This window comes from Protomyctophum parallelum (genome assembly GCF_964188405.1).
Source record: "Protomyctophum parallelum genome assembly, chromosome: 21".
Classification (NCBI taxonomy): Eukaryota; Metazoa; Chordata; class Actinopteri; order Myctophiformes; family Myctophidae; genus Protomyctophum; species Protomyctophum parallelum.
The window spans coordinates 11564971-11637059 of NC_139713.1; the positions used below are offsets into that span (position 1 = coordinate 11564971).

The window sequence follows — 72089 nt, forward strand, 5'->3', positions numbered from 1 at the left end:
TTCCCTTCTTTTTCTTTCTTTTCTTTTTTGTAAATTATTGAATGAAACTAATAAGAGCAATTTCTGCTGGCTTATTGCATTTGTACTTGAAAAGTTATGGGTTGGTAAAGCTAATGAGTTTGACTAGACATGACTTCTAAACAAGAATGGACTGAAAATGTGCCCTCATCTTTATCTCTCTGATTAACTCTTTCTTTGGATTATTGTGGACTTGGTTTAGTGACCTTCTGGCGATGACTGTTGCTCTTTTGGACGTGCGAGGGGAGGAAATGTTGCACAGTGAATCCTGTTAAACCTGTTTGTTGCACTCATTTTCAAATTGATATCCGTTTCCACAATTTCTGTCGTATGACGAGCTATATGTTGTTGTCCTGAGTGTTGGTTTTAAAAGATACAGAGATACACTGGTCCATTATGTTCAGATTGTCATACAGTCACAAGACCATTGATTTGAGTGTCTTTAACATATACTATGACCAATTCCCAAGTTTATCTAAAGTCCAACTTGCAGGTTGTTTATTTTGCTCTATAAACAATGTGGTTTAACCACTTAAGCCTATTTTATTCTTCGGCTATTCAAAAATAGCAACCACACGTTGTGAACGTGTAAAAAATGTTAAACATTTGGAATAATTCTGTACGTTTTTAATGAAAATGTTTGAGAAGTATGCTGCTCTACAGTTGTTATGCTTTCTGCTGCTTCCCTTGTATTGTCCACTGTACGCCAGTTCAAACTGATAACGCTGTAGTCCATTCTAAAATGCTCCATTTACAGCATATATTATTATGTCATACAAGGGATTCACCTTTTTGTGCTCACACACTCTGAATTGAGATGCCATTGCCAACATTATTGACCATATTATATTTATGGTCGTATAGCAGGTAGTTAACCTGCAAGTTGGATTTAAAGCCAAAAATAATGTGGTTGAAATACAAATTGACTTCTCTGAAAACAGTGACATACCGTACTGTGCAATAAGGTTTGTAGTAGTGCTTTGTTGCTGAAAATACTGGTAGTAGCATAATTTGTTGCTGTCCAGGAAGGAAACCATGCACCTAACTAAATGTTTGATGTTTTTGCATAAATCAATGCTATTCAACACCCAGGCTTGAATCAATAGAAAGTAGTAGAAATTAAAATCATTCGGACAAAACCTCTTTACTCCATTGGACCCTCACAATGTCTGCTAAAACAGCTAGCTCCCCCACCTCTCCCCCTCTCATGCCAGTATATAAAGTCACAGCACCAACTTTGCTGAGGCAGTATTGCTTTGTTTTCAAATATATATTAAAATAAAAAGGTTTTCTTCATTTCCTGCAAAATGTTTATTTTTCATTTACTGAAAAATATAACATTTTAGAGTTAGGTGGTTTCTTCCCGACAGCAGAGATATGCTATGCGTTGCTAGAACTATAAAATGCCCATTTTTACTGTTGCTTTACTGCTGTGCTATCTGAAATGTTGGGCCGGTTATTCTGTCTTTTTTCTTCCTTTCTTTCTTTATTTTCCCTGGGGGTAGCTTTAAGAAGGCCCTGCAAAGAAGCACAGGGTTGTAATTGCACTAGGTAACGATAAAAAAAAAAAGTTTACAGTATTTCTTGTAGAAATGTGATCTGCCATGGAAAACAGGGCTGTGGGGAGGAGAATATGACTGAGATAATGAGTGAATGTAAACTACCTGTATATCTGTAGCACTGCTTTGGCTAAGTAAGGGTCCAGGGTCTGATTGAATAGGGCAAAAAAATAAAAAAGAATACTGAATCACTTTGCTAAATTGCACACTTTCACAGTTGTATCTTCACATCAAAGTGGGCCAGAATATAGTAGTCATTTGATATTGAGGTTTGGTGTTTCCTTTTAACCTGGAGCTGTAATTTCAAATGACTATTGGTTCTCTAATGTGATGGAGCATGAGGAAGTATTTCTCAAATAAATCTAAAGAATAACAAATATCCTACAGTATGCAGGCCTCTGTGATATGTCTGATATGATATGCCAGCTAATTATTTTTCAACTATACAGACATGTAAGACATGCTGTAATAGCAGGTCTGTGGACCATAAACAAAGAACAAAATGCTTAGGAGAAGATATGCGTAATATATACATATTTCAACATATTTTAAAATGGCCATGCTTCAGTTCTAAAAGTAGCTCTTATAATCGGTAAGGATTTAGTTTTTTATTATGATTGTGATTAAACACAATACGTTTTATAGTGCATTTAATCACTCATCTACTGCGAATCCACCAAAAATCACACCGTTATAGAAATACCCTGCGGTTGCCATGATCATTTGTTTTCCTATACACATGTGATATAAGGGGAATTTGAAATCAACACAAAGTTATCATTAAATAAATAACATGCAGTGATGAAAAGTGTGTGGACCAGTGCCTTATAGACTATGTGGCTATGAATATTGTTGGGTAAGATTATCTGTTGTTGAAACATAGTCAAGACAAGTGAGCTATAGCTGTAAAATGGCTACCCTTGATGGGACTGTTTTCCATATAAAATTATGATGTTTAAGAAAATATCCGCCAACAACTTTTGGAGGTGGGTTGTAATACCGACTTATTTGCTCATGTTTCAAACAGTTCATATACTTTTTTTTGTCATCACCATATTTATCACAAAGGAAGCACCAACATATCCCTAATCTTCTGTCTGATAAAAAAAATTGTTGTCATTCCAATTTCAATATAATCATATATAGCTCATCAACAATAATCCATGATTTCCCTGATTGACACCCATATGAATTTGACATCAGTTAGCTTGTTGGTTAAAGGATGCACGTACTGAATGCTGTGGCCTCCCTGGTACAAATATGTCATCGCTGTCGGGCAGAAACCTTGTAAATACATATTTTTATGTTTTATGTTTTTCTTATTATTTTTGTAAATTAACGCCCTACTTCACCATACAAAAATGTTACGTAGAAGTAGTGAAAACAGGCCTGATCTACAGGCTCACAATGTGAGTTAGCTTGTAGATCGCTATTTTAAAATGTTTCAAAAAAAATAAAAGGTACAGTTTTGGACATTATACTGTAGGCCTACAAGGTTTCCACGCGACCGCGGCCATGTGTTACCTTTTGTAATGTGTATTAAACTGGTATACTGAACCTACGTCAACAAAAAGTCACAATTATCAACCATGGAATGCAACTTTTAGTGGCTTTCAATAGTGAAAATTCCTTGGACACAAAACGTAATAATTTCCCCTTACAGCTGCACTATGTAACTTTTCCTCTACGCCGCATTTGAACCCTGTTTCCTGCGCAAGTGCATAATGTTTACCATTGAACTAGTAGAACTTGCTCGGGGGATAAGTTGAATCTAGACCAACAGGTCAACATTCGTGTCAGATGATCAGATCCTTCATGTGACGTGTTTAGACCTTTTACACTAATGTGTTATAGTTATATCGTATTAACATATTTTAGTATACAGATTGGGCGGAAGAAAATGTTACATAGTGCCGCTTTAAAGCTGTTTTAGCATTTACTACTTATCATATCATATCTTATCATATGCATTACTTAATAAGGCTATTAAGTAATGCATACAATTCTGTCCCAGCCAAAAAAAGTGACTACCAATATGTTTCTCTGCCTCTAGGACTCTTTTAAGATTGTACTGTACAGGGTGAAAGTGAAATGGAATGATGTTGCACTAAAGCCTGAATCATGCTGGGTCAAACTAAGTATGAATCACCCTTAACACAGTGATTCTCAGAGAATGTTATGGCTAACCCTTAAGAGGATGAGCTCTGTTTGTGGTGGCTGAGAAAGATAATGCTGTAATGTACATGTGTTATATGATATACTAATTCATAATGTTCATAACTTTATTTGATCGAACCTAGGCCTACAGCAAACATATTTGCGATAGCTAAGTTGCATTAATGTTGCTTTTAACATAAATCAGTTTAATTGTTAGCAATATTTAAAACAAAGAATGACTGGATGTCAAATGAAAATGAAGACAATATGGGTACGATTATATCTGGTAAAGATCCCATTTTGACAGATTTTATTTAAACTTTTTTTTTTTTTTTTTACATCTCTAACACTTCAGAAGTGCTTAACCCCTGTTGCTCTAAAATCAGTATAATGAACTTTTGTTTTAATCCATGTAACAAATGTAGCATGACTTTACAGTTCCAAACAGGTCAAGTATTCTTTTTAAGGAGTGGTTACCAGAAATTATTTTACAGTTACCTGCATCAAAGATATATGAAATATATGATGCATGTAGTATGTACAGTATACAGTGTCTGCAGACAAAGCAGTGAGGAGTCTTGCAGTGGAATGGTTTTCTATTTTATTTTTGTTTGTCACACACCATGGTCCTTTATTGATTGTTCAGCATTGTTCTACACCCAGTAATCTGGTGACTGTGAGAGGAATACAAAGACTGACTACTTTTAGTCACGCGTGCACGAGAACCTGCAGCAAACTCAGAAAAATGATTGCAATGGAGGTTTCTTGTGTGTATGTGCGTGCGTAATGTGTCTTTGAACGTTAATGCCAGCACTTTAGAATTACCAATTTAAATTGCTATATGGTTGCCGCTATGGGCAACCACACTAATTAAATGCCAAGAGTGAGTGTCGTTTAGACAAAGGAACAAGTCACCTTCAAACCCATGTGCTCAGAGCGCTGACAATCAGAATGGGGGAAGAGACCCACAGTGTGCACTATGGAAAATCTGTCATGAATCGCTGTGCTCCTGCTATTTTCCTTGTCATTTCCAGCTTGTTGGTAGTATTTGCTATAGCTTTCTACTACATGTTGCTTGTGTCAATTCTGTTTTTCTTGATTACAAGTGTATCTCTTTGTTAAAAAGACAGACTTATAGTATAACTTGGTGCTTCATTCATGGAAATGGGTCATGTTTGTGTTGTTAATAATAATGCATGGACTTTACTTATTGGTCCTAATTCACTGGCTAGTGGTCTCCGTTGACAAACTCATATGAGGAAAGCACATCTGTGATCTGACTATGCTACAGATGTACATTTTGACTATGGTAATTAATGCTCACTATCAACAGGGCTTGGACCACTCAGACAAACTGGGATGGGAGGATGTCAGCAGTGAAAACATTTGGAGAGTGACTGCTAACCCTTATGTGGAAAAAAAGGTTAATGGTATTTACAGTATGCGCCTTGTGACTCAAGCAACAATAATATAAACAAGTGAACCGCAAGTTGCCACTTTTGACGTTTCATAAGAATCTTAAAATAACCTTCATTCCCATCTTGTTCTTTCCCAACACCAGTTTCAGCTGTGTAGTACAAGTGACATGCAGATAACTTTCAAAAATGCAATACAGAAAAGTCTGCTTTCTAATAAAAGTCCTTACTTCACCAAATGTTCTTGTGTTTGTATTTTATGCAGGCATAATGCTGAAACAAGCAATCTTTTTCATAGAAACATTGAAACAAATCCTATTGAAATTAATGCTAATGCATGCATTGATTAGCCCAAAGGGTCTCTGCACCATTTTTTACCGGTTCTTCCTTCAAAGAATGTCAGGGTTTTGCAGTTTTGTACTCATACTGTAGGTGACACACTACTGTCACAACCCTGCTCAAAGGAAGAACTAAATGTGGAGACCACACACAAATCTTCAATGTAAAAATAAACATATTTAACACATCCAATTAGTAGTGGGTGGGTGTGTGAACATGTTCAGTAAGAAAACAAATGTAAATCAACCAAGTCCAAACCAACCAACCAATGAACTCCATCGCGTTTCTTCCGTCCAGCTTCCATGTTCTAGTAAATAAACAAAGGAGCTTGGCTAAACCAATCCGCCACTATTGTGACCAGTGTGGACAACACTTCCTACATTGTCCAACCTTAAAATACACCAGGAAATTCACACTGGTGTGACACCCAAATCAAGTGACCTGACTTGCATGTTGTAGAGAACCCATGGATATGATCTGTATGGAAAACACAGAGGAAACAGAGAAACATGGCCATTTCTCAATTCAAAGAACGGTCTTGCATCCGTGTGAAGACCGTAGGTTGATGAGTTTATATGTAGCAGTATAGTAGTACAGAGCCCGTGCCTGATTACCAAAGAACCTAATATCTCCCCTATCCAAGAATAATTCCCCTTTAGGCTAGTGGTTACGATGTTGGCTTTCCACCCAGGAAACCTGGGTTCGATTCCCGGGCATTACATTAGTGCCATGACAGGTTTCTCGGTGGGGGAGGTTAAACGGGTGGGGGGGTGAGTGCAGCACTAGTGGCTCAGAGCCTCTGCCTTGGATGTCAGTGGTACGATTATACAATGGTGCTAAAAGTATAAGACAAAAAGCCCTGTGTATTCAATTCATAGAGAATTGCATGTAATACAGTATGTATGTGTTCATGTGTGCGTACTGTGTGTATGTATACAATAACCACTATATTGAGATAATAGTGTGGTTCAATGTGTAAAAAAAACAGCTCCCGTAGGATTTTTGTTTTTATCCCACGATTTAGTAACCCATTTTTCACCCCTGTGTCAATTATCTAATGTGATCCTGGGCTCTACACAGTACACACCCTCCGCCAACCTAGTCCCCCATATATGGGGGACAAGGGGAGAGCAACGGACTTGAACTCATGCTTCCTTCATGCCTGAGTGTCCAAGTTGCTCCTTTACACCTGACATGGGGGAGTTTCCCTGGTTGGACGTAGCGCGTGGAAGGAACACGTTATTCCAACCAGTTCCTTTCCCCTCCATCAGGCGCTCCGGCTGGCCAGGGGGAGGAAGTTTAGAGACCAGGATTACTGCATGTTTTTTGTGAGGGTACCTACCCTAGGGGACATGGGGAGAACATGCAAACTCTACACAGAAAGGCCCTTTCGCCAACCCCGCCTCGGGTATGGGCACTGATGACACGGAGGAGGAAACACGCCGCCAGCACCCACAGGGTCCCGAGCGGGAATCGAACCCAGGACCTTCTAGCTGTGAGGCGACAGCACTACCAACTGTGCCACCGTGCCCCCTCCCGTAGGATTTTTGTGCTAAAATTGATTCTTTTTTTTGCAGATCTTAGAACCGCCACCTCTGGGGGTCATCTATTTTGGGACCTCCAAGAACAGTAAGTCAGCCTATTAATGTCCGATTTTCATAATATTAGAGTTTGTATGTTTTAAAACATTCAGGGTTGATTTCTTACACTTTCATTTGATTTCTTACACACTTTAAAGTGGCCATAAGAATATTTTCTGACTTTTGGTAGGGTTGTTTCCTCAACTGGGACCCACCGACTCAGTATTCATTACATTCCTTGCTCTGCTCCTGCTCCAGAACAACGTTAGATCATAATAATTGACGCATAAAAGTTTTTGTAGCTGCATCCTTCCACAGGGGGTCCGGGACCTCTGAGGGACCCCCTACGGATCCTCAGAGTTACTACAGGGGCTCCACTCATTGTGGAATAGGAACTTTTTAGTTTGTTTTTTTAATATCAGATATTAATAATTAATATCCCCGTTCTCTGTGTGCTGTTAATGGAACCCTGTACATTCCCACAGACAAAGCCAGTCTGATGCACAGTAGTGTTTTCACTACTCACCAATACAAAGGCGGCTTGTGTCATTACTCATTAGAAAGCCTATACTTTCCTTAGTGGACGCACGTATAAAACGCACTTTTTGGCGCCAGGAATTAGTCTGTTCAGTGCCTGCTGTTGTTGAACACTAGTCCTGATGCTCGAGTGGCAGTCTCTGTTGCAGTTTTATTTCTGTTGATGTACTGTGTGCCTGCCTCTGCTGATGCTGCCTTTTGTCGTCTGCACTCTTTCCTTTCCTCCCAGATGTCCTCTCTCCTTTTTTCTCTCCTGGATGCATGTGAAACATGGATGCATTGTCAAACAAGTCTATGAAGCTATCATGAAATGTTTCATCCATCCATCCATCCATCTTCAACTGCTTATGTAGTTGGGTGACTTGGGTCAACGTGGGGGCAACAGCTCCACCAGAGAGCTCCAGACTTCCCTCTCCAGAGAAACATTAGTAACTTCATTCTGGGGGATCCCGAGTCGTTCCTGGCCAATTTTGGAAATATAATTCCTCCATCTCATCTTTGGTCTTCCATGGGGCGTGCATCGATCAAGGACCTCCATAGGGAGGCCTATACGGTATATACCCCTTAAGTAGAATAAGTAGGCCTACAGTAGGAGTGAGTGTTCATAGTGTGATTGTGTGTTGGAAGTGTAATACAAAATTGCTCTGTGAACAAAATATGAATAGTTTGTGAACTTTGTGTGTGCTTGTTTGACGTATATATATGAAAGCAATCCAACATAAAACTCAAAAGGGCCTGTGAGGCTGTGAGAAAAAGGGTGAACAACAGTCAAACTTTAGGGTTCTTCGAATCGGGACATGCAAAGGTAACATAAAACATTAAAAAAAATCTTCAGTCTTAGCCGCATGGCAGAATGGCAAATGTTTTTCGTCAGACGGAAAGATTTTAACTTCATGTTTGTCTTCTTTTGAAGCCATGCATTGTTGAATGCTGTATTTGACAAACGAGTTGTTTGTCTGGTAAGCAAAGAGTGACCTCTAATGGACTAGAGTGGAACAACATGTAGTAGGCTATAGTGAGTGACCTTAGCTTAGAGTATATCAGTGACAGGCTATTTTAATCTCTATCTGATTAAATAATATCTGTATAGATAGATGGACAGATAGATATTGTTTCAAAACTTTTCCAAACGAAAATAGCTTATCCATAAGCTCACATTTATTTGTTTTTGTTTACTATACACGCTAGTGACGCTACATTCCAATCTTGCTCACCTCAGCTCAGTCATGGCTCACAGCATAACATGCCATACCAAATGGATAAACAATATTGTATTTTAATAGTTGAATTAATCACAAGTAACACAACTATACAATAATATTGTTTATACTCCTGTTGGTATGGCATGTGGAGTGGACAGTGGACACATGGGCCCTCATTTATCAATATTATTAGTCCCTGATTCGTAAAGGGTCTATTTACACTCTCACTCAGAGTTATGTGTGGCCATTAATTAACCACTGTGTGTGTTGTTCGCACAGCAACGCATTAATTCCATAATTCACCGGCTGGTCGAGACGTATCATAAATAATCCATCCATTGCTCTGGCGTTGACTTTTTGTCCTTCAGTAAGTTCAGTTCAGTGCGTCGCAGTACCGTGTCATAAGCGCGCGCGCCGTGGCGTAGTTTGTTTTTCCACAGTAGATTATACTGTGTTTGTTTCTTTCAGTTCCTATATGTTCATTTCGCTGGTGGTCAAACAAAAACAACGTTTAAACAACAAGGTGGGAGACACAAAAAGTTTAAAAGATGAGCGACTCTCCGGACTCTCCCCCCGAGAGGGAAATGAAGGCAAGTTTCATTATTCATGTAATACAATTATCTGCCCCGGCATGTTAGCATGTGTGCGATAGCCGTAGCTCGAAGTTCACAGTTAGCTAACATTTTATTACAGTATAATTGCTATCTAATATGAGTATCCATGTTTCACATGACTCATTGACGCTCGATTATGACAGTCATGTTTCAGGGCTATTATTATATAGCCTTCTCAGTCGTTTGTGGTAATTATTAGCTGTCAAAGAAGTAGTCGAATTTGGTCAGGCAAAATGTTAATTTTGCAATACCACTGGGCAATACTGTTGAATGCCAATAATAGCCATGGTTCACATGACCCTCAATGACTTGCATTCAGCAAAATATGCTGCTACAGTTGTACAGTATATATGTTATATGTATCTTCCAAGCAATTTAAGCAGATCATGACAATTAATGACCTTACATCTTAAAGGACCTATAACATAAAATTCAACTTTTTCAATTTATTTTGTGTTTTTGGGGCTCTCATATGTGTTTTCTATCCCCTCAAATAAACAATTTTGAACAATCAGGCTTTCATATCATTCAATTTAGGCATTTAGCAGACGCTGTTAATCCAGGGCGATTTACAATAAGCAAAAACAAAAGCATGGCAAACATCACATACATAAAAAAGTAGTTATCATGAAACATGCGTAAGCTAATAGTGTAACAGTGGAATATCTATATAATGAAACTATACATATATACTAAAGTGCTATGACCACATAAAATGCAAGTCTGTATAAGTCTGTAAAGAATGCTATCTAAGTCTACATAAAGTTCTATCTAAGGCTAAGGGGCTAGGGTAAGACAAGTGTAAGTGCTACGGGCCATGGGTGCTTTAATGGAAATTGCTCTCAGGAACAGCTCAACTGATTTGGTCCTCATCATGATGTCATCAATGTCACCCTACTTTGTATAATTCCTCCTCTTCTTCAGTCTTCAGTTCCAAATTTGCATTTCCACTTTGTTTACAATGTCTGCCATTGTTTATTTTCCAAGCTGGCATGGAATGGAAAACTAGCCTGGTTTTATCTAGCATCAGTATTATATTGACTCAAATACTAAATAATCTGCATATCAGCACCCCCACCACCTGACCACATTGTGTTACTGCAGCTAAATCTGCTTTCAAATTCCAGAAAGAAATGACAAGGACTGGTTATATCAGAGTGGTGATTGAGGCTCAAACCATTGGAAATAAGTTTGAGGGACATAGACAATATGATATTAAAAACGGTTTTAAAAGGCATGTTATTTCTGCTTTAAAGTATGCTGAGATTATGTATTGGCGTTCACCGTTCATTGAGCCCAGAGTTATCTAATTGAGTTAAGATATCGAGGGGGCAGAAACAGAGCGCTCGAGTGCTCTTCATGCAGCCTGAACTGGGACAAGCTGGAGTTTGAAATACATTGTTTTCAATGAGGACGGCGTAAATAAGAGCAATTTTAGGCATGTGTGCAACATGCCAACTGTGTACAGTAACAATTAAAGTCTCTGTAATGTTTATGTTGTACGATTACTACAAAACAATCTAAAATAAAGGGATTTTAGTTCATTAATGCTGGGCTGTTGCCTGGGTACAATGCATTTCTGCCTACTTCCGGTCTAGGACTTGTCCTTATTTGTTGTCCCCATTCTCAATAGAAGTCTATGTAGGAGAGCCGCCATTGGACTGGCCCCATGAAGTGAACGGAGTTTGCGTATAACTCTGTCTTACTCTATGGCTCTGATGCAGCCTATGACATCCTGCGTCTAGGCTATGTCTGACTAATTTGTCTTTAAAACTTTCTATAACAAGTGTTTGGAAGCGCTCGTTTGGAAGTCATTGAACACCCTGCATACCACCTGTTTTTGCCACCGAATTTGCAGCAGCGTTAACAAAAACAAATGCATCCAAACTCCAACCCTTAGAAAAGATTATCACTGCACAGAAGGTCTTAGCAGAAAGTATTGCTCATAACATGTCTACGGTGGATTTTTAGGAAACAAACGCTTTGCTTGCCCTACAGTTGCAACCTTGGTCAGTTTAATATTGTTCAATACAAGCAGATCGGAAATTTCTATTTGGATCAATGGGCTGTCAATGGAGGGTATTGCAACTCTAGATTCATCCCATTATACAAACATTTTGTGTTGCAAATTGCAGCTAGAAGCCTGTCCCTGACTGGTTGCACCATGATGATGACAGTTCTTTATTACACTGGTTCTCAACATGTGGGTCGGGACGTCCCCTCATGAATTCGTAGAGACTGAAAACAAAAGTGCCAAAAGTAATAAAAAAAACCCTTTCTATAAAAACTGGTCAAACATCGGCCAAATTGTCAAATATTAAACTGTTTGGTAGCCATAAACGTCATCCCGTCTAATTGCCAATTAAGTACCGGATGCCACGGACCACAAGACGTCTTCCCTTGGGAATATTTTCATCCATATTTTGAAAATGTCTCTAATCTGGTGTACAGGTGATGACATGCACATTACATGCATAATAGAATTACAAATTCTTTCTTTCTTTCTTTATAATAGGAGAATTGGCACTCAAAGCCTAAACTGGTGACCACTAGGTGGCGCTGAAAGAGTTTTAACATTAAATTTTTTTTAAATAGCCGAGGCATTTGTGAGATTGTAGATGATCTGTTTTTTTTATTGTAATTTGTATGTGGAACCGAGTCAAACCAAATGTCCAATTCCAAGTGCTTGTCAGGGTGGCACAATGTTCTTGTTCAATAATGTTTCCGATTTGGTCGGAGTCTAGATTATTATGAAAGGTACTGTAACTCTGGACCACTGGCTAATGCTGTCATTTATTTTCTTTTTCTTTTTAGGATTTCCAGTTTCGGCAGATGAAGAAATTCAGAGTTTTTGACAAGCCTAAAGACTTGCCGAAATATAGATCCAGCTTGCTTGCCCTTTCAAACAAATTTGGACTAACATTTGTTGGTCTAAACAAAATGCTGAAGGTCTACTGGACTTTAGACATTCTTACTGTGGACATACTTGAGGGCAACCCCAACTTCATAAGTATGCCCCCCAAAAGCCATTCTTGGCCTTTAACTACTTAGTTAAATGTACTTAACGACTTACACCCTATATTATACTTAACGCTATTTGATAGACGATCTACAAGCTCAAAATGCTTCACGTTGTGGCGCGCTGTTGGCTTGTAAATATGATATTTTCCAACAAAAAAATAAATACTGTATGTTGTTAAAATGTCAAAGATTTGAAAATGTTTGCCTAGGACATGCCTAAAATAAGGACGCCAAAGTAGGCATGTCACAATTACTACATGATCTCCTAATCGTAATTATTTCAGATAATCACAATTCTTTTCCATAATCGTGAACATTTTTCATATACGTACTTGCATCACGCTGTGAGCTTGCAGATCGGCTATTAATATTTTGTTTTTTTTAGTATAAAGTAAATATGTCAGTGATTTCTTTGTAAATCTTTCATCATATCTGCCCAGTGCAACTTCAAAGCGTCAAGTTAAACGGAAATTTTAATGTTAATCGCAATTATTGTGACAATTAATTGTCATGTAAAATTTTGACAGCTACACACCAAAGTAAAAAATGGTGACCCCTTCTCTGTTTTATTTTATTTTATTTCTGTTGCTCTCTCTAGTGGAAGGTCAGAAAGGGATAGTTGAACTAGACGTGGAGATGTACATTCATCATGTGGCGCTCAGCAGTGACGAGTTCACCCTCTCAGTGTGTGGAATGACTGAGGAGGGGCTGTTGATGACCTTCTATGACACCCGCGCCTTCATGAACAAGGTGACTTGTTTTGGTCACTTTAAGCCGGATTTATACTTGGCTATACGAACAAACCCTGATTGGCCTCAGTGAGGCTGATTTTACAATCCGTGTGTCTCAAACATTTTCAACGTTTTGGCCACGGACCCCTATCTAAAAATGTTTTGTGCCAGGGACTCCCTCAGAAGAGATTTGTTAAAAAAATAAATAAAAAAATAGCAGATGTAACCTGTACTGTATATATCCTATTTTTCAGAACCACTGTTCTAAATCCTAAGAGTTTTCTGGCTAAATTAATGTTGCTATATAGCTAAAAATCTAAAATGACACATATGCTTTCCTGATTTGTATGGGTTAAGGCATTTGATCAGTTATTTTTTTCTTCCCTGTCAATTTAGGCCAACGAATATAAGTTACCTTTTGCACGTATGCGTCCGGAAGTAGACGCCCATGTCTGCGTACAGGACCTGAAGTGGAACCCCGTCCAGGCGTCCGTGATAGCTCTCTGTCTGTCAGATGGCAGTATGTGGATTTTAGACGTTACAGACAGTGTCTCGCAGGCTGCCTTTCTACCTGGCTCAAATGGAATCACAAGTGGTGAGTCAGCCATGAGACTGACAGAATCTTTATTGTCGCATCACAGTTTTACAAGAACATTTAGAAGCTCGTTCCACACACAAACGGCACACTCATATGGTCGCTCTTAGCTTATTTACAAACTGACTGATGCCGATTTTTGGGTTTGGCCCCGATTTTGTTTAAAAATTAAAAGTCCTGATAAAATGTTAAAATTTGAAAACGTTTAAATTATTAGAAAAAACGAAATATAAAATGATTATTACAATTTATGATTATCACAACGCATCATCGACTATTTTGAAAATGTTTAAAAGGTTTGTCGATTGCCATAAATGCATACCGATAATAATAATGGCCAATATATCAGTCAAACCGATATATCGGTCGATCTCTGCACGTTTATAAGCATTGAATGACTCAAGCACTTCTGTGACAAGTCTTTGTACGCAAACCTTTTGAGATAATGAACGCAGGGCTGCATATACAGTATATAATGGGCAGATCTTGTGAATTCATTTTCTTTTTACAGTTTGCTGGAGTCCCAAAGGAAAACAAGTGGCTGCTGGGAAAATGAATGCCACAGTCATCCAGTACTCGCCTGTAAGTTAATGAACAATGGAAACTATACCAGTAATTTCTTGACTATGTACAGTATGTGCGTTTATTGAATAAATTAAAATGTTTTTTTTATCTGATGAATAGACACTGGAAGAAAAGAAAGTAATTCCCTGTCCAAACTTCTACAACTCTGACAACCCTGTCAAAGGTAAGATGATCGCTGGTGTATCTAGAACATAAATTATGACTATTACAGCAATGAACTTTTGCAACCTCAAGCATTTCTCACTTAGGGATGCTTGGATGTGTGGTTTCAGGGTGACTTACACAATACACATAAGCTTATACCATAAGCTCGCGTTTTGATAGGATAGGTTTGGTGTACTGCAGTATAATACAGTATATAAAAGTACTACAGTATATAATAATTATAGGTTCGGTACTGTATTACTCAGCCTTTAGGTTTTATTTGTACTTGCATAAGGTCTGTATGCACATAGTCTCACGTAGCCAGACAACTATTCCACAATCTCCGAATACTATATAGAGTCTGGAACTACACCTCACGAAAGCCAAGAAAATAAGCTGTCATCCGTCATTTCTGCTCATCGAAATACATTTTTTAAATAATTTCTTTAAATTCTTCTTTTTTACATTTCTGATAAGCAGCAAGCTATATTGATTATCTGGATTTATTTTCAGAGCTTCCGTGCTCCAGACTGTATGAAGTATAGTAGCTACTGAATTCATTTGGTCAATTTGCCCAGAGTACTTCCTAAACTTTACCTAGGAAGTACCACGTTCTCCTATTTTTCACCTAAGGCCTATAAGACCATACCCATACCCAGATCCACTGGCAAATCTCTGATAAAGAACTCTTATGTACTGTAACTAACAATTTGTTTGATGAAACATTTTTAAATCTTTTATTTAATCTATTGCCTTGGCCAATTCTCCCTTGTAAAAGAGATCTGGCATTTCAATGGGACTTCCTTCTTAACCCATTTTGGCCTGACATCGAAATTTAAAAATGTCTTTTTAAAATGTCATGTTTCTATATCAGTGGTTCTCAATATTTCATGTCAAGGACCCCTAGAATTATATGTATTTGGCCTCCGAACCCCAGAAGCAAAGATTTGAGTTAAAAACGTTAAAGGTATATTCAGTGATTTCACTCAAAAAACCTTAGGTTTCGTTTTTGGCTGTGGGACCCAGCCTTTCGTCCAATCAGGATAGAGAGTCAAAAACGAAACCTAAGGTTTTTTGACCCCCAGGGGTTAACTGGGGACAGGGAGGAACTCCTTATATGGCCAGCACACTCTATAGTAGGGAGGATTATCACAACAAAACAAAAAAATAAGTGATATTTGAATTAAGTGAAATCACTGAATATACCTTTAAAAAAATAGCAGACCTACAAGCTCATAGCGCGCCACCGAGTGGCGCGCTATGAGCTTGTAGATCTGCTATTTTTCAATAGCTAAATTATAGCTAAATTATAACTATAAGAGAATATTTGAAATAAATTCAGTGTAAAACACAACATAGGCAATAATACCACTGCAGGGTTTCTATCTTTCTGTCAGATCTGCATGCACTACACTGTACACAGCTAGCAATGTGCCGGTTTCCCATTTCCCCATTCTGCCTTTCCAACAAACTCAACGCTGAAACGTATATATCTCCAATATCCCACAGACAGCAATGTGCATTTTACTGGGCAAGTTTTTCCAAATCAAATGCTCCCATCAAGTAACTGGACATAACGTTGCCAAGCTTAAAAAAAAAAAAAAAAAACAGACTATTGAGTGCACTCACTTGTGCTGATTTTGCAATTGGTTTTCCCTGATGGTGTCAGTAAAATATTTAATTAGATCCCCTTTCCTATATTGTTGCCACCATACATTTTATATTTAGCTAACATTAGAGCTTCAGTTACACACTCTCAGTCTGCATTATAGAATGATGGATCAATTCAGCTTAGTAATTGCATAGATGGAGAAGTTAAGTTGAGCAGGAAAGTTCCGCATCAAGTAATTTGAAGATGGACACAACAAAACATTTGGAATATGGAAACATTTGATTTCCAGTTGAGTTTACCGTTCCTGCCCCCAGCATTGGTACGGTTTTGTTTGTTCATAAAAAGGTGAGTCAGTCAGTTGTGTCCAGGCTCAGACTGAACCGTATTGTATAGTCTGGCTTCAAGGCCATCTTGTCAGAGGGTTTGAAGACGGCTGCCTAAAATAGCATGTTTTCAGATCATCCTCTACCTTATTATGACACGCTGTTAATTCTCTTTCTCTGTGTGATTTTGTCTTGGAATGGCAGTTTTGGACGTGTTGTGGCTGAGAACATACGTGTTTGCGGTGGCTTATGCTGCTGCTGATGGTTCTCCCGAGACGCCGCCTGAGCTGGTGGTGATCAGCCTTCCTGTAAGTACATCCTTCAGCACTATTTGGTCTTTTCGGACGGCTACTGCCAGTAAATACCCCCAACATCGGATGAAACGAGGCAAAGGAGATAATGCATGCACATCCAATCTCTTCATCCAGGTGCTGGACAAAATAATGCTTAAAATAAAAACTGGTGTTTTAATGATTCGATCGAGTAAGAAGGAAATGTTGAGAACTGCAATAAACAATGAAGTGGAGCTGAGATGCCATTGTGCAGATCTTATAATTCTTTTGTGTGAATGAAACACAGGTTACACAAAAACCTCATTATTTGGTGGGGTGTGTATGGCACTCGAACAAGGGTAACTTTCTTCAACCAACACAAAACAACCCTCCCTTAAAAACTCAATGTTGGCAGGTATGCAATCCAGAATAATTGGTAAATTGGTAATTAATCATCAGTGATTTCTTTGCAGCAAAAGAAGGACGAGAGGACGACTGAGCGGTACCTGAACTTCAATGACTTGGTGTATGGCACCTGCATCGAGAGACAGCACCACTACTTTCTCAACCAGATAGAGGACTGGTGAGGGAGAACCACAACAAATCAACTTAACCCATTCTGACCTGAGATCAGATTCTAAAAATGTCTTCTACATCCTGACAGTTTTCTGAAAAAGCTATGTTTCTATGTCAGTGGTTCTTCGATTTTTCAAAAATAGCAGACCTACAAGCTCTTAGCGCGCCAAGAGCTTGTAGATCTGCTATTTTTCAATAGCTATATTCTAACGTAATGCTAACACCAAAATGGGTTAACGGCATGCACAGACAGCGGATGCTCGAGTGGAGCGCTGCTTCCTTTCTGACACATTACTATCAGAAGTTACATTTTGTCACTGTCGGGGGCACACCTTGTATCTCTTTAGTTTGTTTTTAATAAATCAATGCTATTGGCCACACTTTACGTCTCTTAGCCGCCTCAGCTCTAGCTTACTTCTGCATGCCCCAAATGGGGATGCCAGGTTGAAAGTGGCCAACAACCACTGAACATCATTAAAGCTTGTGTCAAAAATAATTGTCATAACTCTATTGGAACTGGGTTTGCATCCAACAGTGACAAATTCCATCTATTGTCAGAATCTATTTGGAGCTGGAAACGTGTTTTGGACCTTATTTCTTCCACTTCTTCTCCATCCAGGGAGGTGGTTTTTGCTGCGTCAGCGGCTTCCATGGAGGTCAGCATCATTGCTAGGCAGGAGGACAAGGTAATGTAAATACATCCTTAAGGCCTTGGTGTAAATCTCACATAATGTACAACTGTAGGACTAACTGTTCATAACGGTGTCTTTTCTTTTTAAAGACCAACTGGGAGCTATGGATTCTGGAGGATGCCGCCAGGGCAGAGCTGCCGGTGTCCGAGAACAGTGAAGACACCCTTCCCCTGGGGGTAGCGATAGACTACACCAGTGACATGCACATCATGATCAGTACGTACCATCTGACACTATATAATGCAGTAGCTCTCAAACTATTTTTGTGTAAATTGGTTAAACTGATTGTGATGCTATGTTAACTTTTGCTGGGGACCCCCTGGACCCCACTTTGAGAACCAATGCCTCTATAATGTGCATGTTTGATAACGATATGCAGTAAATACAGTAATAATTACTATTGCACGCACACACACACACACGCACACACGAGATATTTCCATCAACTAATCATGCTGTGAGAATCTTTGTTTTTGTCACATTCCTTCGTGGTGAATGAAGAATCCAAAAACAAAGAAAGCACGTGATGAAAATGGAGATCCAAGATTAGCAACAGGAAAACTATCAGAAATCTTTTTTTTTTAATAAACTCTAACACTCAGTTTAATCCAAGTGTCATGACATGTATTATCTAGTTGTATGTAAAGTACTTCAGAGTTCAGACACCGTATTTTAGCTCAAATACGTCCCCTTGCAAACCGTCTCATGCACGAATGAGGAGCACGCCTGGGCGTGTCTGTGTGTGTGTGTGTGTGTGTGTGTGGGGGGGGGGGGGGTAAAACACGTGCTGAGTTCACACACTCGCCCATGTACTCTGCTCACGTGGGTTATTATGATATGTAGCAGTTCTGACTTGTTCACATCATGGAAAGCGTGTGTTCTGGCATTCTACACACACACACACACACACACACACACACACACACACACACACACTGCTGCCGTTACCCATGTTGTATTCTGGTGGTAATGGTATCCTATCTCTCCTTCAGGTGAGGATAGGTCGTTGCCCCCAGCCCCCGTCATGCTGGTGCTGTCTACGGATGGAGTGCTCTGTCCTTTCACCTTGGTCAACTTCAAGCCTGCGGCCAAGCAAATGGTGGCTTCTCCTGTCCCCATGCCCTTAGACGGAGAGAGGATTTCCCGAGAAGGTTTGAAGATCTGCTATACTTTGAATTCTTAGTCATGTCGGTGTCGCTCACCGAAAATTGCCGATCTACCAGCCCACAATGCGTCACACTGCAACGCGGTGTGAGCTTGTAGATCGGACATTTGGTAGTATAAATCAAGCAATCAGTTTAAATGATGGTGTATGTATACATACATATCAGATTGTTTCTATTTTGAAAATGTCTGTTACTTCAAATGTCAATGCTACCAAATGTATGTCACATACTAATATAAATATTTAACACTTTAAGTGCATTGTCATATTTTGTGATAGTCACACTTCCTGATGATAGAACAGATGTATATTATTAAGTAAATGTAAACTAAAACAATGCTTTAATCCACAGTGTTGTCAGGCTAGTCTCACTGCATATTCACTCCTGTAACATTTGCAAATATTGCAATAGTGTTTTGAATGTGGGACATTATGCACCTCCCAGACAGAACAAACGTGATTTTCATGTCTTTGCAGTCCCTAAGCCTCCGGCACCAGCTAAACAACCCAGTCTGTTGGCTGCCCTGGGAAGTTCATCCACCACCCCGTCTTCGTTCAGTTTCGTCTCCGCAGACGTCCCACCTTTGGCTACATCCACGCCGTGGTTCTCCAACCCGTCTAGCCAAGGCACCGAAAACCCCCCCACCTTCTCCCTGCAGTCTTCCACGGCTTTCTCTGCGGCGAGCTCTGCCTTCTGCTTCACCCCCCCGCCCCCTTCCAAGCCTCCCGCTGAAGCGTCCGCGGAGGCACCGCCGGCTCCGCTGGCGCGCCGCACCCCCCCAGTCACTGCACGGAGTGGCACTCCTGAATGTACCGCCGCTGCTCCTGCTGCTGCTGTAAAGCTGAACTTTCTGGACAAGTAAGTCTGGTCTTTCTTGGCTATAAAAAAAGCAGCTGCACGACACGTGACTACGTTCAAGGAGTTTTAATTTATTGTCATTCCATACGAGTACAGATCCTGATTCTGAAAGATAAAATGCATCTAAACATTTTCATAGGGATTCTAATAGTATAATAATAAACAATAGGTAAAAAATAATACTCTTGTTTACCACCTAAATGGATCACGTATGTGCTTTTATTATTGTTTAACCCATTAAGACCTGGGGCCAATTCTACAAATGTCTTCTAAACCGTTTTCTGAGAAACCTATGTTGCTATATCAGGGCTGCTAAAACTTATTTATATTTACTCAATGGGATTTTAGAGGGAAGACCAAGGGGTCAACAAAATCAGTAGAGTTCTTCCTGCAGTTTTAGACTGTGATATCTCAAGTTTACATTTGAGAGTGGCACTGGGAGAAAGGTGGAATTGGAACTGTTTCCCTCTGCGGCAAGGACTCAAATCATACTTTTACCACTTGTGTCACTTGCACACGTCAGTGACTTGATTATATGATACTTTTTCAACTCAGTGTAAATAAAAGATGGTGTCAATGTATCCCACAATGAATGGACATTGCTTGTGAATTCTCACATTGTTGTGGATACTTAACTGACAAAAACGTTGATCTTTCATAATTTCTTTCTTTCACCCCCCCCCCCCCCCCTTTTCTAAAAGGTTTTCAGCAGGGGACTTCCCAGCACCAACCCCTGAAGCATTTTCTATAAAACCGCCCATGCCTAAGCTGGCCTTCTCTGAGCCCAGCAGTATGATGGCCCCTGCTCCCTCCATTACCAAACCCCCTGCAATGACGGGTAAGACGGTCCTACCTTGATCTTGATCTTTTGTGAAATTGCATATTTCCTTCCTGACTGTACATGAAAAGACAATATTGTAGCTTATGCAGGACACAAACTTGAAAGTTTGTTGTACGTACATAGTAATAGTTATATACAGTATCTTATGCATTATATAAATAAACTGGAAGAATGCCCACATTTCTTTGTAAATCATTGTTGTAGAAGAGGAGGCTGAAAAACTGCCAAAAGACACGCACATCCAAATAACTTAGTAGGCTGGGTGCTGGATCAAACAAAGTCACAGATCAAGGATAAAAAAAGTCTGCATACTAATTTCGCCCTTCCTCAGACGTTCACCGCATTAAATAATCAATATTGTTGTAGCCCTACATGCAATAACGGTATGTGACTAATGCTCTTTGTAACTTGTCGGCTGTCTGCCCATAACATTGTGCTATTTCGCCAGGGTTGACATAACATTTGCATACAACAACATTGTACTGTATGTCATTGTCTTTTCAGTCCAAGGAACATGAATGAAAATGTAATTCCATTGGATTTGTTTGACATGTCTCTTGTGGGTTCCATATCAGAACCAGTGCGTCCACTCCCATCCAGCACACATGCCATAGCGGTCCAGAAACCCTCCCCAGCACCTCAGCCGACCGCTCCTCAGGTACTGTGCATTTCATTTCACCTCAGCCGACCGCTCCTCAGGTACTGTGCATTTCATTTCACCTCAGCCGACCGCTCCTCAGGTACTGTGCATTTCATTCACCTCAGCCGACCGCTCCTCAGGTACTGTGCATTTCATTCACCTCAGCCGACCGCTCCTCAGGTACTGTGCATTTCATTTGGGGAATGCTCAGGTTCCCTTGGTAGCACCTGAACTAAGGTGCTATTTACACGAGGATGGTGTTCATAAAAAACGGCAAAATAAAGTACCGTTTAGCGCTGTCATTTAGACGAGAACGGTGTTCTCAGGAGGTGAAAACGCATCGAAGTGAAACCGCCTCCCAGAGTGGAAATCATTCAGAACACCGTTTCCTATGGTCTCCATATAAACAGGCAAAACGGTGAATCCGCAAAACTTATGACATCATGGCTCATGTTGGCTCACAGCGCATATGTTTATTACATTGATGCAGAGCCATATCATTATGATATAATGGAGTTCCTGAACAAGCCTCCCTCCTCGCCTACAAAGTGCTGCTCATCAGCGATGTTGAATGTAAAACCATGATGTAAATAAAAAGCCTTGTGATAGACGGCAGCCGCGGCAGCAGCGTTTATGTAGCCTAATGTATTATAAAATATATACCATCCCGTGGCGCGCCAGGAGCCGTGTTGCGCAGGCTTGCGTGAAGGTTTCTTCTTCTTGTACGTGGGTGACCTGTCTATTTGGCAGCCCGTTATCGCCACCTAGCGACAGTATAGCATAATAGCACATCATATCATAACGTGTGCGTTCTCGTGTAAAGGGTAAGAAAAAATGAGAACGCAACGGGACTTTGACGTGTTATATGGAGATGGTCGCCGTCTAAAAGAGGCCTAAGAGTCAATTCAATTTTCAAGTTTTCAAGTTTCCCTTTTCAGCCTCCGTTGAGTATTATGAATAGCTAAGGATTGCAGGTTAGCTGGCATTACCTCAGGAATCGGGTACAACTATCTCGTCGTCTTGTAATTAATAATCGGTCAGATTATCCATATCTAGGGATGCACTGATATGGAAATTCTTGGCTGATACCGATATTTAGTCTTGCTTGTTTTTATTCCCCCCTTTGTGCTAGAGAAACGACTACATATTCAATTCAAGAAATAAATGTTCAGATTCTACAGCTTGGTAGACCAACATGCAAAATGTATGCTTATCTACAACAGATATACATCGGCTACTGCCATCGGTTAATGTCATTTTTTATTTACAGATATTGACTGATAACAGCAATATCGGCCGATACCGATTATGTGGCCGATACATCGGTGCATCACTATCCATATCCTATTCATGCGTCTGTCAGCGCCATCTCTCGCCATCAGGCTCACACACAGCTGTACTTCACAGCTTGTTTGTGCCACTGTTTACGGAACACGTTAAACCATGTGGACAGTTATCGTTATATAGTTATCATGCTCAGTTTGAATGGTGCTTAAATCAAACGTTACACACTTTCTTATACACCGAAATTGTATGGGTTATATAAAAGAGGTTTTTGATAAATGTGATATTTTAAAAGAATCACTGTGTTGCAAAATGGTACTGGTACTATTGGCCATTCCTGGTGAAGAGCATGTTTTCCTGTGTTTTTATGAACCTATGCAGGCAGCCCTTAGTGTGAAGGCCCTGGAGAAACAGCTGCAACAGAAAAAAGACTCTGATCCCATTTTGGTGGCCACACTGGAGGAGGTGAGTGATTACATTCAGCTGATTTATGTCAGATTATTTGTAGACTGTATGAATGTACCGGTATGTTCTTCCGGCATATGCATGCATTTACTGGGTGTAGATGTTGCTGTACGTATTTTCTGCAAATAATAGCGGTTACATTAAATAATTTCCTAATCTAAAAGGTTATGTAGATGCAAATAACAAAAACGGCAACCATACTATGAATGTACAGAGTTACCCTCTGTACATTCATAGTAAACCATCACTAGTTTGGGTCATAGAAATGTTGTTCCAGTTCTGGTGGAACCATGTAAGTGACATGCAGAACCAGTGGTGAAACTTTTGACCACATTTATATAAATCATGTGACCAGGCAGACGTTGTTGTCGTTCAAAACCACACCCATGGGTCGCCATGCAACTCCTTTGCAACCAAACTTTTGCGAGTAGATGCATGCAGTTGCAAGCAACCATTGAAATGAACCAATTGAAACACCGACGTGCAACAGGACATATCGCACTGCTAGGACGAGCGCTAAAACCGTTCTGTTGCGTCTCGACCCATTGATGTCGTTTGGGCTTTAGATTGCACACTTCCAGAGGGAGCTGGATGACTTAAAGACGCGCAGCACCAAGGCTGACTTTAAGGTGGGCACCACCGAGGAGATGAGGGAGCTGAGGAAGGAATCGGAGGACCTTCATGTCTTCACACTGGAGATTAAGGAGACCACAGAGGTAACGCATTGGGGGAAAAATGTATTGAGCTACTGTGCCAACCAGACAAGAAGTTTGCTTTAATATATTTTACTCAAGTTGCTAGATCCATAATGTCACCTTTTATGCTACTGTATACAGTTTCTGCATCCTATACATGTGTCAGTACTTTCTTTTTATATATACATGCTTTAACCCATTCTGAACGGGAACCCATTTTGGTGTTAGCATCATGTCCTGCTTTAGCTATTGAAAAATAGCAGATCTACAAGCTCATAGCGCGCCACCGAGTGGCGCGCTACGAGCTTGTAGGTCTGCTATTTTTGAAAAATCAAAGAACGACTGACACAGAAACATAGCTTTTTCAGAAAACTGTCAGGATGTAGAAGACATTTTTAGAATCTGAGCTCAGGTCAGAATGGGTTAAACTCATGATGCCTCATGGCAGACATACTGCATAGTTTATTTATTCTGCTCATACCTGCACTTCAAAATTTGTTTTAGATTCTTTGTATGGAAACATACTTGGCAAACCAGACCGATTTGTGATTCTGAATCATCCATGTCTTTCTCACCTCAGTCTCTCCATGGGGACATTGGAACACTTAAGACCACCTTGCTGGAGGGCTTTGCAGGGGCAGAGGATGCCAAGTCCCAAAATGAGCTTGGCAGAGATAGAAGCTACCTGCAGCTCCTGTACAAGAAACCTCTGGATCCTCGCAGCGAAGAGCAGCTCAAGGTTTGATACACAGAACAAGAAAAAAAAAGACCTGTGTTCGAACCGAGCATACAAATGAAAGGCGGAGAGACACATTGTTAATATGGTAGAGAAAGTTTGAAGGGAAATGCATGAATTGTACGGCAATTTATAATCCGGCTTAAGGTCTTTACACAGTGGGGGCCTGACAAATCAATGATATATCAATAGTTTTGATGCAGCATATTTGCCAGCGAGTTTGATGCCTCATTCACAGTCTGTTGATGCCTTTCTTTGCGGTGCAGAAGCTCAGAAAAATAATTTGCTTGTTCTGAATAAATACTTGAGTTCTGCTTGAATGTACTAATGACTTAAAATACATTTATATATTTCCGGGTGATTTAATCACACAGACCAGTGTTTCTGTCTAACCTTCATGTTGTCTGTGTTAAATTAGGAAATCCGCAGGCTGTACCAGTATGCGATCACATCGGTGGAGGATGTCAATGATGTCCTGGATGTGGAATGGGAGAAACACCTGGAGAAAAAGAAAAAGCAAAAGTAAGGGTTGTTATACTATTAGAATACTTGATAGATTTAATAACTTGACATACTGACAGATGCATTTTCCATTATTTAACATATTTTGTTGATTTTATTTCCATAAATGTGACGCCATTCTGATACATTTCGGATTGTCTAAAGCCAGCCTTTCTCTTTACCCGATGTTCGAATGCTCCAGAAATGGTCTGTCATTCCACCTGGTATGAATGCTCCAGAAATGGTCTGTCATTCCACCTGGTATGAATGCTCCAGAAATGGTCTGTCATTCCACATGGTATGAATGCTCCAGAAATGGTCTGTCATTCCACCTGGTATGAATGCTCCAGAAATGGTCTGTCATTCCACCTGGTATGAATGCTCCAGAAATGGTCTGTCATTCCACCTGGTATGAATGCTCCAGAAATGGTCTGTCATTCCACCTGGTATGAATGCTCCAGAAATGGTCTGTCATTCCACCTGGTATGAATGCTCCAGAAATGGTCTGTCATTCCACCTGGTATGAATGCTCCAGAAATGGTCTGTCATTCCACATGGTAAAAATTGAGAAGACAAAACAACAGTCATCTTTCACCGGAAGCTGTTTGGGAATTTGAATTGAATTCAGAATGCGTTGAACCAAAAATACCTAAAGCATCAGTAGCAGTTATTTACACGACTGCACAGACGGAATGGAAGTGGGACAATGGCCTACTCGTGTCAGAGCTTCTGAATTTTCAGTATACCAGTACCACTGTAGTCGATGCTATAGAAAACCATGTAATGTTGAACTTGAAATAACTTTTCAATCCCTCACCCCCAAGACACATGGTGGTCCCGGGGCGCGAGGCTCTGTTCACCACCCTGGCCAACAACAACTACATCATCAACCAGCAGCAGAGCAGGCTGGACCAGCTGATCAAGGAGCTCACCTCTCTGCGCCTCTACAACAAGACCTCCGCTTGGACCACCGACGTTCCTGCAGCACCGAGACCCTCTGCAGCGGAGCCCCCTGCAGGGTGCGTGGTGATATGACAACACAACACGTGGGACGAAGGGGGCAACAGTTTGAACTTTGAATATATATTCTTTCAGAGCAAACATTTTTAACCCATTCTGACCTGTGATCAGATTCTAAAAATGTCTTCTACATCCTGACAGTTTTCTGAAAAAGCTGTGTTTCTATGTCAGTCGTTGTTCGGTTTTTCAAAAATAGCAGATCTACAAGCTCATAGCGCGCCACCGAGTGGCGCGCTATGAGCTTGTAGATCTGCTATTTTCCAATAGCTAAAGCATAGCATAATGCTAACACCAAAAGGGGTTCCTGGAACAACATATTTTCAGATGGGGGTCCGCAGTCAAATACAGATGATTCTGGGGGTCCTTGACATGAAAAAGGTTGAGCACCACTGACATAGAAACATAGGTTTTTCAGAAAACCTATGCCATTTTTATAGAATCGGCCTCAGGTGTGGGAGAGGGGAGTTGCACCACTCAGTTCACACGGGTGTGATTTTTCTTCTTTTCAAAAGAATCGCTAGTGTAATTAGATTAAAATTTGCCAGCCTTATCCTTTGAAGTAGTCATTAAAACTTAAAAAGCATTTGACCATATATAGTATGTATGTGTTACAAAATTGCAGTCTGTTAACAATTAGCCATATCAAAATAAAATCAACTTTTGTCTTCCAGATTGGACAATGAGCTAGAGAGTCTGAGGGACGCCCTACTGAAAGCCAAACTCGAAGTGTCCCCTCCGAAAACCAAGACCAAATCCCCAGGTAGTGCACTATTATTCCTAATTATAATCTGATTCTGTAAATGACTGAATATCACTATTCATTTAATTTTTCCTGTTCATTTCTACAAATAGTGTGCACTTATTGTCTCTCTTGCAGTTAAGATAACTCCTGCTAAACAGGCCCAGCTGCGTAACCTTCTCTCCAAGGGAAAGATGCCACCGGTTCACTCCACTGCGCCAGGTACAGACTAGAGATCAAATTCTAATTAGTCACGCTAAGAATTATTATTTTAATGTTTAGAACGACCTCTGTCGTTTTCTTCTGTTGGAAAAAGAAAGCTAATGATGAACAGGACTTTGTTACAGGACTTATTTGCAAACTGACAACTTTAGAGTTATACACTTTATGATATTAAAGACTACTGGGATAGCGATTTCTTTATGTTATGATTTAAAATAAATATTTTGGGTTTATTCTGAAACTAGCGGGTCAAATGAAACTGTGCAGGTTAGTTAGTTAATGGGGAAATTCATGGAATTCATTCAAAGTTGAAATGCAGGACATTGTGGGGACAAAACGTACTAAATTTGACACCCGCCACATTTAATTTATTATGATTTTTGGTGTTTTTCATGATGCAGCACTATTGTCCACTCCTTTGCTCTGGTTGCCATTGTGTGTGTTGCTTTGTAGTTTTGTACAATTGCACTATTGTTGCTGACTCAAGTTCCTGTGCTTCTATGAGAAAGGGCTTGATTCTCAAAATGTCACTTTTTGGTGGTATTACAATAACGTTTGTGGGAGGCTTATCCCGTATGTGTACTGTATACTATTTGGTTTCTCGCGTTCTTCTGTGAAGCATCTGGTATTTTAAAAAAGTTGGTACATTTTCTTCTATTTATTGTCTGGGATCTTGTCTGGAGGCCTACTGTAATATGACAAAAACATGGCATTGATTTGTGCCCGCAGTAATGTAGAGTAGACGACAAGCTACAGTTATGTGAGGGATAATATCTGGCTAGGTGGTCATTGTCGGGATATATTTCACCTTCAGGGTGTTTCGCCTCGGTGGTTAATCACCCTGAAGGTGAATTATATCCCGACAATGACCACCTAGCCAATAATATCCTGCTTATTACATGGCTACCTAACATAAATTAATAAATTGACCCAAAACTCAACAAAAAAAAGTATTTCTTAAGTGTCACGCTGGCTGCGTCTGCCCAGCTGCAGGGCTGGAGCACTGTCGGGAAAACAAAGTCAGTTGATGAAATAGAATACATTTTCGTGTACTGCTTCGTCGATGTCTCGCTCAAATGTTTTCAAAAACATTTTTGAGAGCAATGTTTAGCTGCAAATGACACTGTGTGTGCGTTTACATTGCTGTCATGTTGGAAACGGCAGTAAATCAGTGAGACGCAGCTGGTGCTCCGATGGTTTGATTAGGCATCCATAAGTAGGTGTTAACCATCTCCTTCATGTTCTTTCCTTTCAGCCAACCTATATCGCTCGGCCTTCCTCTCCCCTAAATACTACGAAGACTTGGACGATGTGAGTTCCACCTCATCCCTGTCACAGTCCCTGGACCCTCACCTGGAGCTGGAGGAAGAGGAGGAGTTGGAACCTGAACCCCTCCCTCTGCCCGTGGCGCCCCCAGCGGCCGCCGCCCACCGCCACCCCACGGTTGTGAGGACCCCTTCCATCCAGCCAGGCTTCGGGTCCATACAGTCGACGCCTTTTACTAAGGTTCACCCAGGACTGGGGCGAGGTTTGGTGATGAGCCCCATCCCCAGCCCAGGTAAACTACTGTATTCATACTGTACTACTACTGTTTTCACATGTGTGTATTGTGTAACATGACTTGTGTTTTACATCAAACAATATACCAGTGTGACTTGTACACGCGTACATACAGTAGGCTTACACTATGGCTCTTTCTGTTAACGAAACAGTGGAAAGAGCTGATCTGTAAGCTCACAACCCACCACAACGTATTGTATTGGGAGCTTGTGCAAATTGGCTATTTTTTGTGTGTGCGACGCTGTACAATTCAGGAATAGTATAGTATACAATGGATTAACCCATTTTGTGCGGGAACCCCTTTAGGTGTTAGCATTATGTTATAGCAGATCTACAAGCTCATAGCGCGCCACTGCTCGCTACGAGCTTGTAGGTCTGCTATTTTTGAAAAATCGAAGAATGACTGACATAGAAACATAGCTTTTTCAGAAAACTGTCAGGATGTAGAAGACATTTTTAGAATCTGATCTCAGGTCAGAATGGGTTCAGTGGTTATCTAATTGACTTACTGATTTGATATTCCAGTTCTGTCCAATAAGATTAACCTTGGAGATGCCGACAGCACAGCACTAGCAACAAAGACAGTGAAGCACGGGGCCCCGCCCAATGAGAAGGCCACACCCCTCAATGTCTCTGCTCAACAGGCTGCAGCCACAGCGGCTCTGCGTAGGCAAATGGCCAATCAGAAGACAGGTAGGAGGAACATGAAAGGGTCAAAAGCATAGATATAAAATCCTAGATGCCTCATTCGCCACTACAGTTCATTGGAGAGCTTGGCAAGCTTCCCTTTGTGTCACAGAAGTCAAGATACAGACGGCCCAGAGCCGAAGGAGGAGTCTACCTTTCTATGTCTATGGTGAAAACACTTGTTGAGACGCAGCTCATTACCTGGATTGCCATCACAAGTCTACCTCTTTCCAGGAGATCTCAAAATGTTGTGAAATTGGGAAAGCTGTTTAAACACATCGTGATTTACAGTAAAAGTGAAGTATACACTACAGTATAAAATTCCATTATTTAACAGGTTTTGTCCATTATTTAACGGGATAATCACCACTGTTTTTAATTCATGTCAGCTGATCATATAAAGTGCATCGATCATAGGATTGTGCAGTAACATTACAAGATCAATCCCTCGCCTCTCAAATGAAATGAAATCAAACTTTATTTATAGAGCACATTTACAAAGACCAGAAGGTCAACCAAAGTGCTGTACACGATCATAAAACAAGCATACAATCAACACAAACAGTATAGTAAAACAACATTGAAGCAACACAAGTATTTAGACAGGTTAATTATGTCAAACAACATTGAATGCCAGGGAGAAAAGTGTTTTAAGCAAAGATTTAAATGAAAATGAATGAAATTAAAATAAATTAACCACAACATTGAGTTGAAACTGGTAACCAATAAGCTATCATAGTTAACAAACTAAAGTGTTTTGAGCTCCGTCTCAGTAGATGGCATGATGTGACCGTGACACATTTTTGTTTCATTTTTCTTCATTATATGTCTGCAAGAATGGTCTCCTTCCTCCTTTGTGACTTTACCCAACCTTTGGGTTCAGTCACAACTTAAATATGTAAATTCAATGCATATATTATCTTACCAGAGATTCATTTTGAGCTGAGAGTGTGAAAATCTAAAGCTTAGAAGCCTTTTAAAATGTACATATAAGCTGTAGTTCCAAAACTGTTAGGTCAGTCTAAGCAAGTGATGCCTCCATTTGTTGCCATCGTCCTCTACTTTAATATTAAATGGACGTTTTTCAGTGATACACCATTTTCTGCATTGGTTACATATTTGTTAGAACATAATATCTTGTCATGTACACTATAAGTCACAAGAGGGAGACAAACACCTCCAGGTTGTGCCATGTTAATATTGTCTTCCAGCTTATTCTGATAAGAATTTAAACGACTATACAGTATGATAGCATTGTATAATTGTTTTCTTTTTCTTGGTCATGTACGTGTTGGAGCAGGTATGGGTGCCTCCCTGACCGAGTCCACTCTGAAGACTGTTCCTCAAGTAGTCAATGTCCAGGAGCTCAAGGACAAAGGACCTCACATCCCAGTGAACACTGTCATCAGGTAACGGTCATCATACTTACTACTTAGCACATCCCAGTGTCCACTGTCATCAGGTAACGGTCATCATACTTAGCACATCCCAGTGTCCACTGGGGCGGCGGTGGCTCAGGGGTAGAGTGCCTGGATGGTAACCGTAAGGTTGCCAGTTCGAACCCGGGCTCCCCCAGAGTTACTGTCGAAGTGTCCTTGAGCAAGACACTGACCCCCTAATTGCTCCCGATGTGCTAGTTGGTGCCTTGCATGGTTTCCGCTGCCATCGGTGTGTGAATGGGTGAATGTAATGCACAATCTCTGTAAAGCGCCTTGGATAAAGGCGATATATAAATGCACCATTTACCATTTACCACTGTCATCAGGTAACAGTCATCATACTTAGCACATCCCAGTGTCCACTGTCATCAGGTAAACATCATCATACTTAGCACATCCCAGTGTCCACTGTCATCAGGTAACGGTCATCATACTTAGCACATCCCAGTGTCCACTGTCATCAGGTAACGGTCATCATATTTAGCACATCCCAGTGAACACTGTCATCAGGTAACGGTCATCATACTTAGCACATCCCAGTGAACACTGTCATCAGGTAATGGTCATCATACTTAGCACATCCCAGTGAACACTGTCATCAGGTAATGGTCATCATACTTAGCACATCCCAGTGAACACTGTCATCAGGTAACGGTCATCATACTTAGCACATCCCAGTGAACACTGTCATCAGGTAACGGTCATCATACTAGGCACATCCAAGTGTCCACTGTCATCAGGTAACGGTCATCAGATTCTGTTTGTTAAATACCTGACACGTCGAGATGTGGCCCGTTGTGACTTTATAGATGTACTGTACTACTTTCACTATTTGTCACATGAAGTATATATCGATTTGAGCAATTACACTTTTAGCTCCGTTGTCTTCATTTAGCTCCATTATCCCAACGTCCTGCATACATTGCTCTGTTGTGTGTCAAACTATATATTTCTCATTGCCACTGCCACATACTGGCACATAAGTGCCACGTTTTCCAACTTTACCCTTGATTAAGTGCCAACATCGGTACGATGTTGACAGCCAGGTGTGCAGTGGAGCAGGTTGATTATTTTTTTGACACTGAATGTCTGCAGTTTTTACACAACACAATACTGTAGGTTCTATTAAATGGAGCACCTCAAAGATTAACACCACCCCATTCACTAGCCTTATTAACTTTTCCACAAGTTAATCCCTTTGGTGTTGTTTAACAACTGGCCTTTTAATTTCAGGCCTCAGTAGGTGTGTGATTACTCTCTTAAGACAGACGTGTTTGCTCCCACAACTTTCAAGTTACTTTTAGTTAACAAAGACAAAATACCTGTGTTACATTTTGGCATTTGGGTTTGCAATAATTAACACTGGCTTGAGAAATCAAGCCAATACAGATGCTGTGTCTCAGTGTGAATGTTTGTGGTCTGTTGCTCTCTGCTGGGGGGATCAGCTGGGGTGAATACTATTCACATGGATCATTGTTATTGAGCCAATGTTCTAGTTGGCACAAATACAACATTCAGGCTCAGCACCAAGGACAGTGTACACTCCCAGTGAGAAGCACGTTGGCCATCAATGTTCTTTTTTTACTCATGACAGTAATGTGTTAAACCGACTGGTTTTTGGCAGGTAAATACTTGGTATCACAGTATGATAGAACACTGTTTGTACCCAACTTGAGTCAACTGAACTGTGTTTTTTAATGACAGAAGTGGCTGAACTTCAGAAAGAATAACAGCAGGTTAAAGGTGCTTTACAGAGAAGATTGTGTGCACATCTCAATGCCTATATTCAGGCCAGGTGCTGGATGTCAGGCATCAAGGCAAACATCAAGGAAGAGGAAGAACATCCGCACAACAGTTTGTAGAGCTCTGAGACTTACTTTATTTTAATGCAACAAATTGCAACGTTTCAAACGACTAGGTGTTCATCAGGAAAATATTTGCCTTTCAATATTTGCCTGATGAAGACCTAGTCGGTCGAAACTGGTGTGCTCTGTGCCCTGATGTTCTTCCTTGACGCTTCCGACATTTAGCCACTTTCAGCCTGGTGTTCCCATATTGGGCAGGGCATGTCATTGTTGTTGACAATAGCAGTCCCTGTGATAGTGATCAGGTCCCATGCAATATTAATAAACCGTTCTAAATAATGTATCACATGGTAGGCTGACCTCACCCCTAACGTCACAGTGTGCAGGTCACAGCGTCACAGCAAAGGTGTGAATTCACTACATGGAGATAAACATCACCCTATTTCCAGCTCATTGTTACACTTTTTTTTCTTTTTTTTTTTTTTTTTTTTTTTTTTTGCGGCTTACGCCTTTATTGATTTTTTAAGGGATAGAAAGTAGGCTGACAGGAAACGGGAGAGAGATGGGGGGATGACATGCGGTAAAGGCCGTGTCGGGTCCGGGAGTCGAACCCGCGGCACACCGCGACTGGATCACCAGTCCGGTGCCCAGACCGTTACGCTACGGCCTGGGCCATTGTTACACTTTATTGACACGTTATTGTCCACTGATTTTAGCCAACCAGCATGGCCTTAAAACTATGGTAAACACTATTATTTGTTATGTCATATCAGTCAGGATTGGCTAAGAAGTTGTCGCAGGGGTTTGTTGTCGACTCTATTCTAGCATCCGTGGATCTATAGTAGTGTTTTCCATAACTCTTAGACTTTATCGGTTTTCATAGTGTCTGTCTGGACAAGGAGAAAGGGGACATGTTTCAATGATTGCATGTGTTTGTGTTAAGCTCCAAAGTGTTTCTCAGAGATGTAAGGTTTACCAATTAATCCACCTGCATAAGAAAATAAGTGGTCTGCCTCCCTCAGTGTTCTCAAATGGCTTATATTGTAATCCTAGTTGTTTCTGCTATGTGGAGGCATTGTTTTAATGCAGCACACCACTTTATATAACATTTATATCATAGTGTCAGCATTACATGTTGTATTTTAAAGGACGATACGGATAGGGTCACTATCGCATGCCATTGTCTATTCACAATGTCAGCTGTTATCACCGGTAGTTCTTATTTCCGTCTATTATTAGTCTGTATCTAATCTTGCAAACGACTGGACCGATCAGTGTCATACTTTTTGTACTCATTGTTTTTAGGTAGGGCCTTTATTTAAAAAAAAACACTAAACAAATCACGAACACATCCACATTTTAATTATATATTGATATATTGAAGGGCTCTTCACTTGGACCCATGGGTTTAGTGCAGAAACAAATCCTCTCTTTTGTTCATGCTGTGATTACTTAATTTCAACCAAATCATTTCACTATCTTTGAATGTCACTATTATATTGTCATTAGTGGGGATACTTTTTCCATCAAGAATTTGTATTCAGCTGTGCAAAAGACTAATCTGCTCACAATTGTGTTGCCCGGGGCCCCATTTCAAGGTGCTAAGCCCAAGGAATGAAATCTAATTCAATATTTATTTTTTAAATCGGTTCCTAAAGACGACTAATCCCTCCTCCCTGTCTCTCAGTTCCTCGGTCCCAGCTCCAGCAGCAGCGGCGATACAGCAGGTCTTTGCAACAGTGGCCACCAACCAGGCTAAACGAGTGAGTATTATCCAATCCATCCACTTATACAGCAATCATCCATTTATGTCATTGACTCGGGCACAGGTGGATCTGCATGGCTGTTCTTCCACGAACATCCTTCTGTCTCTTAACATTCATCTATTCATTCATACCCCTCCATCTAAGGCTACGTGGGGGCAAAGTTAAAAAGCCCAGCAATGCACTGCTACAGTACATTTCCTGATTGTGCTCCAGTGAGTAAGTGACAGAACATGACATCTCTGGGGGCGTCCTAGGTCTTGGCTCTCCTCCGTTGTAAAGGCAGGGTAGGAATGCCATCGGATAACTTTTAGTTCTGTCAAATGTACCTGTTGTATGTGGGGAGGGGGGAGGGCTGTGGACGGGTGTATTTTGTGAAAAAATTGAAAATAAAAACAGAATATTTTAAAACAAAGTACCTGGCTTGGATTTACAGCACATTAGTATTGTTTCCAATGACGAGATTTGTTCATTTTAGATAGTTATGACCGAAGCTTTTCAAGTTGCCATGTAATCTATCGCTGAGAGACGACTCGTCTCCACGAGAAAGCAAAGCATCATGTGTTGGACTTTATTGCAGTGTTGTTTTTGGCAGGACATTTCTATTTTAGTTTTAGTCATAGACTCTTGAATAGCTTCCATTTCGTTTTAGTCACCCAGAATGTTTTAGTGTTAGTCTAATTTTAGTCGACTAAATATCATAAGATTTCAGTCGACTAAATCTACAGTCAATTTTGTCGACTAAAATGCATTTTGGCGGGCCTGATTTTACACTTGCTGAAAATAGCCGATCTACAATCTCGCAACAAGTTGCGCTGCGATGTGTTGTGAGCTTGTAGATCGGCTATTTTCAGCATGTCTAAAATGACTTATACTGGATCTCTTGTCCACTAGTCCTTTCTAACATTTTAGTCTAGTTTTTATTTGTTGACGAAATTGTCAATATATTTAGTCTTAGTTTTAGTCATCATAGCTTAGTTTTCATTTAGTTTCCATTTAGCTTTCCTCAGTGAAAAAAAGTAGTCGAAGAAAAAATGTCATCTTAGTTTTAGTCGATGAAAACAACACTGCTGTATTGGTAGGTGTAGAGTGTAGACTATCACCTACTAATTTAGGAGGATATAATATACATATATATATAATATGAATGTGTGTGAAATGCGCATTTGGAAAGATCAGATTCCTTGTTTTTTGCTGTTCACAATGTTCTGTGACTCAGAGAGAAAAAAGGTTTGACCCTCTTTTTAACCCACTGTGTGTCGTGAACATAGCCTCCTAGAATCAGCAACTATAGAACTAGTCCAGACAGTATAGTTAAACCATGAAAATATTGTGTTGTGAACTTGTAGATCTGCCATTATCAACAGTTTGAATAGTATATGAATATTTTCTCATTTATTTAAAGGTATATTCAGTGATTTCACTTAATTCAAATATCACTACTTTTTTTGTTTTGTTGTGATAATCCTCCCTACTATAGTGTGCTGACCATAAGGAGTTCCTCCCTGTCCCCCAGTTAACCCCTGGGGTCATTTTTGGCTAGGTGGCCGTCATCCAATCAGGATAGAGAGGGGGCGGGCCTTGGTATGCGTGCTGTTGGCCTGTTGCGTTGCACTAGTGAGTGCATGTGCACATCTTGTTATTGGGGTGAACCCAGGGGGGCAGTCAGCCAGATATTTCGTGAAGCCTCATTTGAAATCGGTAGTTCATATGTGGCGCCTGTTGTGGCGCTGGACTGGACCCAAAAAGCCCCATAGCTCCATAGAGGCCCATGTATTTTGGCCCAACTTCACCTAGACTGTATTACCTTAATAAACATGGTCATGAATACTTTCTTCTTCCAGTCACTAGTTTAAAGTCTCATTTCTAATGTCATAATATTCTTTTTGGAAAATTATGGTCCCATTAATTAAAAAAATGACCATAAAGTCGCGTATGTTCTGAGGGGCGTGGCTACCGTTACAGTCTATGATCGGGATTCCCCACCCGCTCGAGTCAAAATAAAAACCAACGGAGAAGAAGGGGGGAAGTCCCGCCTCGTTGTCTGGGCAGCCAATGACCAGCTGGTATACAAAACGGAGCCAGCCAATGGCCAGCTGGTACCAAAGATGGCGACTTACATCAGGAATTAGCATATTATTACAGGCTTCATTTTACGTTCATGTTAGACCCGGGGAACGCTTTGTCCATATTTTTTACAGTCTATGGGTGAACCAGGGTTTTTTCCAAATCACCCACCCCCAAATTGCAAATGCATATTTAAAACTATACCATAGAGATCATCCTCCACATAACCTTTGTCCTCATGACCCCCGTCTACTCTCAGAACATAACGGCCTGTGTTTTTTGTGTAGCTCAGTGGCAAACATTTAATATCAATGACCACATAATAACTCAGAGTACACAAATGGAACGGATCCATTTGGTTCCATTTTGTAGACTCGTGAGAGTTACAGACCTGTAAAGGTGGTTGCACACTGGACGCATTTTTCGGAAAACCAATGGAGAAACGCTGCTAAAAACCTGAAAAACGCGTTCGGTTTGTGGGGACCTTAAGCGTCTGTTTGGAACCCCCGCAAGGAACCCTTGAGCGTCCCTGGAACCCACTTTGAGAACCACTGGTGTAGCCGAATGAACACCATTTACTGCAGGAGTGAAAAATGCCCCAGTTACATCCCGTGTTCTGACGGCGCAGTGCTACAAGTTGCATTTGGGTGCGAAACCATTCATGGCACCGGGACGGAAACTCGCTCAAAAATTCACATCCCAGTTCAGGCCCAGGTTCAAGTTTGTGAATGACCCCAAGCCCACTGACGCTGTAGAGTTCAACTCTGTTGTTGTGGATTCTGAACGAGGGAAATGTCTGATTTGTGCTTTATTTAAAAGCGAGTTATTGTGAAATAATGCATTCAGGGACTGTTTTCTATTGTCTGTGTGTGTGTGTGTGTGTGTGTGTGTGTGTGTGTTGTATTCTTTGTTATATTTTAAACGTTTTGCAACACTATATAACTGGACTATATAACTAGTCCCTTCCTAACATTTTAGACTAGTTTTTATTTGTTGACGAAATTGTCAGTATATTTAGTTTTAGTCATCGTAGTTCTCATTTAGTTTCCATTTAGTTTTCGTCTGTAGAAAAAAGGTAGTCGACGAAAACAACACCGATAGAAACCATAGCCTACTTGTCACATCATGTAAACCTACTTCCTTGAATGTGCAAACTACAGTACCTGAAACAACCTTTCCTCTTGCATCTGTTTAATATACAGTATACTGTATTATTCAGCTTTGTCTATGTTATTGTAGACGACCCACTAGCAAATCCGGTAGTCCCGCCGGATTATCGGATATAAAATAAGAGATGAGAGAGAATTGTGTCTTGTTTAGTTTTTCCTGAACACTACATGGATTAAATGTGTTTTCGTGCCATTTGGGACCTCTCACTGCTCTCATTTTGGAAAGGCATCCCTTTTGGAAAAGGTAGTGTTAAACGGTTACAAGCGTGACAGATTAACGGAGAAATCCTAAGTATCGTTTCATGTGATATATTCTGAAATAGCAGATCTACAAGCTCGTAGCGTGCCACCGAGTGGCGCGCTACGAGCTTGTAGGTCTGCTATTTTAGAAAAATCAAAGAAGACTGACATAGAAACATTTTTCAGAAAACTGTCAGGATGTAGAAGACATTTTTAGAATCTGATCTCAGGTCAAAATGGTTATGGGTTGCATGATACTGATTCCCTACATCATGGAGGTGAAATGTTTGTTTCTCCTAATCTTTGTACAAAACAAGCTGTTAAGAGTCTATATTTATGTGGTGCTCTCTTCTCAGAATCCTACCCAAGGCATGCTGAAGACATCCGCAGACAGTCTGGCTGCTCTGCAAGCGAACTACACGTTTAGTAAGCATCATTTCTTTTCACATGTGTTTTTATAATAGTCTAGTGCCACATATATTTGAGAAATTCCCAATCTGTCCTATCAAGTTTTGCTTTAAGTTGTGCAATGGCCGTCTTCTCCATGAATTAAACTAGTGCTATTATCTTATTCAATGCTGTGTATATATATAGAGAGAGTACATCATACAGTAGCTCTTTAAATGTATTCAGGGTGATCTGGGATTCGATTTTGATGTTTTATTCCCTGGCATGCACAACGGAAGAGAGAAAGTGGATAACGCATGTGTGTTGTTTGTGTCCATGAGTTAACCCCTTTTGGTGTTTTAAATGTTGTTATAATTTAGCTATTGAAAAATAGCAGATCTACAAGCTCATAGCTTGTAGGTCTGCTATTTTTGAAAAATCGTGAAAATATTTATTTCAGAAAACTAGAGGATTTAGAAGATTTTAATTTTTTAATTTTGAGGTCCTGGGTTAATTTGTGCCCCTCTCAGGTGGAGTCCCCAAAGCCGATAGCCCTGTGGTCCCTGATCAGAGCAGCAGTAAAGGCTTCTCCTTCTCTTCAACGTGAGTCAACTTAACTATTATTCACAGAATAGATAACGCCTTTGACATTGTATATTTGAGATCTAACGGCTTTTCTTTTCACGCTGTTGTCTTTTGCAGATCGGCGGGCCTGAGCTTTGCTTCAGTTGCCCAGGGAGCCGGTAGCTCACAAGGTAGTACAAATAAATGATACCAATGTTTTAAGTAAGGGTGGAATTGGTCAATTTAAACATGAACTAAAACTTGTTTTCGTCTGATCACCTTTCTTTCCTTTACTCGCCCTTAAATCTTCACCCATTTTTTATCTCCAGTGAAAGACATGGGCAAGTTTAGCTTCGGTGGAAGTGGGAAGATGATGTTCGGCGGAGCAACAGAAGAACCTTTCTCCCTCTCCCCCAGGGGCACCTCCCCTGCCCTGGGCACGAGCTCCCCCACCCCTCCTCCCATCATGTCAGGAGAACCAGTCAGACCCTCCTCCACCACGCCTGCACTGAGGGTCGAGCCCCAGGCCCCTAGAGCAATCGGAGGAGAGACTTTGGGCAGTTTCTCTGGACTGATGGTGAGCCAGGGAGATGAAGAGGCTAAAGATGCCACTGCCAAACCCACCGCTGCCACCTTTAGCTTCAGCAGCAACGGGACAGGACTTGGTCTAGGCAAAGGAGCAGCACAGTTTAGCTTTGCTACGTCTCTGCCAAAGCCAGCAGAAGAATGCACGGGTGCAGACTTGACTAAGACGACACTATCTGTAAGTTCTGGTGGTGTTTTCAAACCTCCAGAATCTAAGCTGGCTTTTTCCATTCCCCAATCTAGTACAGCTGCTTCAGCTACCTCATTTAGTAGCCTTTTAGCAGCCCCATTAGACACCCCAGAAGAGTCGAAACTGCCCACACAACCTTCAGTACCCACCCCACCACCCGAGCCCACCCCTACGCCCGAACCCGCCATCGAAAGAATCAGTCCCCCTGCAACATTTGAGCCAGCTTCTGTGCCAGACACTACCGACCCAGACTCCACTGTTACAGCCCCAACCCCTCCACCCTCCACTGCGCCTCCACCCTACACTGCCCCTACTCCAGTCCCTGCTGCACCCGTTTTCCCCCCGGCTGAAGCAGCCCCTCCCCCGGAGACCGCTCCAGCAGGTCCTACCTCAGAGAACATCCCTGCTCCCGAGGCAGCCCCGACTATGGCCTGTCCGTCTGTGGAGGCTGTCGCCCAGCCGCCCCCGCCACCCTATCAGGTGGTTATGGGTTCTGACAAACCAGGGTCCATCTTCACGCAGCCTCCCCCTGCAGCAACAAACAGCAGCACTATAGGGGCCACACCGGTCATCATCACTGCTGCCCCTGCATCCACCACTCCTACTCAGACCATTGCGAGCAGTGAAGCCACTGCCCCCCCCAGCGCTGTGTTTGGGCAGCCTGCTGGGGCCCCCCCAGCAGCTACAGGGTTTGCTTCCATTGGCTTCGGCACGTCCACTGGGACTGGTTTTTGCACACCTGTATTTGGACAAGGAAACGGCTTCGGCCAGGCGGCCAGCACCACTGGCACAGCCGGCGGCTTTGGATTTGGACAGCCGTCTGGAGCGTTTGGAGCGAGTTCCGGCAGTGCTACAACAGGGGGTGGTGGCAGTTTATTCGGGGCTCCTCCCACGGCAAGCAACGCCAGCTCCTTTTCCTTTGGCACCAGCACCGCCAGCAATACGGGAACGGGGCTTTTTGGCCAGACCGCCACGCCGGCCTTCGGACAACAGAGCACCGGTTTTGGACAAGCGTCTGTGTTTGGCAGTAACACTACTACGACTTCATCGACCGGATTCAGCTTTGGACAGTCCTCGGGTGAGTGTGAGTCTCTATCTGTACCTACTGTAAATTTGGATGGTAAACCTAGCTAAGGATTTGCCCTAGTGTTATGTATGCTACTGTGATTATGCAGAATATCATCGCTACCAGGCTTCAGAAACCTTGTATGTCCCAAAATCGTTACTTTTTTCACTCGGGGGGAAATGGAAAAAATAACTTGTTCCAATGGATCCAATCAATGTAGTAAATTAGTTACAAGCTCCTCTTAATACTTAAACTCCACCCTAACCCAAATTGGAAAGATGCGTGGTGGACGGTGGTGTTAAGACGATGAAACAAAACATATCTGCATTGTTTCAGTCAAAAGGTTATTGACTCTCCCTGTGAAATGGATGAAGGTTTGGTTGTTGCTTTGGCTTAATGGGACAAAGTAAAGTGTTAGGAGGCCTACCATATTATATTATGACCATTGGCATGATGGACTTGGTGCATGATCAGCATCTTCTCTGATTCAGTCCCATCTAACGGATCACAAGCTAATATTCCAACCATCATTTTAGTATTCTTAAATTGAGACCTAACCCTGTAGGTTTAGAGCATGATTTATATCTAAATGGATATTTGATAACATCTTATATTAAATGTTGATGTTGAAATCATCAGCATTCAACTGTTGCAATCAGATGTGTAAGCCTAGATAGATCTCATTGCTAAGCCAAAGAGTGAAACACCAGCGCCACCATTTCCAATGGCACTGTGGTATTTACAGTAGACTAGTATCAGGTCAGAGGTGGGTGTCTGTGACAGGCCAACAGCTGCATGACCCATCAGTGTTGGCTGGGCATAAGTTAAGCTTGCCTTGGTGGATTGTGTGGTCCTAGAAGCTATTTTTATTTGTGCATTTTATTCATATATGTATATATATTTTTAACAAATGGTATGTTGTCTACAGTATGTATTGAATCTGCCATGGAAATGGAGTGTTTCAGAGCCATTTTTAGATTGTTAGATTTTGGGTGTGGTGGTAGTCTCCTAGAGAGGATAATAGACAGTTAGTTCTGCATTCCCACAGCCTTAGTGAATTCTCATCTACACACGCACACTAGTCTCGCGCCAGACTGTTGCAATTTGCAAATGCTTCCGTCACACATATATGTCAAACTCAAGGCCCAGGGGCCAAATCAGGCCCGTGAATGAATTATCTTTGGCCCGCGGGATGATATTTAATTAGTATTAGAACTGGCCCTCTGGTATATTGCACGGACCACCATAATACTACAAGTCCTGCTTTTTGAGGATCTTGGAACAGGAAACTGAGCTTAATAATAATGCATTTTCAGTTTTAAATGCATTTACTTTTTTGCTATTTGCCTGGGACGTCCTCCTGACCGCAGTTCCCGTGTGTTCTTTATTTTGGCCCACCGTGTATTTGAGTTTGACATCCGGAAGTTCTATCATGAGTAGGCGATCAAGTGGAAGTGGATACTCCTCCCCACTTCCGTTTCGTCTTCATAGTCGCGCAAATGTATCCTAATATAAATAGAAATCACATAAACATATATTGCTTGCTGCTTTTCAATTTAATATATTTTTAAATGCATTTCCGGTGTAGTTCCAGACTATATAGCATGCAGAGATTGTGGAATATTTGTCTGGTTGTCGCAATTCCCAAATACTGACCATATTTTTTTAACTTGTAACCAACGCCTCCACCTACTATGCAAGCTCAACTCCTTTATAGTGAGCAAGCATATCATGGAAACATAAGAACTATAAGAACCTGATGGAGGGAATCTTGACTTTTCACATGGCAATGTGGTATGGCATTAATCTTAATGTAAAAGGAAGGTAGAAGTAAGCTGCAGCGAATACTGAACCTAGCCTCAAAAATCATTGGGAAGAGACAGAAACAATTTAGTTGTATCTACAAGGAAGTACTTTGAGAAAAAAAAGCTGTCAAGATAGCGAATGACCTCCTCTCATCCACTCTGCAGGGAGTTCCAACTACTTCCCTCTGGTGGACGGTACAAAGTACAAAAAGCTAACCGTAACATCTTTAACATCTTTATTTTTATGTATTTGCCACTGTTGAAAAAGTGCTGTTACTGTTGTTGCTGTTTGTTTTTTACTGTTGTTGAGACCGAAGACAAATTTCCACACGTGGACAATAAATGAAACTAACTAACTTGACAATGAATGGAGAATTTACGTCATATGTGGACGAGCAAATCGACATGTTACGTCATGATGATATGAGCGCCCCTCACTTTACACAGGTGTGATTTATTTTTATTTTCTCCTTCACAGCTTTTGGCACATCCAATGCTCCATCTGGGTTCGGCCAACAATCTGGAGGTGGCAGTGTCTTTGGACAGGTATTATCTATTGAGTGCTCCATTTACACGTTGCAAATGTCTTTTAAAATCTTAGTACTTAGTACTGGACCCCCTCCCATTCTTAAACACATGAACCCTATTTTCTCCCCATTTTGTTAATGTCGTTATCGGCAAAGATTCATGCACAATGTACATCTGTCTTGTGCAGTGAAAATGGCCAATCTACAAGCTCAAAACGCACTGCACAGTGACGCGTTCTGAGCTTGTTTTTTCACCGTATGGCGCGTCAGCCGCACATGGCCATAATTCGGCACCATGTCACTGGGCTCTGCTTGTATTCCATATTCTTAAACAAATATTTTCTCTCCAGCAACAGCCATCATCAGGAGGCAGTCTGTTTGGGTCGAGCACAGCCAATGCAGCCGGTCCTGGTCCTGGTGCTGGTGGGTTTTTCAGTGGCCTGGGAGGCAAACCCAGTGAGGATGCAGCCAACAAGAACCCCTTTGGTACCGCCGCCGCCACTGGGGCGTTTGGACAGCCGGGTCAGCCTGGTAGGTGTACATAGAACTTGAAACTCCTCCCTACAATATTAAATACTACTGGTAATACAGCTCACACTCTCTAATCGCCATAGTTGAACAAGTAGCTTTCAAAAGAGGCAGAATATTGTGAAACTCGGACGGGAAATCAACAGAGGCTATTGTTGTTAGCCAACGGTATTGGAGACTAGCTCCTTGTTGCTGAAAGCTCATGTGGATGTCCAATGCTTACTTAGTGCTAATCATGAATTACTTACTAATTAATTAAATTGGCCACGTTTCAGTGGTAGATCTTTACCCCCCTGCCCTAGGCTACCAAACGTATTCCTTTATGATAATGTGTGTTTTCATATCCGTTTGTAAATTCAAGTGATATAGCAAATAATATTATATTTCTTCTCCTCTGACAACACTGGCCTAAAACGATTTTCACTCCCAGCTGTAATCTACTAAGTGGAATTGTATATTGTGTGTCCCACACTAAATTCCTAAGGGGGATTTAGTAGTAGCCATGCGGCTGCATTGGCTCAGGAGCTAGGGTGGCCATCTGGGAAACTGAAGGTTTCCGGTTCGATCCTTGGCTCCTCCTGGCTTCATGTCAAAAGTGTCATTGAGCAAGACATTCAACCCCTTAACTGCTCCCGATGAGCAGCCTTGCATGGTGGCCTCTGCCGTCGATGTGTGAATATAACACATATACTGAAGCACTCTGGATACGGAATGAAGGCCACACACCTTTCACTACATCTGTCGTAATCAAAACATTGTTTGCCATTGTTGCCATTTAATCTCCGGCCTTGTCCTTATGCACATTTTCACAAATAGTAAACGATTATTCGAGGCTTTATTATTTATTAACTTTGCGTAGTGTTAAATAACTCTAAACCATGTGCACAGTGCACACCAAAGGGCTGTCATTCAAATTTGAAAAGTACATTCATTAAAATGAAGCTTGTATGGACTTCAGTACTCGTTTTCACTACTAATGTGACCCATTAGTAGCCATTTTACTAACTTGATTCGAAAGACTTTGCATGTCATGTTACAACTTCATATTTCAGAGGTAAAATAATTGCCGTAATAATAAATGCTAAATCCCAAAATGACATTGAAGGATCATAATTATAAGCTAAGGCATCCGCTCTCTATAAACATATATCCTGCATAAGCCATTATGACAATCGGTAAGGCTGACCCTGCTGGCTTGAAATGTCCCACTCAGCATTCCAGAAACTGCAATTTATTGATATAAACTGTATGCTGTATAGGCTAGCCAGGAACAAAAGTCAATAATGCAACACACATTGCATGATCAACCCTTTGTATGCGTGATCATGTACATCATGGGTAACAAAATAAATATCCCTATCCACTACACATACTACATACTTTACGATGCAGCAAGTGCTGATTTCCAGTGTGTCTTTTTCACTTTGATTAATTTGATCGCTACAGGATTAATAAGCATTGCTTTAACACATTTGACAGACTGACTAGAGAATATCTACTGTATATTGTACATATAAACTCCTACATCTCAACCAGAAGGTACGGACATGTTGTGGAGATCAAATAAGGCAAAGACGGGTCATTTACGACTTGTACAGCTGCAAAAACATTCTACATAAAATGAACCTTCCCATTCCCACCATGTTCCAGGATAAAGATTAGCTGAGGGGAAAGTAGAGCAACGTAATATCTTTGCATGATCAGAATTTGTATAAGTCAAACAATCTCTGACTGTGAGGTGCCCTAGGTGAATATCCTCAGTACTCTCTAGACTTCATTAGAGGCTGCTCAAAATCTGCCACATCTTCACTTTTCAACCTCATGCGGGGATATAGCAGACAATGTTAATGAGCCCTTTGAAGTCTTTGAAGTAAAAGGTTTCTTAGAATCTGCATAGAGTGTCGAGTCATGGTATAATATTGAGTCATGGGACCAAGTCAGAGTCCCATCTTCCAACACCACTACGGAGAACAAATGTAAATCCTTCACATCCCATTCTTCTGTCCTCTAGGTGCCACAAGCCTGTTTGGAGCAAGTGGTGCTGGCTTTGGACAGCAGGCCTCCTTTGGGGAGCAGAAGCCTAGTGGAACCTTCACCACAGGAGCAGGGAGTGTAGCGTCGCAGGGCTTCGGCTCCTTCTCCACGCCTACCAAACCAAGTACAAATACCCCCTTCTACGTTGCATTCACTTCAGTGTACAGCCTTTCATCTGTCCATAGATACAGCCTCTGATTTGTCCATAGACATAAAGGTTCAGACACGGTCATAAGGTCCTATGTTAGATTAATCTTTTACAAGTTTTACTTAAAATCCTGTTAATTTAACTGAGATTGGTGCGGGTCCATTTGGTTCCATTTGTACTCCCTCTGAGTTACAGAAGTGTCCATTAGGTCCCCACAATATGATTACTTGCACATTGGCAATTCAAATGTCTGTTCTGTACATTTAATTCTATTGAACTTCCTCGGCTGCACTCTTCACACAAGATAAAAATATATATAATTATCTGTCTGTCTGTCAGTTCGCCATACTTAATACCAGCTAGTAGCTAGGTGGGTTAGTTTACTTTTTTAACAGTTTTTTTTCTTCTTTTTTTTCCCGTATATTAATGCCAAACTCTTGATCATATTATTATGACAGCGTCACACAAAAGCACCTAAAGTAGCAGATCCACAAGCTCTCTTTCCGATTAATGATCTGCTACTTTCGCTATTTTTGAGGGGCGATAGCACCTCCTATGTCCAGTTTTTGCTGGACATACGAACACACGAGAAACACGAAAGTGAGGACGCAAATTCTGATTGGCCGGAATGAGATGATGTACGATAAGATTTTTAATTCTTTTTTCATTTGAATCCTCAATAGTAACAGTTTTGGACATATGAGGTTTTCACCTGACAGAGACGATTTGCAAAGAGTCTCCTTCGAGAGGCATGCATACTGTGCAGAGCAACGACCAGGTCTCACCACAGGGAATAATGGCCTGCTATTGGCAGAGCACAGAGCACATGTCTCTGTGGAATCAAGTCTTTGTGCGACTTATGCTGTCGCTCTACAGCTGCTAGTTTTGAGAACCTGAAGCCAGTGGTTCTGACAAGAGCTGTGCATAACATGTGTTGTTGGCTAATTAGCTAATTGTGTTGTAGGGAAGGGATCAACCCTGGATAGACTAGGACTAGGTATGAAACAAGTCTCAAAGCTAACAGTGTGTATGTTGTTGTATGTGTTTATGTTTAATAACGGGTTAATAAAACCTTATGAAAAGCACGTTGAGTTTGGAAAGAGAAGCGATTATTGGAACATTTAGTTTAGCCTATGCGTGTTGAATCTTTAGTGAAGTTTGCCTGTTGCCGAAATCCGAACAAATATAAATATAGCCCCATCGAAACCAACCAACCACACGGATTAATTCTCCAGTCTGTGGTTGTACTAAATGCATTTGAAACGTTCCGTCTGCGGCCAAGCAGATCTCCTTAAAAGATTACTTGGGTGATCATGGAGAAAGAAATTGAGCATTTTGTTTGTTTTTTTGGCTTCTCACACAATGGACGGTAAAATATGAATGAATGTTGAATGAATGAATAAATGAATGAAAGGTTGCCACTCGGCACACTATTGCTCCACCAGGGAATGTAATCCTGTTACATTAGCTCAATCAATTATTCACCGGGGCATGCCTGTAGCCAGGCTGTAATTTCAGCATGGCCTTCTGCTATGCTACTACTATTCCTCCCTTTGAGGCTGTGTGTGGATACTAGCCACCACCAATCCATTACTGTCATGGAGCTGTAACCCGTTGTTAGGATCTATGTTGTTCCTTGTCCAAAAGGCACTACATGGGTGACGCAATTATTATTTTCGGTTTATTATACCCCCTGCAGTTAAGGCTCATACATACTCCAGTTTGTGGAGATAGGTTATCACCGCGGTGTAGTTTTTAGAGGGTTGGAAAACTACACCATTTACGTCAGTCGCGGTGATGATCAGCTATCACCGCGGACACAGACCCATCTCTCTGTTTTCAGACAACTCATCACCGTTTTAGGTGATAAGCTATCACCTAAAACGGTGTATGTATGAGCCTTAAGAAGGACAACTTCACCACTTTTCAACCTATCTTCATATATTCAGTAATTGGTCCTCAGTCTCCACACTAATGTTAATGATAACATCGCACAATTGTTTTCTACTTCTGAGTCTGTGTCTCATAGGAGGGCTGTTGGCAGTTCAGAAACCCGTCTTCCAGTGACATCATCGATGGGGAATCCAAGCTAATAGAAACAGCAGGCTTTCTATTCCTGAAAAAGTTAAACAATTCTATAATGGAAGCGAATGAAATCGAAACGTATATATTTTTAACTTGTTTTAAAATAAAAATCTTAATGATGATTTCACTGGTGGATGCGTTTCTGAACGGGACAAAATGATATTATGCTATTACTTTTATTAACACATTGGTTGACATTAGAATTCAGGCATTTAGCAGACGCTCTTAATCCAGGACAATTTACAGTAAGAAAGAACACATGGTAATTCATCAAATACATATAAATAGTCAAGCTAAGAACTAACATTAGAATATCTGTACAATGAAACTATGAATAATCTCAATGAGATTGAGATTACACACTTAAAGACATGGGGGGGAAAAACTGATTTTATTCATCGTGGCATAGTTTTCATTTAGTTTCCAAACTTTCCATTTAGTTTTCGTCAGTGAAATAAGGGAGTCAAACAAACTTGTTTTTTTTTTGTCATAGTATTAGTCGAGGAAATCAACACTGTAACCAAGTAGTGTTCCGTTCTCTCCAGGTGGTTTCGGCAGTGCTCCAGTGTTTGGCACGGCCGCGGGCTTCGGGGCCGGGCCAGCGTTCGGGGGCGCGGCCGCGTTCGGCTCACCCCCCTCCTTCGCTAACCCCATGGGCTCCCCGGCCAACAAGGTGTTTGGAGAAGGCACGGCAGCTGCTAACATGGGAGGATTTGGGTAAGAAATCAACAGTCTGGAATGGTGTATAGCAAGGATTTACAACTGATTGTGAACCGGCAGGGACCACCACCCTGATTTAGAATCAACCTGGGGACCACTGTTGCATTGGGTGGGGAATCTGGGGGATATGGGCTAAGATTACCGGTAATGCTTTTGTAACACTTATGCATCCGGTGTGTATACATTCCACTGTTTATCAACCAATGGTCCATTAACTACTAATCATTTCCTAATGATAATAATGACTCAACCAGACAATCCTCTGCACTTCCCCCACTCTTGAGATTCTAACTCCTTTTTTCTGTTGAATTTCTTGACCTCCAAGTTGGTCAGGGACCACATGCAATACTTCCAGGGACCACCAGTGGTCCAGGGACCACCTGTTGAAAACCCCTGGTGTATAGCATAGTGCAGTGGTTCCAAAACCTTTTCATGTCAAGGACCCCCAAATTGTCACTAATTATCCCACGGAGCCCCCATTTGAAAATGTATGCCAAGGACCCCCCCATAAGAGAAGATCTAGCAGTGATTTTCAACCATTTTCATTTCAAGGGCCCCTGCGGTTTGACCTGAATTACAGTGTATATGTATATGCAGTATGGGGTCCCTCATTGTATGGGGTCCCCCATGTAATGGCATTTCTATGTCTGGGACCCCAATGTATACGGTAGAATCACTGTTAATTTAACTCTTGAGTGTACAAATGGAACCAAATGGACCCGTTAGGGAATTACCATTTAGCTCGGGACCCCCTGGAACTCCCTCAAGGACACCTAGGGGTCCCTGGACTCCACTTTGGGAACCACTGGTATAGTGTATACCCAGTGGCTCCCAAACCCTGACCCAAAAGACACATTTGATGTCTCCCCGGGACCCAAACTAGTAAAAATGGCAGATCTACAAGCTTTTCTTGGGAATGTTTTTTGAAAATGTTTGAAAATGATGATAACTTAAACCAAATGTAGGAAATGAAATGTGTCCGCGACCCACAAATGGGTCCTGGGCTGGCCCACTGTTTGGCGAAACAGTGGTTGTATACCACATGGATGAACGCTGGTTCAATGCAACGCATTGTGAGCTTGTAGATCTGCTATTTTCAGCAAGCATCCAAGCATAAAACAAGTTCTGCTGGAGCTCTTCTAAGTCTAGTCTCAGTTTTAGTCATCACAGCTGAGTTTTTATTTAGTATTTATTTCAGTGGAAAATAGGCAGTCAACGAACATTATTTCGTCATACAGTAGTATCAGTCTACGAAACCAACACCACTAGATTATTCTACGTGAATAATAATCCCACTCTGGGGTCATGCAGATTAATGTGGCCTGCCCTGTGCTCTGTCGGGGGTCTCGTATCGGGGTATGACTCCTGTTGGAAGGATTATCACTTCTAATCCCTCCACGCTCCATCCTCTACTGCACATCACCACATGACACGGAGAATAGAGAAGGAAATTACCTTCAAGTAGTAGAGAATTACACTCTCTTCCTTTCCCTTCTTTCAGTCTTTCTTTCTTTCTTACAATTTATTTTTGTTATATGCTAATAAATTGTCTGTTAAATCCTACTACGTTTGTCCTGTCCACCCAGCTAAATAAGTTGTATTCACCCCAGACGACCTCTCTAATGTGTTATATATTTTTTTCAATATTTTTTTTGTCCTTTTTATAGACACTGTTCTGCATTTGTTGCTTCATATTTGAAAGCCTGCCAACTCTAATAATTGTATTCTTCTACAGAATTATAATGAATTTGAGCATTTCAAAGACCATGGATTTAATTTATTTATTATTATTTTTATACATTGGTATTCAGTGCTCGACTGAACAAAGGAATTGCTATTCCCTACCCTCTGCCCTTATGCAGAGGGTAGGGAAAGTTTTGTAAGCGAGCAAATTACTGTAGCTACTAGTAAAACTGTGCTGCATTAGTTGTGTTGCATTAGGCTTTTTAATGTGGTCAAATAAAGGCTGTCTATTGTACGGTTGTGGTGTCAGGTTGGCCAAAAGTTTCTTGTTGAATTTATATACAACAACGCTGTAACCGCCAGAGGCACAGGATTCAAGATTCTTTCTGTGTTTGGAGTTGACTGTTCCAAAGATCTAAGCGTTCTTTATTTTTTGCTGAGTCCTTTGTTCGGCTTCCTTCACACCACCTGGCTAAGCAAAAACAAACGAACACAAAAAAACATAGGAGAGACTAAAGTATTCTCTGGTGTGTGCACGCCTACCTAGCACACCTAAAAACAAAAACAGCTAATTGAGGAAACCGTTACAGCGCCATATCATGGAATAGAGGGTATGCGCGTGACATCATCATCATACCCGGAAGTTATGCAGGAACACCTACTGAGTGTCAAAAAGCTACTTTCTGGCCTTGACAGCCCCTACATCCACACAGAAAAGTTATATTTGTTTGCATTAAATGACTTTAAACAACATTAAATTAACTTTGTCACTCAGTTTGCCACTCGATCTGCCATTCACTTTATGCATGCGCATACCCTCTATAATGGGTAATAGTTACAACTAATATCGCATCTTGCTGTACGTCGTCTTGGTTCCTCAGCTTCGGCTCGCCCCAGCAGAGTGCACCTCCCTCCTTTGGCTCTCTAGCCACTCAGAGCGCTCCGTCATTCGGGGGCCTCGCCCAGCAGGGGGGAGGTTTTGGACAGCAGCAGCAGCAACAACAACAACAACAACAGCAGCAGCAACAACAGATGCAGCCGCAGCCCAACACCTTTGGCGGGTTTGGACAGCCACAGCCCCAAGTAGGAGGTAACCTTTGATTGATCATTTAACCTCAAATGTCTTTCTACCCATTCTACAAAAGTCTACAAATGTCGTCTTGTAAATCCTAACGGTTTTCTCAAAAACGTATGTTGCTGGTTCAGTGGTGCTCAAATCTTGTGTCAAGGGCCCTCATCAAACCCTGTACACTCAAGGCACTGTCCCCACTGCCACCCATAGATCTCCATATTATGGAGCTGACCTGTTCTGACATTCCATTATGTTGATCTGACCTCATCAAATCCCGTACACAAGACGTGCTCCATATATGGCCAGTACAGAAGTCATTCCGTATGTTGATCTGAGTGTATTATACATGTGCTTTGCCTTTAGATTATCATCCTTTCATCTTAAAATTACTACAAAAGCCAAATGTTCTCCCATTCTATTCTATTTTTAATGGAAACAATTTTACAACTGGCTGGTAATTGTAGGCCTGCAGCATTTTTGCCCTTTTAACAATTATGGAATTGAACAAATCTATTGTCTAAAGCCCCTCCAGATTGGCCTTTATCTCTTGACAAAGGTATGTCAGACTTGTTTCATCAAACTTACAAAATTAGGTCTCAGACGAAACATTTGTAAATTGGGGTTATTAAACACGGATAAGCACACAGTTTTCGATGAACATTGACAGGACAGAATGCACGAGAACTGGGTTAAAACATTCAGACTTAAATGGTAACTACATTTGAACCTGCAGTAGGCAGACACGGCATGAAACTTCCTGAGTGTGTTCTACATATGACCACAACTATTTTAGTGACCGCCATAACCTTTCCTCTATAGCAGATTCCAGGATAAATGATTTTGGTAACCCGATGGCTTTTCCTGTAGCAGCATGGCCTCTAGGGGTTGCTAGGTGGGCTTTTAGACCAAGGGGCCAGTGAGGCACTCCAACGTTGAAGCACTGGGCCCAACGACGTAGAGTCTGTGGGGGCCACGTGGCCACAGCCCCCATGAAGATTCCCAGGGCCCCTTTAGGCCCCCATGAAGATTTTCGCCGGCTATATGAGAATCCCATCGTCAAATATTCGGGAAAACAGCGCCTCCCCTGTTGTTCCTCAATTGTTGCTGTCTTGAGAGAGGTCCAAGAGGTGTTAAAAAGTGCTACTCGGGTTTCTTTTGTAGTTATTCTTGACGCGTGACATAATAACACTGATCAAGAATTCACCAAAGAGACCTAACCCTACACAGACTAGTGAGACTACACACTGACTGGAGAAAAGACCCATATCGTCCAAAATAGGCTGATCAGTCGCTGTCTGTGTATAGGCTAATTCATTGGTAAAAGTATGCTAAATAACTCATTTTTAGACCATTTGGGAAATAAATAAATAAATAAATCCGCGGCGACAATCCCCCCCAACGCAATTCTGTAGCCTACCCAAAGGTAAAACGCACCCGCCGCCTATGATCTCTCTCTCTCTCTCCCTCCGTATCTCTCTATATCTCCCTCTCCCTCTCCCTCTCTCTCTCTCTCTCTCTCTCTCTCTCTCTCTCTCTCTCTCTCTCATAATAATAATAATAATAGTCCTGAAAGTCCTCACCTTGGCTTGGACATTGGCCTATAGAAGCTGCTTTAAAAGTACCAGCGAAAACAACTTATTTTGGGTGCGGGGAGGCGGGGCTGCGGGGGGGGGGGGACGGGCCCCCTTGAGGATTGATCAAACTCTTCGGCTCTGACTGGGCCCTAGTGGTAAGAGGAAGGACTGCAGGCGGACGGTCGCGGACCCGTGGATTCATGACGAGGAAACCCCGTGCAGCTGGGCTTTAACATTGAGCGCTAGGTTGCACTTCCGCATTTTGGTGCCCAAATGCTGAATCTGCGAAAAAAAGGCGGAAATAGACGGTCCTTCCGGGTGCTTCAAAACGCCACTGAGCAACTTCCACTGACATGAATAGTGGGGGTGGTGGAGCTTCGCGCCAGATCAGTCTCTATCCTTTTAATACTCTATGTTTTAGACTCCATGTCATGCCATGTCCACTGAAGTGTTCCTGGCACTTACCTACCGTAAAAATGCTCCCAAACGCCCATAGCTCTCAGCAAGCAGCTAAAATCGACATGCGTGGAAAAATGCAAAATAAACACTGAGCACCTCGTGGAGTTTCCAAACGTGTCGCTTCAATTGTAAACAATTAAAAACTTAAAGGGTAAGACCACTTTTTTTAAGGTTTGGGTTGTGTAGTTACTTTGCCATGATGCAACTCCAAATGTGGACAAGAAATAAAAAATAACTGCTCCAGTGATTAGAAATTGATAATTCAAAATTTGCTCCTCATTGACTTACATTGTAGCTAAAACGGCTCTCAAAGTCACTCTTTTAGTACGTAAACAAACACAAACAATGTTGATTCAGACAATATAGAGCATCACCAAAACTCATGCTGTTTTATTTTTTCATAAAAATGTTTTCTTCCTGTTGATTTGTCCATTTTATTGGGAAGAAAACCCGGACTGGATCCGTGGATCTGGATCCAGATCTTCAAATAGTAAAATCAACAGGAAGAAAACATTTTTATGAAAAAATAAAACAGCATGAGTTTTGGTGATGCTCTATATTGTCTGAATCAACTTTGTTTGTGTTTGTTTACATACTAAAAGAGTGACTTTGAGAGCTGTTTTAGATACAATGTAAGTCAATGAGGAGCATATTTTGAATTATCAATTTCTAATCACTGGAGCAGTTATTTTTTATTTCTTGTCCACATTTGGAGTTGCATCATGGCAAAGTAACTACACAACCCAAACCTCAAAAAAAGTGGTCTTACCCTTTAAGCTGTGCTCGGGAAGGAAGGAAAAAAATATCTTTATCCAAATATCCACACACCTTTAGTCTTTTTAATTGGAAAACTATCAAAAGATAAATAAATGAGGGACATTACCAGCTACGCCAATGGGTTTTTATAAGACACCATGTCACTTTGTCACCCTCTGCAAAGCAAGATTATGGTAAGTGGTGCAGTTATTCACTGTCTGTAGCTTAGGTGGGATGAGCAATCGGGATAAAAATTCAGTAACTTACAAACCAATTTCACACCGATGTTTGGTTTAATAGCAAATGGGAAACAAATTGCTCACGTTCGTTTTTGTGTAATTTGTAAAAGATGGCACTGGAATCCCACTGCTGTGGTCCTGATGACCCCTCATTGTGCATTCTTGTATTGATGCGATGCTGCGGGCCATAGCATGCAAGTCTATTGTGCAAACATGTGTGGCCCAGATTTGTTGAATAATTATGTGAAGGTTTTCTTGTGTAAAGGTCCATTATGTACAACTCGTTTGCTCTCTCGCCCCCTCTCTTCCCAAATCTGTTGTTCATGAAATCCTGTCTCATTCCTGGCGGGCCAAAATCTTATCAGTGTTACTTATTTGGTTGAATTTTTAAATGGTCTAATGTCCATCCATCCATCCATTAATCATTCTGCCTCATAGTAGCCTACAATGGTCTACTGTGAGAGAATTAGGCTTTGAATTAGTAGACTATTGTCGTTCATCCTTGTTGCACGTGCGGTCAGTATGTTGAATTCAAAGCACTGACTAATTAAATTAGCCAATTTAACTGAAACAATTGTTGGAGCTAAGTTTCTCTTTTCTTTTTTCTTTTAGCTTTCTCTGGAAACGCTTTTGGGTCCACAAATCAGTAAGTATGCTTTGCAACACTGTGTGTGTGCGCACATGCATGTGATTTTTTTTCCTCTGGTTCCTACTACTACTAATACACTCTCTTTTTATGACATGGCTAGAATTGTGACGATGAGGTTCAAGTGGTTAACTAGGAATATATGCATCATCTTAATTCACTACTTCTTCCCGCCACGATGCCTCTCAGCCTTCATATGTGCAGCCACTCTGCTCCTGTAGTTGCTCTTTGTCTTCCCTCTGGCCTTGCTGTCACCTATAGCTGCTCTCTCTGCATGCGTGTCCCTTTGTCTTCTCTCTGGCCTTGCTGTCGCCTATAGCTGCTCTCTCTGCATGCGTGTCCCTTTGTCTTCCCTCTGGCCTTGCTGTCGCCTATGGCTGCTCTCTGCATGCGTGTCCCTTTGTCTTCCCTCTGGCCTTGCTGTCGCCTATGGCTGCTCTCTGCATGCGTGTCCCTTTGTCTTCCCTCTGGCCTTGCTGTCGCCTATAGCTGCTCTCTCTGCATGCGTGTCTCTTTGTCTTCTCTCTGGCCTTGTCGCCTATAGCTGCTCTCTCTGCATGCGTGTCCCTTTGTCTTCCCTCTGGCCTTGCTGTCGCCTATAGCTGCTCTCTCTGCATGCGTGTCTCTTTGTCTTCCCTCTGGCCTTGTCGCCTATAGCTGCTCTCTCTGCATGCGTGTCTCTTTGTCTTCTCTCTGGCCTTGTTGTCGCCTATAGCTGCTCTCTCTGCATGCGTGTCCCTTTGCCTTCTCTCTGGCCTTGCTGTCGCCTATAGCTGCCCTCTCTGCATGCGTGTCCCTTTGTCTTCCCTCTGGCCTTGTTGTCGCCTATAGCTGCTCTCTCTGCATGCGTGTCCCTTTGTCTTCCCTCTGGCCTTGTTGTCGCCTATAGCTGCTCTCTCTGCATGCGTGTCCCTTTGCCTTCTCTCTGGCCTTGTTGTCTCCTATAGCTGCTCTCTCTGCATGCGTGTCTCTTTGTCTTCTCTCTGGCCTTGCTGTCGCCTATAGCTGCTCTCTCTGCATGCGTGTCTCTTTGTCTTCCCTCTGGCCTTGTTGTCGCCTATAGCTGCTCTCTCTGCATGTGTGTCCCTTTGTCTTCCATGGCAGCCAGTGCCTCCTGGGTGTGATGCAGTGGAATGCAATCTCAAGTGTTCAGGAAAGTGCAGAGACATGGCCAAGTCCTATCGGAGACATTCACATGCCGTTTTAGATAAGCCCTCTGACACTCACTCTATTCTTCTTTTCTATCTCTCTCTCTCTCTCTCTCTCTCTCTCTCCTCTCTCCTCTCTCCTCTCTCCTCTCTCTGTCTCTCTCTCTCTGTTGGCGAAAGTTCCATTCTCAGCCATAACACTGAGCAGTCTTGTGTGTGTGTGTGTGTGTGTGTGTGTGAAACGCAGCCCAACTCGTGCTGAACAGTTTACCCGAGTGATGATGTCACTGGGATGCAGTCTGTGAACAAACTACTGAATATACTACAGCCAAGTGCAACCCTAAAGCCTGAGTTATGTTACGTTGTGAGCAGGTGTTGCGCACCAGAATTAGCAGATCTACAAAGCTCACAGCAGGGCGACACAGGTGTGATGCCGGCACACAACGAAGTATAAATCGACTCTTGTTATTTCCTGATTTTAGCATTGACCATGACCTTGTCCTAGTGTGTTGTCTTCATCATCTTAGACCGTATGAGTTTTTTTAGACGGGTGTTGACCCGCAAAATACAACCTGGGAATTGTAGGAACACGGAGAATGGGCAAAGGAGAATGTTTTGTCTCAAGGTTGGGTGTCTATGGCGGTGGTTCTCATAACTCCTGAGTGTACCAGCTGTTACACATAAGGGTCCATTTGGTTCCATTTGTACACTCAGTGTTACGGACCCCCCATGAACCCTGAGGGTCCCTGGGCCCCACCTTGAGAACCACTGCTCTGTGGTGTATTGTCTCTATAGACTGTATCGGCGATTAAATGAAATGCACGCAGTCAGTAGGGACCCTATACATAGGGACACAGTCAGTAGGGACCCTATACATAGGGACCCTATACACAGGGATGCACATTACTGTGCAAAAGGAGGGGGGCAAGTCTTCTGGGGGGCCTTGGTCAATGAAATATATAGCGTTTAATTGGTTAATAAATGTGTTATTCTTATTCATAGAAAATAGGATAATCGTTCATTGTTATGCCTCCATCTGTTTTCTTCCAGATCATCGTCTCAATCCTTCAGTGGTGGTGGTTGGAGGAGCTAGTTTTTACAAACCCTCTGGTCAAGGTCAAGTCCAGTGCTACATTGTTAAATGGTTTCTTAAAACAACGTTCACACACATTTTCCACAATGCACAGTGCTTCCTTGCAGCATGGTATTGTTATATTCCTTCAAATTATCTTGTGTTTGAAACCATAATAACCTATTATTTCTTAACTTGTAAATCCACAATTTGGTTTTCAGTAATTAATTTGAGTGGACCAAACTGTCAATCTATTGGTCTAGTATACGTTCAGAAGCAGCTAATTGTAATGTATAAAGCTTGAAAGCTGTAATATTTTCCGGTCTTAAGTGTTCAAATAAATATTATAATAATTATAACTGGCATTGTACTTTTCTATATAAGACGTTTTATGAATCTTAGTGGCTTTGGAAGACTGCATGTGTGCATATAATCAGTTAAATTAAGTTCATCTTAATGTAATGCATGTGTGCATATAATCAGTTAAATTAAGTTCATCTTAATGTAATGGTAGCTTTGTTTTAACAATGCATTTGCAAAGAGCAAACGATTACAGCAGATGTGGTACATGTTGCCATTTCTAGTGTTGTAGCATTATGTTGCTTAGGCCTGAGTTAAAGCCAATGTATACCAGCCTGACGGCTCTGGTACGGAAGCTGTGTGCATAAAGAGCATTAGATGTTTGCATCTATGCTAACGATTAAAAAGATCTGGAAAAGACACACATTGTCTAGATAAATTACACTCATTTTATATTGCTTTAGAAACAATTAAGTCACATGTGTTCACAGTTGTGGATGATTGCACAAGCTTGAACAAGTGAGACATCAGACATAAAAAACTAAAAAACTAAAAAAAGGCAAAAAAACTAAACAAGGAGTGGGGTCCTATTATATTGTGTTATCATTTAATTATTTCACGCAGTCTATACCTGTTCTGTGTTCTTGCGTTTCATCTTGTCAGCTTTTTGTGTGTGTGTGTGTGTGTGTGGTCTCGCACATCCTCAGATCTTCAAGCCCAGCTTAGAGCAGATGTGTATTTTTTTTGTATGACACAAAACCGTCTTCTGTACTACAGCAGTATACATTGGCCTTAAATACTTGGTTGTGGGTGTCAGCATCCTCATAGAAATCTGCCTGTGATTGTATTTCTAACATTTTATCTTAAGAAAACTTTGTTGACTTTGTACTTTTTGGGAACGCAAATTATGTCAAAGTTTTGTTGAGAAATAATTTAGTCATTGTTTTGCATACATGTATATTACAAAATGCATTTTAAGTATAAACATTTAGTGATTGTTTTGCATACCTGCAGGAATAAAGCTTGTGTGAAATCCAAAATCGGTGTATGTCAAAGTTGGTTTAAGTTTGAAGATGTTTCAGACAAGTCATAATGGCTTGTGTAATAATAGTGGCCCCAGCAAATGTACCACTACTGTATTCAATGGGATATTTTTCTTTTGTTTGTTTTTTGTGGCGAACCACAATTATGGATATTGTCATCATTCTGGGCTGTCCACGGAATAGTACATACATGGCAAAGTGTTACGATTCGTACAGGAGTTCAAGTGATCCGGTGGGAGGGGGGGGAGGGGGGGTCACAAGAATTAACATGGTACATTAACTTGACATTGATCCACTAGCTTGGTTAATTGGCGTTACCACCCTACTTGATATACAGTTCATTCTTCAACCTTAAAGAATCGATTATGTAAACTAGTGGAATTAGCCTGTGAGAGAAGGCTGTTGTTTGGAGGGGGACCTGCGGCTTGTATCAGATAGATTTATTTTTGTGTGAGAGACTCAACATAATGCTGTGATTTGTAGCCGTGGAGCATGTTGCCGTCACCCTGTCCCACCCTGATCAGTGTCTCTTAAATGCCACTCTGGTGTGGCACCGGTATGTTAGGGTCACAGTGGGTGACCTAGACGAGCTGCCTGCGTGAGCGCTGGAATGCGTCTGTGAGCGCGGCCTTCACGCTGCTATGTGAAACGCTTCAATGCATACAACTTGATACCGTATAATAACTACAAACTGTGCAGTGGTTGGAGGTGGTCTTCCCATTCCATCGACAAAGTTTAGATCCCGGTGTTGGGCAGGACATCTACTGGTTCTCATCTAGTACTGCCTGAAGCTCAACATGCAGTACCTCCACCTGACCAAGCAGCACCGGAGACTTGGGTTAGAAACCCGGCGCATGTGAGCTTGTAGATCGTCTGTTTTTTGCCACGCGACACTGTCATGTGACGAAGTATAGTACATCGGGCTTCATGATTGCTGTTTTCCCCTCCCACTTTTTTCGTCACAGAGACACTCGCGGGAACGACAGCTGTCCTGATGGAATCCAGATAAAAATAGCACCCTCCGCCTTGTTTTTTCTTTTCACATCTTCTCTATTTAGGGGTGATTGGCGGTTCCCCCTCAATACTTGGTCTTCTGCCCCCCCCCTCCTTCCTTGGCAAGCTGTAATGATCTCTACATGTGTGCCACACCTCTGACATCTACTGTACCTGGTGTGTCCTTTCAAATACACTGGAGGAATAATGGTAGAATTGCACCTTATACTGTAATTCATTGTTAAACATGAGAGATTTTGCCCAGTCACTACTGCACCCGAGATGTTCCTTTTTTTTATTTAAGACCCTGTTACTGAATACATTAACCCATTAAGACCTGGGGCCAATTCTACAAATGTCTTCTAAATTATAAAAAGCTATATCATTGGTGCTCAAAACCATGTCAAGGAACCCCAAAATGATATGAATTTGCTGCAGAATAACAAAATATTTTGTTCCAGGAACCCCCAAAATCAATGATTTGAGTTGGAAATGTTTGCTTCAAATGTATATATTCAAAGATTTGCAAAACTTTCAAGCTCAGTATTATAAGGAATATTTTGTACATTTTCATCATGCACAAAAAACATTTTTTTTGTGCAAAACGAATGCTTTGAATGGATTCAGAATCATGAAAACCCCTTAGTTTGACATGCCACATGCTACTTAAAGCATGGAATTATAATCTTTTGCCTTTTTTGGTTTTGTGTCTCATATTATGCCAATTATGAACACACACAATGCTGTTTGTTTTCTAGCTTGCCTTATATAATGTATTATGTATATATATATGGCAAGCTAGAAAACAAATGTCATTGTGAATGTGCCATGCTGAGTGCTTCCAGAGGCTGTCTGGGACCCTCAGCTCCTCCAGTCTACGTGTTGAAGTGTCCCTGAGCAATACACTTGACCCCTAACAAGACCCCACGCACGCATGCCCGGGTGGGGCATGGATCTCCAACTTCCATCGTTACTGACTTGGTGATCTATACAGCTGGGCACCGGTCTTGTTTATATAAATATACATGATATATATTTTTAAAGTGAACATTTTTAGTTTTTACATAACCCATTACAGAAAACGTAAATCCAACTCAGATCTGCTTGACATCAACAACATCCTTTTTGTTTACGTTGGCGTATCGTTCTAAACTCAACACTATTATAATGTCTGTGTGTTGGTTAAAAATATAATGAACCTATAAAAAGCATTATAAAGCAATTCTGACAACCAGCTCACTCCATTGGATCCTCAAACTGTCTGTCAAACAAACTAAGGGAGTGGAGTTAGCTGGTTTAGCCCTCTCCCTTACGTGGCAGAGCAGCTGCAGTGGGAGTGGAGTTAGCTGGTTTAGCCCTCTCCCTTACGTGGCAGAGCAGTGGGAGTGGAGTTAGCTGGTTTAGCCCTCTCTTACGTGGCAGAGCAGCTGCAGTGGGAGTGGAGTTAGCTGGTTTAGCCCTCTCCCTTACGTGGCAGAGCAGCTGCAGTGGCATGAGTTAGTGTGAGATCCATTGTCAATGATGGACAAAACCAGACGAATTTTCCAGAAGTGCATTATTTGTCTGTGGGACCCGGCAATATCAGGCGAACAGGCGAAGGCCGAAAAGTGTCTGTGGGACCCGGCGACTACCGGCGATAGCAAGCGAAGAGGCGATAGTGGAAAAGTGGGCGGAGGAACGTCGTTAAAACACATGAAAATATTTGATATTTTGGACGACATCCGGTGATAGCCAATCGAATTCATGGGTTGCTTTGTTTACCCTCCACGCAGAAGGGTGATACGTTTACATGACAGCAGGAACGGCCACTAGGGAGATTTGTATCGCCCCGAGTTGCCGCTGTTAACACGTAGGGTCACTCCACTTGACCTGGGTGTTCTTTTTCGTTTCCTGAAAAATTAACATTGCTTCTTTTTTAAATTGACATCTTATCCAGTGTTCCAGCCATCTAATCAATATCCTAATCCACACACGGTATGAATTAGCATTGCCTTAATTGTAAATTTGAAAACAATAAAACCGTATTGTCCTCATCGACGACAATCCGTGGGAGTCCAACAGTAACATTAATGTAGCCGATCTTGTAGATCTGCTATTTTCACGGCGAGACCAAAGTATAAATCAGGGTTGGAAACTTAACGGATTGACGACTGTGACCTTTGACCTCCAACTCCCCAGCTTCTCAGCACCGCTCTGACAAAACCATGGCCAGTTAATACAAGCATGTGACTATACAGTCATATCTTCACATGAGACAACTTTACTGTCCATACAGTATCATGCCAATGCCATTTTTAGCACGTGCTTGCTTCAGCCCTCTGACCCAACGGAGAGAAAGCTGGCGTCTCCCCAGATCTCAAATTTACAAAAAGACATTATGAAGTGTACATTTGTACGTCTCTAAATGAATTGAAAATGGTGGACCCTGTTGTAAACAAGTGTAATGCTATAGTCATGGATCGTCCACAGTAAGAGTTTTTGTATTGACTTTCGTTTGAAATGTACCCATTCTGCATACTGTGAAATAAAAATTCCAATCAATCAATGAACGAATCACAGTGGTAGATCTAGATCAGCTGTTTTCACTATTTATTGATAAAAAAAGGCCTAAATAAATTAAATATATTTCTGAAAAAAGTTTCCTTTTATTGTTTTTGGCACACCATATTTACTTAATTTGAAGCCTGCCGTTCCCGTGGAAACCGTAAATAAGCTATAGTCTGGCCGCCCGCCGATCTCGTACGTTATGTCATAAGGGTCTAAAGTTACATTATTTTCTCCATGTTTTGATCGTATGGAGTCGACAGCCGAGGTCTGTTAGCATGTTAATGTCGAGTGTGACACTTATGGATATTTGGCTCTTCAAAATAAGGGTTGAAAGGGGGGGGGGGGAACCCTGGCAATGCGCGATAAATAAATATATTAATCCCGGCGGGGATTGTGTTAAAACAGGCCCAGCACCCACCACAGTGACGGACAGCTGTGTCCTCTCCCAGTTAATGTCGTTAATACTGTGCCCTGATTGCTCAGTGAAGCGGAGCAGCGGAATCACAGGCCCGGCAGAGCTTTTTCAATAATGACTTCTAAATATTTCATGTTTAATCACAGATTATGCCAGCGCTGGTTGTTGTACACAGCGAGCAGACGCACACACACACACACACACACACACACACACACACACTGTATCCACTTAGGTATAACCAGTGGAGTGGTGGACAAATACCCTCAAGTATTCAAAAGTAGATGTACAAAAAACAATTTCACCACCCTAGTTTATACCTATATAAACTTGTGATGTGACAAATAAAGATCGAGTTGATGGATTTGACCCTTCAGTCAGAATTTAGTCAGTTCTAGTGTTGTTTTAGCCTGTAATAAACTGTCTGGCACTTTATACAGTACGTACTGTCCTTGAGCACGACTCCTGAATGAATGCCATTGCCATCCTTTATCGCGTCTGCGTTTTTACTGTTACTGTTTAACTGTTACTGTTATGGGGGGGGGGGGGACGACTTCTAACCAATTTGACTTTGTTTCGTGTAAAGGATGGAGAAGTAAATAAAAACAAAGCTCAAGGATACATCTCAGAATGAAAGACTCAGTGCAAAGTGCTTTGGTGTGTTCATGTTGCTGTGCTGTGCACCACATAATTACACTGGCATGCCTGCAGTGTTGAATGAAAATGGTACAACATGCTTTAAGGCGCTGGTTTAATCCTCAGTCATACATTCTTTCCACATGCCCTCAAACTATTGTATGGACCTCACCCCTCACACACACACACACACACACAGTAAGGTTGACCCTTATATGAGCTCCTTTTGCTGTCCAGGCGAGGAACATAATCCTAACCTCCAGCTATATGAGAGGATCCGCATACTGTAGCACAAAGCATGTTAGCCTACTCCTCCCCTCAGCCCACTAAAGATGCATTTGCAGTAGGTAATTGAGAGAGAGGATAGTTTACAGTACTAAATGAAGTAGGAATGCTAGAGTTTAAACACCAAAGTACAGAAACAATGTAATTCATTAGTAGCCTAAACAATTATCCTGAAATATCATTGGTACCATCATTGGTATTCACATACTACACATAAACTTTTTTTTTTATCATTATCTAGCTGACCATTTAATTGCACAAAATAATTTGATCACTTTGGAAATGAACTATTTCATCTGTGGGTTTGACATACTACACTTATGAAGACAGCATGTTAGCATTGGTTCAATATATATATAAAGCCTACTTAGACTTAACCACTTTCACCTTTTTTCTTTGTAAAACTAGCAACCAATGTGAGTTATGATGAAGGAATACCGGAGAACTCGCCGGTTTACCAACTCGCCGTGGAGAGAAACAAGTTTCAATGTCTTCATCGTTATGCTAACATGCTGTCTTCATCAATGTCTTCATCGTTATGCTAACATGCTGTCTTCATCAATGTCTTCATATAATGAAAAGAATGAACAAGAGCTTGTGACTACCGGTAAATAACAACTAGGCCTACATTGTAACATGCCCCCTTTTCTGAAAGGTTAACAACAAAATTACTGTAGGCCTACTTAAGTACAATTCTGAGGTATTTGCACTTTAATTGAGTATTTACAATTTCCAATACTTTTACTTCTACTCTAACTAAACTTTAGTTACTAGTTACTTTTATTATTATTACAAATCATACATTATATACTTCAGCCCTCTATTTCGGCCATTTGAAAATAGCAGATCTACATGCTCAATGTGTTGCAATGAGACACACTGAACTTGACACACTGCTGCTATTTTTACTTTTGGTACTTTAAGTACATTTTGATACCAATACTTTTGTACTTTTACTCAAGTACATGATGAATTTACTTTCTATATTGCAGTATTTATACTTTTACTTAAGTAAATATTTTGAGTACTTTTTCCACCACTGGAAAAAGCCTGCATATATCGGTATCGGTTGATATTGGTATCGGAGATTATAGGAGTTGGACAATATCGGGATATCGGTAAAACAGTCAATATCGGACATCCCTAGTCTGTATCTTTCTATGCAGATCAGTAGGTCGGGTATAAGTGGCGCTCCACACACAGAGAGAAGTCATGACAACACAGAGGTCAACACAGGTAAACCCGTAAGCCCCACAGAGCCAATATGGCAGCCGATCCCACAGCTTTCCATCATGGCTCGGAGCATTGTCCCTGGGATCACAAAGGGATGGCAGAGGGCTATTGCAAGTGTAACATTAGCACCACGGGGGTATTAATAGTAATGCCTGCACTGCCAGAGTTACAGTTACACTGAAGAGAGCAGTGATTACACACACACACAGACAGGTGTGTGTGTGTGTGTGTGTGTGTGTGTGTGTGTGTGTGTGTGTGTGTGACTGTGTGCGTGGGGGGGGGGGGGGGGGGGGGGGGGTTATACAGGGAAACACATGCACACACACACACACACACACACTGGTGTGTGTGTTTTGTGTAAATATAGCCATGAACGTGCAGTTGAGGAATGTGTGTGTACCCAGGATAGCATACAGACACTAGAGGTCACAAAGGTCAGTGAGCTAAATCCAGCTATCAAGACACATAGCCAACTGGACCGGGCGGGCCATATTCTAATCGCATTATTTTGGCCTCAAATTAAATTATTTTCATATGGCTACCACCACCACCCCTTATAGCAGTTGTTCCCAAACGTTTTAGCCCAAGACCCGAAAGGGAAATTTGAAGTCTCCCTGGGACCCAAAATAGTGAAATTAGCTATAATTATGTAAGCTCACAAGTCGTCGTAGTTTTATTTTCATTTCACTTCTTCATTTGAAATTACTTTAATTTAATTTAAAAAAAAATACTTAAAAGAGACATTTACTCGGGACCCATAAAAATTGGTCCGCAACCCAAACATGGTTCCCCTTCCCGACCCAGTGTTTGGGGCACTTTCTATATGCCTATATGACATCTGTCATGTGCTGCACTGCAAGGATAGTCATGTACTGTACTGTACTTATTGCAACAAAAAGCAAGTCAGCCAAGCTTCTCAAGGTCAAGTTGCAGTCAGCACAGAATAGACTAATGAGGCTCCTACTAGGTTTGGGTCAGAGATCCCATACTATAGGAAAGAGCTTAATTGGCTTGATCCAGGGTTACTCTAGCCAGACTGACCATGGTCCACAAGATTTAGTATATGGAGAGCTCCCTAACAATGTTTACTCGGGTCAGAGACGTTTGATGTTTGTAGTACAGTACTAGAACTAGAATTGTAAACGTGTGCCTGGATGATAATAATAATAATAATCAATCTATAAATGCACCATGTCTCTGTCTGTCTGTACGTGTGTAATCCACGTAACTCGAGAACCGTTCGCCCCACCCAACTTCAAATTCGACACGCGTTCCACACCATCACAGGGAGTGCAGTCCCCCGTGTCGAGTCGTTTTTGTTATTATAAAAAAAAAAAAAGAAGTGTAGTGTACTTGTAGATCTGTTCTTGTATGACAAAGTAGGGCATTTACTTTTAAATGTAAAAAAAATGTTTAACGATATTAATGCTCTTTGCACAACAGGGCTCATTAGCCACTCTATCCCAATCATACTTCATTATCCAAAGAATAAACTTGTGAGCTTTTCTTGTTGTTTTTCTTTTCTTTTTTTTCTTAAAGAAAAGTAAATAAATTATCCACACCAATGACATAACCCAAAAATAGACATTGAAAGTGGCTAATGTAATGTTGGTGAATCTTGAGGTTTAGAAGTGTCCTTAAGCTCTGTGTTGGAAGCTGTGTTGGAAGCCAGAGTGTCAGTCCTCTTGCTTATCCTGTGGTCTAGAGATTATTCTAAGCCTCCTTATGTGTGCATAATGGGATGATATGCTAGGTCTCCATAGGCCATTACAGAATTGATTTTTACAATTCCTCAGAGTGTCACAGCATAAAGGGCCTTGGATAAATGGCTGATTCCGCACTTCCAGTGTTAGCCAGTGTATTGTATTATTCTAATGTGTTATAATGTGTATTCCCAGATGGTTGGATATCATGTGCCTCTCAAATGTAATTATCTGAATCTTAATTCTCCACGGAATGTCGTTAAATAGTGCTATTGGGGGGTGTTCCGAGTGAGGAAAGCGTTTAAAAGTGCCGCTGGCATAGTGCACGCCCCCCCTAGAGGCCATGCGCTGCTCCTTAACACAATTGGGCCTAATGTGCTAGCCTATTGCCATTGACATGATTGCATTGGGCGCTTAAAGATTAATATTTCAAAAACTACAAAGCAATCTAGCTTTCTTATATATATCTATGGTCCCAGCAGACCCAGGGCCCACAGACACACCCTGCTCCAATCCACACCAAACCTGACTCGATAACCTATTGCTCCGCCTCCGATCATTGCAATATACAGTATATATATAGTGTAGGTCTAGATTTGAAAGCCACATAGCAGCCTAGTGCCAAACAGGGAAAGCATCTGTCATTTTAGATTTTAACCACTTTGACCGTTAGTCAAAGTGGGGGAACGGGGGCCATCTTTGACTGGCACCTGTGGGGTTTCATGTTCCATGTCAGTTCTCCCTGGCCCTGCTATCAGAGCAGAGCAGAGCAGTGACAGGAAGAGACAGCTTGCCAAAGGACCACTGGAACATCAAGGGGCTTCTCAATAACACCTGTCTGAGAGCGTGATGCGTGTGTTCAGGGCCCATATCTCCCCACTAACAACCTCTCAGGGCACTGGTTCCTAATCCTTCGCGGCCGACCCAACTGACCACTCAGTCAGAGTCAAGTGGTCAATATTGAAAGTGAAAGTTGGGTTGTAAGGTGATATTGTATGCATTGCATGTTGAACAAATTTCATCAACATTGTTCCTGTGAAGGACTTTTGTTATTAGTGAAGTGTTTATAAAAAAATCACTATTTTAATTTGTTTTAGAGACTTTGATTGATTGATTGATTGAATACTTTATTAGCGGTTTGCAAACCGCAAAATTATACAATGGTGCCTGAAAGGATAACACAAAAAGTTACATTGTGGTCCTGTGTGTATTCATCACGACCACAGCACACTTTGACATGTCACATGAACACAAACAGACGGACCAGTGCAGCTTCAACACTGAACACCTGCAAATTGTGACGACGATCAATACATCGATTGTGTTCCCGCTTGGATCAATGAAACTAACATAGTATATTAAAAATCACACCCATGTGAAGTGAGGGGCGCCCTTATCATCGTATGACAATAGGAATTTAATATCATTTGCTCAGACACATATGACGTAAATTCTCCATTCATATTGTCAATGGGAATTTAATGTTTGTGTAAGACGAGAATCTACACTATAGCTGAATATAGGAGGGGCTAGCGGCCCTCAAAAATGCATATATTGTTTTAGATTCATGTTATATCATAGCAATCTTTGGGGGGCCACACGACCTACCACCAATGGGCCCACAGGCTGTGGATCGCTGGTGTGTTCTGTGCCTTGGCTTTGCTTCAGCTACAAAGGTATAGCAGACATGCTGCATATTTGTCACACAGCAGACAGACAAGCCACGCAGCCACACTGTTTTATCTTTGCTCACTACAAAGTCACTGATACCACAGGGTGTCAGTTATGTCGTGCTGATGTCCATTCCAATATGGAGCGTTTTGAGGGCTGGATTTGCTGTGGGACATGCTTCTGCCTCAGAGTTGCGTTCATATACAGTAGACAGCTCACATGACAGTGTGGACTCATTAACAAATGCACACCGTTTCCCTAAGTGGTCAATATACCACCCTTTATTCTCACCCCTCTCTCTCTCTGTACATATGTAATAATTTGACCCCCCAGTATCAGGATGCATTAGAAATAAATCGGATGTTGATATTCATTCATCAGCCAACACTCCCCCCCCCAGAGAGGACGTATAGGGCCTTAGTCCTACTCCTCCTCCCAGCCCAAATCACACCTTGGAAAGCATGAGTGTCTATTTCAAACAAAGTGTTTTTAGACTGGGGGGGTATCAGGACGTATTAGGATGTTGATATTCATTCATCAGCCAACACTCCCCACTCACAGGTGACATACATGTTCATTGTCCTACAATCTAAACCAAAACATGGATACAGAATCATGGTTCTGTACACTGTACAGTGTACAGTAAAGTAGGTGTATGTTTTGTCCACCTTCTTTGTTTCTAGGAAATCCACTTGGAGTCACACTGTTATTGTGGATTATTTATTTAACTTTTCTTAAAAAAGAAAGAAAGAGAAAGAAGAAGACAAGCTCACTAGTTCATTCTTTGCATAATGAAGTATGATTGGGACAGAGTGGCTAATGTGCAAAGAGCATTTACAGTACATTTCGTTATACTTTAAAAACGTTTAAAGTAGAGCTGCTGCATTCTGAACTGGCTGCAGATAGATTCATTTTTATTAGAGAGAATACAGTAGTCAATGCATGAATAAAATACATTTTTAAGAGGATAAAATAATTTAGAATTCAGGTCATACTTCAGTCTATAGTTCTCTGAATCATACACGATGCCTAACAAGATGGAAAAGGAATGATCCGTGTCTTTCCGATCCATCTTTGGTCTGTTGGCTTTGATAGTCTCTCATGTTTTCTATTCCAATCATTTGTTCTTCTCTGGTGCTCTCGGGCTTCTCGTTTGAAAGGCAAGGCTTGCAACATCCAGTGCAATCCAGCCAACGTAATGCTCAGCTGTGTGTGTGTGTGTGTGTGTGTGTGTGTGTGTGTGTGTGTGTGTGTGTGTGTGTGTGTGTGTGTGTGTGTGTGTGTGTGTGTGTGTGTCACAGTGCGTGGCTGCACAGCATGGCCATTCAACTGTTACTATACAGTATATAGCCTTGGGGATGTTCATATTGTGCACTCTTGGGCCTGACTCACACCTTCGCAACAGATTGATGTATGCTTGTTGTATGTACTTATTGACTGATGCAAGCTCACAATGCATTTCCAATGGGAGTCACATGGTTTGACACAACATTGTTGTTGTATGAGGGGGTGGGGGATGGGGGGCAGTCGAAACACAGCCGAAAGCCGTACAACACCAAATGTTGTGTCAAACCATGTGACTTCCATTGGTAATGCATTGGGGGCAAGATGTAAACAAACCCTTTCTTTACATCTATAGCATGCATCAATGTTGTATGCTAGATGTGAAGGTGTGAGTGAAGCCTTGCTCAGCGCGCATCCCAACTCACTATAGCGAGTGCATGCGATGCGACGCATTGTGTGCTTGTAGATCGGCTATTTTCAAAATATGTTTATATGTTTGAAAACTTGAAATGAGACATTCTACATAATGAGTACCGGTACTTACTTTTGGTAAGTTAAGTACATTTTGATACCAATACTTTTACTCAAGTACATTCTGAATTCCAGACTTCTAACAGAGTATTTCTATATTGCAGTATTGATACTTTTACTCATGCGCAAAGGTATCCACACACATGCTTGGCTCACCTAGTATAGCGCGTAGGGTACCACTATCAAGCGATTCGCTCTTTATCACACTTTATAATAAAATATTCCTGCACACAGTCAGATATACTGAACAACATATAATATTAAATACAGTATTTTAATTATATATTATAATTATATTTAGGCTTCGATTATTAATTGGTTGGTAATCGCTGAATTGGTTATTTTTGACTCCACTAGAAATATTGCATGTTATTAAAAACAAGTATAATAGACCACTGAAGAACTATCCTTCTGTGGGTTCAGGTCCAGGAGTAAACGTTGTCACCCTAAAAGCAGAAAACACACACTGATCACATTGAATAAAGCTGCACCGTAGGAAAGAATCACACCCATGTGAACTGAGTGTTGCAACTCTCCCCCCCCCCCCCCCCCCCCCCCTCTCTCTCTCTCTCATTAGCAGGAAACAGTGCAACATCTATCTCTCTCTCTCTCTTTGTTTCTGGCACAACAGCGCCACTTTTGCCCCTACTGGTACTGGTATGTAAACATAGTCACATAGGTTGGGACGGATATTGCTGGTGGTTGCACCACTCCAAAAAAAACATCATCTCTGTTGGGTGGTGCAAATGCAAAAGTGGGTTTAGCTGTCCAGTCTGGGCCACTAACTTGAATAAAGTGGGTTTAGCTGTCCAGTCTGGGCCACTAACTTGAATAAAGTGGGTTTAGCTGTCCAGTCTGGGCCACTAACTTGAAGACAGTGGGTTTAGCTGTCCAGTCTGGGCCACTAACTTGAAGAAAGTGGGTTTAGCTGTCCAGTCTGGGCCACTAACTTGAAGAAAGTGGGTTTAGCTGTCCAGTCTGGGCCACTAACTTGAAGAAAGTGGGTTTAGCTGTCCAGTCTGGGCCACTAACTTGAAGAAAGTGGGTTTAGCTGTCCAGTCTGGGCCACTAACTTGAAGAAAGGTGAATTAATCTAGCACAGGGGTGCCCAAATTCATCCTTAGGGCCCCAAATCACACCTTAGAAAGCATGAGTTTTTTTGTGTCATATTTTGACAGCAGCAACTGCCTGTCATAATGTCTAAGTTTGGACAGTATTAAAGAGTGTTGCTGTGCACAAAAACGTTGGTAGCATTACAAATTAAATAAAAAAAAACCCTACTTATTCCATTCCTTCCCCCTATATTTCCCATTCTAAGTGCATTTGTCTTATATGTAACGACAGCTCCGCTATATTCCAAAGCCCCCTCAGGTACATTACATATTTATACTATTTTCAGCATCTATTTATTTTGACCAGTTATTTTGACAAGCTTTTTTTTTGGTCAACAAAATACAGGACCAAACTGTTTACATTTGACAGAAAAACCACAGAGGTCTGACCTCACTCCCTACCCCCCCCCCCCCCCCCCCACTAGCCAACAACAGAATAAAAAGGAATTTTGAGAACCGAACAGATGATCTTCTAAAAGATTATACAATTATATCGGCCTACAGAAAAAACTAAAACCTTAAAGATTATCTAGTACACAGCAAGCTTAAAGAAATCAACACACCAGCACGCCAGGGACCAGAATACTTCAAACCCAAACAATTAGTCAAAAATAGAACTACAAAACGCGTGTTAGAGATTAAACAACAAATAACAGCCAGAACCAGCAACTGCATTTACTTAATCACATGTGAAAAATGTGGTTTACAATATGTCGGAGAAACGGGTAAAACAATAAGAACCTCAACACGGATTTTCCTGGAGGCTTAAACATGTCTAAAATCAGATCTTGAACACAACAAAACTTAAACTCAGGATTAAACTGGAGAAATCTAAAAATGATTGGATCAGACTTCCTTCGGATACATGGCGAATGCAATTATTCCTTTCATTGTGCCTACACATGTTGCGACCTGCAGTCGCAATTAGGCACAGTGCACTGAAGTGTTTTAATTGCCCCCCCCCCCCAGCAAGCACGGTCAGGACCAGGACCTGGACCTGGACCTGGACCTGGACCTGGACCTGGACCTGGACCTGGAAAAAATAGTAACGTCTCTATTGGGGCCAAATCAAGTCAAACCAAGACTAGCCAGATCTGGCCCAGAATATCACCTGATTTCAACCAACATACATTCTGCCCACTAAGACAGACGTCCCTGGATGAATCAGAGAGAGTCCGA

General features: G+C 41.4%; 1 protein-coding gene across 2 annotated transcripts; it reads left to right on the forward strand.

The window, feature by feature from the left end:
- The first annotated feature begins 9223 nt into the window (after nucleotides 1–9223).
- Nucleotides 9224–57516, forward strand: nup214 (nucleoporin 214). 2 transcript variants are annotated; one of them, XM_083794141.1, is made up of 36 exons: nucleotides 9224–9397; nucleotides 12236–12431; nucleotides 13041–13192; nucleotides 13570–13768; nucleotides 14280–14350; nucleotides 14453–14516; nucleotides 16637–16740; nucleotides 17178–17287; nucleotides 17900–17966; nucleotides 18062–18188; nucleotides 18965–19123; nucleotides 19615–19996; nucleotides 20698–20834; nucleotides 21413–21495; nucleotides 23143–23226; nucleotides 23793–23942; nucleotides 24502–24660; nucleotides 25076–25179; nucleotides 25983–26177; nucleotides 26850–26938; nucleotides 27056–27139; nucleotides 28395–28697; nucleotides 29225–29392; nucleotides 30687–30795; nucleotides 34318–34393; nucleotides 38226–38295; nucleotides 38787–38859; nucleotides 38959–39011; nucleotides 39150–40679; nucleotides 42945–43012; nucleotides 43344–43524; nucleotides 45533–45679; nucleotides 48334–48505; nucleotides 51073–51281; nucleotides 54904–54937; nucleotides 57136–57516. In XM_083794141.1, exons 1-36 carry the CDS (start codon nucleotides 9356–9358, stop codon nucleotides 57176–57178), a joined length of 5994 nt encoding a protein of 1997 aa, XP_083650267.1. In that variant the 5' UTR covers nucleotides 9224–9355; the 3' UTR covers nucleotides 57179–57516. The 2 variants fall into 2 exon arrangements, with proteins under 2 accessions (XP_083650267.1, XP_083650268.1); XM_083794142.1 differs by having other exon boundaries at nucleotides 39150–40673.
- Nucleotides 57517–72089: the final 14573 nt, after the last annotated feature.

Bases quoted from the DNA above. Each gene is read 5' to 3' on its own strand.
- nup214 (XM_083794141.1), top strand. From the start codon at position 9,356: ATGAGCGACTCTCCGGACTCTCCCCCCGAGAGGGAAATGAAG. The intron at 18,189-18,964 runs GTACGTACCATC...TCTCTCCTTCAG, and splicing joins TGACATGCACATCATGATCA to GTGAGGATAGGTCGTTGCCC. The intron at 19,124-19,614 runs GTTTGAAGATCT...ATGTCTTTGCAG, and splicing joins AGAGAGGATTTCCCGAGAAG to TCCCTAAGCCTCCGGCACCA.